We start from the raw sequence: 72,089 nt of genomic DNA, 5'->3' as shown, positions 1-72,089 counted from the left end.
GCTTCAAGATCGATTTTTGTATGTTCTTTTAACATTTTTCATTTATAAAGCATTTCAATCCTATTAAACATTTTACTAAGCCAATAGAGGAAGTAAAAGAATTATTAATTTTTCTCTGAACTAAAGCACATTTATTATTTTATATCAAAGCTCTTTTTCAATTCATACGTCAAAGCTTATTGTTCATATAATACAATAAATTCGGACGTGTATTGAGATACACGATTACTTGAGAGTAATATCGAAAATGTATATGAATTTGAGTATTTACCTCATGTTTCAAAGCCTTCAGGTGATCCTCATCGACTTCCACCGCCTGCCTGTGAATCCTGACCATCTTGATGATAGCTGGCATGTAGTGCAACGGCATTTGGGGCAGACCGTCCAGGAGGAGACAGTCCAAGTACAAATAGAACCTGAAATGTTTTTACTTTCAGGCAAGAAAGAAACACATACAATACATTTATTTATACGGATATAAATCAATAATATAATAAATATTTAAACAAAGATTTGTAATTTTGATATTGATAAGATGACTTAATATAAACTGATGTACAAAATCGAATCAGTGTTGTGAGGGCCAAGGTTAGAAATAGATTATATAGAATACGATTAATGGTGAATGGAGTCTGCAATGGTCCACGAGTTTTAGCTTCGATTCCCTCGATTCCTCGATACATATTTATTTTTTACTTCCATGTAGAATTGAGAATGGACGAAATTCAAGGCAGAATTAGCACCAAACGTGGATCACGTGTCAGGACAGTAGGTCATTAAATAAACTTGGTAAAAACGTGTATGTCAGGAGTGCAAATGCCAATAAGAAATATTTATATTTATTAAAGATTTATCTGCACATGTCTGAATGTTTTGGTGTTAAAGCCCTACTTTTAATTACGTTTTTGTTAACTGTATGATGTTGTTAATTTTTTGTTCTCTTTGTCTTATTATACTCGTACATAGCCTTACCTAATATTATTTTCTACTTCTCTCCTTAAATCTACCGCAAACTTGACGCGTCTCGCAAAAGTCTCTGGATCGTCGGCCTTAAACATCAGCCGGATTCGAGGAATTCTAAAAAAATTAATGTATTACGGCGTTTGGTCATCCAAGATAATGTATCAACCTTTATATTTAAGGGTTCACGAACTAGAACAATATTCCTAGTGAAGCTATAAATAGAATAACAAATAAGCACAAAAAAAAACCTTAAAACGCTAAATATTCACTTCTAATATACTCCCATAAGTTCTAAGCTACTCAGAGTAGATTATTCTGTTTTATAGTCTAGTACAATTATTTCAATAGCTTATAAATATCTCTAAATCTATCTATTTAATGAATTGTTAATTATTACACAATTGTATGCTTTTACTTTGTACACATTTATGATGAGATTATTTTACCGTAACACATTTTCGTTGTGTTTTCTTTCTGATTTATTACTTTTTTGCGTTTTTTAGAATGAATTTGTGAAAAGCTTATAATTTAATGTTAGTAAGTTTGTTCTCTATTAACATACTTCGTATTTTTTTAATCAAATAAGAATAAATAAAACATATACACTATATAATAATAAACACGTATCTAAGAGACTCACTGAAATCTTCGTTTGGTCCCATCGAGAGCCATTACTTCCCATTTGTCTATTGCTTTGTCGTAACTAAACGCAGCTACGTTAATCCACTGTGAAGGAAGAAAATAATTATTTATTAATGACCAATATCCAAATTGTAGTTAAGTGTAATAAAAAACGTATTTCTGTTATTAAAAATTATCACGAAATATTTAAACTAGCAATAATATTAAAAATTAAAACTTAATAAATGCTTCCTCCTATCAGACGTGAACTAAAGCACTTACAATTGCAATAACAATTAAATATTAAATTAACAAAATTAAATAAACCTCATATAAATTATTCAGCATCTGGAACATGTCTCCACTTTTAGTGGACTTGCCTTCCTCTTTGGGTATGAATGCGAGGCCTGGGCACGGGTACTGCTCACCTTCGATCATGCCTAGATTCAACCACTCTTCAGGAATTCTGAAATATGGATATAACTATTCTCTCTTTACTCTAGTCTATAAAACATCCATATACCATTTTCTGTCCATTCTAATCTATGATTGAAGTCTAGAGTTATAAATATGAAAGTTTATATAAGCTTATATTATCAATAAATTTATATTATTTGTAATACACATAGACTCTTGTTAGTTGGTTTGCCAACAATAAACTCAAAAAATTAAAAAAAAGGAAAGAAGGAAATGGGAAGACTTATATACCACTTTTTTCAATTCCCCAAAAGACTTTAATGTCTAAATATTTATTTGCTTACAATATATTACATTTGAATATAGATTACAGTAATTATGAGATCTCATATATTTGTCGAAGTTCTCACCTTGCAAATTATCATTTCATACGAATACAATTTTAATCAAATCAAGTATAGTAAAGTATAAGGAAAAAAAAGGAAAAGGTGTTGTAAAATGTAATATCTTCTAGGCAAAGGATATAAATCTTTGACGTTCAAAGTTCCAATACTAAGTACATATATTTATTTTGTAATTTATAAAGCACTTGCAGACATATAACCACAGTAAAGCAACCTGCAATCGAAATCGGTGTTGTCAAATATTTCCAAGTCTAGTTTTGGAAAAGGACTGTAGAGGGCGTAGTGCTCTTGTTCCGAGATCGGGTACTCCGATGGAGGGAGCAACCAGTACGGCTGGATGCCAAGTTCGCGGAGCATTTTCTGTAACAAGTATTTCAAGGACGGATATGTGAGATCAAATGTATCATTGAGGGACCATAGGTTCAATTGATAAACAAAAGATTGTAATCTGCTAATAATATTAGAAAGCTTATTTTATTTTGTATGTATATAACGTTTTCACGCAAAAACTACTGGACCGATTTCAAAAATTCTTTCATCATTAGAAAGCTGCGAATTCGCTGGGTGGCATAGCTAGGTGGTATATACGGGCGAAGCTGAGGCGAACGGCTTCTCTTTTCAAAAAACAAATTGATGTGTATGATATATATACGTATGCTTTTGTTAGTTTTAGTTTAACAAAGACCATGGATAAAATGCAAATGCATGAAAGCTCGTTACGATAGTTCATACATCATTTCTGGTAGATGTTTAGTTGTCAAGTGAGCACTTGAGACTGACGCAAAAGCAAACGACCAACGCCAGATTTTCCTGATTACGGTCCAGTCTGTACAAAGTACGTTCGCTCATATGTCGGCTCCAGTGGTTAATTTGTCCATAGCACTGACAAAAAGTACGTATAAAGAATCGTATTTCTTGAAGTTTTTTTTAAATTTTAAAAACATTTTTGATTACCTTTATGTTAGCAGCAAGGAACTTTCTTCGCAGTCGTTCAATTTTGACCAGCCTCGGCAACTCCTTGGGCAGCACAATACTGAGAAACTGCAACTTTGGTACGAACGTCTCGAACGGAAATTGCTGGAACGATGTTTATTCATAACTCTTAAAGGGAATTTATTATTAATATGTGTAGAAAAGTACAGTTTATTTAATTAGGCAGCCTTATCAATTAATATAACATATCAATCGAAAATTAATTAGGACTTTTTCTTGCTTATACATCAGTTATTAATAAAGTTTAAATATAAGTAAATAAAACACTCTGATCGATTCCTTGGTTCAGTGGTTAACGCGTGAGCGTGAGCGGGTTCGATTTCTGGTGGAGACGCACAGAAAAAAAAGTCTCGGTCTGGCAGAACACAGAAGGCTACCTACTTATCCATAAAGAAAATCAGTGAAATATACATCTGGTATATCATCTGCCCTACTAGGGGACACGGGATTTAACTTGTTTTTTTTAAATACAACACGATATAAAAATATGTTTAATCTACTATCCGATGTTAATTGTAAAAGTCTTTAAATATTTGAAAAAACTTCCAGTTGAATGGAGCTGAATCGATCCAATGAACTTATTAAATATTAACTAGAGACTGCTTTTATCAAGACGAATTGATCGAACTTCCTCATATAATTAAGTTACAGACTTCCTTTTAATCGCCGCAAGCATTAAATATTCTAATCGTATTATTTTTATTTATTAATTCGATAACTAACGAAGCGTCCTCAAGATATTTGATTGTGAAGTTTAAACAGTTACAAGGCTACTTTAATAAACTAGCTTTCCGCCTCAAACTAACACTGTGCCAAATTTCGCCCAAATTGGTGGCCTTCTTTTTGAGATAAGCGTGTTCAAACGAACAAGCAAACTTTTCAGTTTATATCTCTATAAGATAGAATTTCACTAACAGAATACTTCACTATTCAGGAATGACATAGGCTATTAATCCCGGGTGGTTAGCCCGGAAAAAGTCGGGGCAAGTGACTAGTATATAATATAATGTAACATATAGTCTTAAAATGTCTCACAATGCTCTCATCCTCTCTGTAAGTAGTCCATCGTCCTGGAGGTAACAGCAATTTGGGTTTCTGTGGTTTCGGCAGTGACACCAGCATTGGCGCCAGTTTATCTGTTTTTGCCTGTAAATCATTTTTTAAGTCATATGACTATCAACTAAGAAAGGATTTTGATATATTCTACCCCCAAGGGGAAGAAATAGGGGATGAAAGTTTGAAGCTGCGGGCAACAACTACTAGTCATGTATAAAATATATTTTTAAGCCTTTGTAAATGCACCTGCAACATAAGCTTCATGCGCTTCTTTGCGTACACTTCTCTTGAAGGATCTTCCTTCATCATATTTGACACTAATTCGGAGTAATAACCACGTTTTGGGATGGAATCTCTCTCCGTATTATCATAAACCACATCGTGGTATTTTATTCTCTTCTTCTTACTGAACGTTACACTCATTTTTACCTATTTTATCAATGGATCGAATAAAATAGAAACTAATATAATAATGTTATAACAATAATTATTTAAAGTGACATTATGTTTGACAGATATAGTTTTAATCTTTTGCGTAACGCCAAGAAGTATTTTTCTTTGTTACCTAAAAGGTTTTTGAGGATTACTTATATGCAACCCCTTTAATGTATAATATACTAGCTGTTACTCGCGGCGACACTCACGTGGTACCTTGGTTGTTGTTATTCCCGGTGGAGAGGCACAGAAAAAAGTCTTGGTCTTGCAAGACAGAGAAGGCTGATCACCTATTTGTCTATAAATAAAATCGATCAGTGAAACAGATGTATATCATCTGCTCTCTACCCATACCCCAGAAAGGGACACGGGACTTCACACTATATAGTTTCAATAATGTTCATACTTGTAGTGAAGTATACTTATATGAGAATTTTCTATATAAACCGCAATATGGAAACGGAAAGCGATAATCTAGCGATTCTATTAGTATTTAGCTGGCGTCGTATTGAGGCTATAATATTGTCCATAATGTACAGTAATTATTGCGGACCTAATCCTAAGATCTCTTAGCGATAACAATTTGTTACACTATGTGGGGATTTGTGTTATTTCATTACGATCATACAGGATTATGATAATTATAATTTTAGCATTACTATAGATAACGCTAAGAGCTATTTTCGTAATGTAGCTAAATTTAAAATAAGCTTTATACGCCTTCCCATCTATACTTTTATTATAAAAGTGAAGTGTTTGTTTGAACGCACTAATATACAGGAACTACTGGTCCGATTTGAAAAATTCTTTCAGTGATAGATAGCCCACTTATTAAAGAAGCCAATAGGCTTTATATGTACCACGGGCGAAGCCGGGCCGGATCGCTAGTAAATGATATTTCAGAGTTTTTGACATCGTTAACGAATTTAGATGTTTTTTTTTTTTTTTTATTGAAAGCTGGTTCCCATGCAGTCCCGTTTAAATTTGGTCTTGGTCTGACAATTTGCAGGTGGTTAAATTTTATAAATACTTGTAGAACAGATAATGAAAATCATTAGAAATTATAAAAGAGTCTATATTTAAATAAAGTAAAAACAAACACAAATATAAAAGCAAATGAGGGAAAAACGCTATGAATTAAAAAAAAATATGCAAATGTATTTTATACAGCTTAAAATTAAAAGTGTCATGAAACACTTGGTACAGTGGGAATATATTTTATTTGATTTCATTTCTTCCATTGTTGAGCTATAAGATACGAGATTTATCCGCTATGAATATAAATATACATTTATCAACAAATCAGTAACGTTACTGAGTGCGCTATTTCAAAATTTAAAGTCATTGGTAACATGCTGACCGTTGCTGACAGCTGAAATGTATGAACCTCTATGAAACGTTTTAGAATAATGCGTTATATCAGTATGTGCTGTGGTCAGCCGTGACGATAACGCGGCGCCGGCGTGCGGCGCGGACGGCCGCTGATAAATTAGCGCTGAGCAACACTCGCGCTGATATATATTACTCTAAAAACCTTTCATAGTTCGTAATACAATTCAGCTGTCAGCACCGACGTACAGCGTGACACTAAAACTTACCTAGCCATCAGCACTGATGACCGCGTGCGCGAACCTGTGAATTCAATAACATGTATAAATTATTTATATAGTAAAAAAGAAAAAGATAAATCAACAACTATTAATTATTATTGTACAAAAATGACGTAACGTCATCCCCTGCTGAAGTTGAACGGAATTTATCATATATTAAAGCAAGCTATTAATTTTAATAAGTTTAATGAAAACATGGAACAAAATATGAATAAAATGGATAGCTTAATAGTACTTAATTACGAATTGCGTGTTGCATGGCTCCACCAGACGCTAATTACAGTAAGGAAAACACCGACTTTTTCAGGCTATTGTAGGCGATAATTAAATTCAACTTGGCGGGAAAAGTGGGTATAATTAATGTTATGGAACCGTGTGTTTCGCAAACCAGACTGTCTGCGATATTTGCAGGATTATGATAATAATAATTTTAGTCTTTCTATGAATAACGCAAAGAGCTATTTTCGTAATGTAGCTAAATTTAAAATAAGCTTTATACGCCTGCAGACTGTCTGCGATATTTGCTTATTAGACTAGCTCTGTTCTGCTGAACTGGCTGTGTAAAATTCGCATTGTGCATACTTGACCTTTGCCCCTTTCCGTTATTATATCGAAAGGGAATCCACGAAAATTTAAAGTACACATTTGTTCCAATCATTTCATGGCTTTTATGTTGTCAACAAAGATGTAAAAAAAAGGTAATTTATAGTTGGTTAATGTCTGAAACTAATAATGATAGTAAGACAATATTATAACCGACGTCCATGGGGAGAATTCAGACTCTATTTTTACTAATTTACTATCAAAAGCAAAAGGAATCACGGCCATCAGATGAAAACCCTCGGATTTATATAGAAACAAATTGATATAAAAATGCATTCTTATTGAGGACGTTCTTTTTTGGGAATGTTGGTTAAAGAATTACTCTATTAAATTAAAATACATTAATTGAATTTAATATAAAATAATTGTCAATGAAACGCCGCTAGCGATGGATACATGATATTATTTATTTGAAAACAATGTGAAATGAAACGCGAACAAGCGGCAGGAGTTAATTAATGTTTAAACTATGTTTTAATTATGAATTTGTGATAAATGCATTTGTTGAAGCTAATGATATGTATTTTATGTTTGTTATAATATAATTTTAGATGTTTCATTTTACGTCAGCAGTGTTGTTTTATGAAAGATCAAGCATTAAAGGTGAAATATGGAGTTTTTAGTTAGCGAGTATTATTCCACATATTCACAGATATATTGACTTCTGTATAAAAATTATGTGTGACATACCTAATGACAGGAATGAAGGAATGAACTAGGAAAGGTGAGGAGCAGGAAATAGGCCTCCGGCTCCCCCACTCACCGTACGAAACACAATAGTAAGCTATTATTTCACGCCGATCTTCTGTGGGGGTGCCGAAGCATGCTCGACTCCCACATACATAAATTAAATAGAGTCTTAAAAATATATAGACATCAAGTGAGGAATGCGTCATCTTTGTAATATATTTTATTAAAAATATGCCAAAACAAAATGAAAGACTTGGGAAGGTTTGAAATTTGCATTAATATACTTTGATAAATTTCACAATTTTAGACGTAAATATAGTGTTATTTACCTTATTATTACAACACTTAGTTTTTTTAGTAATAATACAGGACCTACGCAAACACTGTCGCAAAAGGTAATAAAACTTTGTATCGTCTAGACTCTAGACCAAAAACTTCCCTGTTAAATACACTATTTACTCTGCTAGGGCAAATTTCACCCATGACATGGCAACACTGTAATGTAGAAACAGGGTTAACGCAGGAAATTCGATGTTTACTCGTTCTGCGTGTCGACGCTGTCAAAGGGGAATCTCGATATTAGTATAGTATAGAAGTAGAGGTAGCCAACCTTTTGTAGAGTGGTAATAGATATTGTATAGAGAATCCTTTTGGTTTACGTTTTGTATTAAATTTACAAGGATTTATAATGATTTGTATTGATTTAAATTTGCAGTTGACCAAGATTAGGATGGTATAACTCGAATTTAGTTATGTGTCATTTTACGTATGCAACCGGTGTAATATTGAGGTGCGGTACATACCTATTATGTTATAAATGAAATAGAAAAGTCGAAATATTTTTACAATTTACACCGACAATAGAGGGACATGTTTAAAACAATTGTAGAAGTTTTTTGTGGGAGTCGAGCACGCTTCGGCACGAATTGGGCCAGCTCGCACCGGGGAAGTACCACACCCCCACAGAAGAGTGGCGAGAAATAATAGCTTGCTATTGCGTTTCGTACGGTGAGTGGGGGAGCCGGAGGCCGGTATCCTTTTCCTTACCCTTCCCAGCCCTTTCCTTTATTCCTCTTATCAATCCTTTCCTAATCCCTTCCCAATTAAAGTCGGCAATACATTTGTAGAGGCGAAAGGTCTGCAATTGACCTTATGCCTCTTCAAATGTTCATAGGCGGTGGTAGCGCTTACCATCAGGCGACCCACCAGCTCCATTGCCGACTATGACATTAAAAAAAAAAAAAAGAAAGTAGACGGAAGAACTAGTCGTAAAACATAGTATTTTCTTGTGTTTGATTTTAGGCGAGTATTATACATTTAGAAATTAAAAACTTTTTAACGAATTTTAAAGGCGACTTATTCATTATATTATTAACCCGACGTTTCGAACACTTCACAGCGAGTGTGGTCACTGGGAGAGTCGTAAAACATTTTTATTGACTTGGTATCTATCTCAAAGTATGCAAAACGTGATGTGGCAGCGAAACCAAATGTTTATAAGCCCTGTTCGATCGCAATGTTTCGTTCTACAAAGGTAGCGAGGATTATTGTTGGACGCGTTTTAAAATGACGTCACTAGGTTGAGCGTATTCACGTTGGTAAGCGACGTAAATTAGGTGAATACATATCCGGACGTAAAGCTAGTCCATTTGGATCTTTGTTAGCCTGAGTGGTAAAGGGAGCTGTTATTATATACTAGCTTTTGCTCGACTTCGTACGCTTTATATTCGGAGCAGATTATGAGATGTTATTATGCATATAAACTTTCCTTTCGAATCTATCAATTAAGACCTGTCAAAATCTTTGGTGTGGTTTTAAAGATTTAAGCATACATTCAAACGGCTTTCAGAAACCAGCGGCAAATGATTATTTTTCTGAGTTATGGCTATTCTAAAGCGCTTCTAAACAAGGTCTTTCTTTCAATGAACAAAGGTTTTAATTTGATTTTGAATAAGTGTTTTAAAAATAAACGTGTTTTCGCTGGTTCCATTTTTTGTATGAAATATGGCGTCAATACAAACACTTATTTTTCGTGAACAGTATCTTATTTTTCTCACAGAATTCTTTTAATCTAAGTGTAAAGGACTGTAAGTGAAGTTTTTATGAAAATATATGTTAAGTTTTCTCCATTGGGAGCCTACACGATGATGAATAGACCATTTTGACGTGCGTTGTGTTTAGGCGGAGGAGAGCGGAGTCTAGCATTCTGAGGCCTTGTTTTTGAGGGCCTATACATCATTATTGTATTATTTCATGCAAAAATGTTATCCATATAAGAGATGAAAAAAAGGACTAAGAATTTCTCATACAGAGTTCAATTGCTCCATTGCATTAGGGTTAAAACCCTAATGTACAGTTTCTCTTGTCGTTTAGAAAAACACAGTGTTATATTTGCAATGATGTTTTATAGCTCTAATATACTATAAATATTTTATGGTAACCACTACATACTATACTAGCTGGAACCTGTAGCTTCACTCGCGTGCTACTCGTCTAAAATGTAGCCTATGTGTTAATCCAGATCTCTATACCAATGTTCATACTGATCCCAAAGAGGTTTTTATCGATAGTGAGATATTGGTATGATAAAAATTAAATAAAAATAAAGAAAAATAAAACATTGAGAATTGAAACCAGTCCCAGCAACCATTGTCCAGCTTTCCAGTTTTTGCGTGAAAGAGCAACAAACACACACACATCCTTACAAAATTTCGCTAAATAATATTAGTAGTATAGGATGATAGTGCTCAAAAATATATCAAATGAACAAAACCGGATTTATTGATAATCAGAACTTATATTATATATAAAAATCAACTTATCATATCTTGTAATCTGGTACATATCCAAATATGTCTAAATGAAAACAATTTTCTATCAAACACAAAAGTAATCAAATAATCGAGTTACCAACCCACTATAATACGGTCGAATAGAGAACCTCCTTCATTTTGGGAACCTCAGTTAAAAATAATCCAATCACGTATCCTTAGGAGTCGATAAACTAATATTCAATGCTCGGATAAGCTTAGAATTTAGTTAAACTGAATTATTTAAATCCATTTCAATAATTGATATTCTGCAAGGATTTATTTGTTACCGATTTTGATAAATTGCGTTACACGAAATATGATATAATTAGTAGCGGGGTGAATTAATGTCTGTCTACGAAAATCGATTTTACTGCTTCATGGGTATAATCAATTCCAGAAGTTTTTGTTTGATGAAGTTTAAAGTTTGGATAGCTCAGGTTTTATTTATTTATTTTTTATTGTGACAACAAAACTTGTGTATTTATTAGTTAACTGTACTAAGATTCATTACATTAAAATATCGAAAAGTTTTATAGAATTCAAATGCTTTATAAAGTGAGAAATTTTTAAGAACAGAAAAAATATCGAGTGACCGAGAAGCAAGGTGTTGTCACGGTTCGGTAATAACGCGTGTTCAAATCCCGCCGCGTGATTTATTTTTTCCTATTAAATTTCTGAATCTAAGCAAATTAATTGTTAGACATCTATTGCGATGATATAAAATAAGCATTTGTTATGTCTGTAATAAATAACAACGAAGAATTGTCAAAAATAATGAGTGCTCATATAAAAATGACCTTCTTGTAAGTCACCGAAAAATGCTATAATATTAGTCGCGTTGGGGCCTCGTCATATGGCCCTTGATTACCGACGATCCGCCCCGTTCATCGCCCTTATATAGGGTTTTCTCACTGCACTTATGTAGTTCTTACAATAATAGTATTCTTACCTCTATAATGGAAACTTCCAGCGTATTCAACGCTGTGTAAGCCTTTCACGGTGATTAGAAAGCAGCTTTCTTTATTTGGGCTGGGAAAATTGCTTTGATATCCCCATTTGTGATATCCGGTAATGTACGAATGTAATATTTCACATTATAATCTAACTAAAAGGCACAAAGTTGATTAGTTTTAAATAGGATGATTCAGCCTGTAAAATGTTCATATATTTAAGATTATAAAAAAAGTATTGAGTATGTGATTAAGGGGGGGGGGGGATGAGATTACAATTTAGTGTTGCGATAGGGTTAAATGTCATTTAATTTTTGCTAGTGACATATTATGTCACAAAATTTCGATTCTACTAGAGGTATATCACGGCTTTGTCCGCGATATATATATAACCTAATCTGAACCTTTCTAACGATATATAACATAAGTGAAGCTTTCTAGCGGTGGTTGAAAATGGTCTATTAGTTTTTGTTTGAAAACATAACAAACATACATTCAAAACACGTATTACTTTCTTATATACAATAATTATTAATTTACTGAATTATCTTTCAAAAAATTATGGATGAAATAGCTAAGCTTCAACGAAAGGCAATTTCGTGATACGTTTTAAAATTGTTTATTTATTAAGAACTCATAGCGTGCTCATTGAAATGGAAAAATGAAAGTAAAATGTGTTGGGAATGGATGCACAAAAGGCATGTTTCATTTTCGTAGCTTAAACGCATCAAAGGTGCAATTTTGTGGAGAAATTATTTAAACGCAGCATTTTCAACACGCTAAGATAAAACTTGTGTATATTGTGAAGAAGAAAAAATGGTTAAGTGCAAAAATTGTTAAGTTCATTCGATGTTAACAATAAATTTTAGAAGTAGTCGTTCGTAGTTAGTCGTAAAAAAAATGTATTTATTTATTCACACCAAATAGAACTTACTACCATTACAGGATATCCTAATTCGACAGAGTTCTTTTATAAAAAAAAAGTAAAACAAAACTAAAAAACTATTTCATACAAAAGAAACAAAACTTTGCTTATCATAGCTTATTTATAACAATAGCAAAGATGATATAATAGTAAATGTAAATGTATTAAACTGAATAAACAGCAATCAGATCACTATTTTAATGAAAAACTAAACCGTACAAATTATCAGAATTAGATCATATTTTAACAGGACCACATGGAAGGCACCAGTTGTCAATTAAAAAAAATGATTAAAATCGGTTTAGTCGCATTAGTTTAGCAACTATACTGAGTTTACCAAGTTCTAAGGTAAATAATGTAGAGGTAAAGCTCTTATTCTACACACGTACTGCAATATTATCGTATTTTTTATAATTAATAATATTTAACTATTACGCACCGAATTTTAAGTCAATAGGCGTAATTAGAAAAAAAAATTGAAATTAATCATTTCTGTTTTTGACTGTACTTTGTAATTATAATGAAAGTCATAAGTGTTCTGCGTGACTATAGATCCCTCGAGAATATACAATCAATAGCAAAATAGTATGAAATGTTCTTATCGGCAAGGCAGTACAAATCGATTTCATAATTTTAGAGTTTATCTATTACTAGCTGCGCCCAGCGGTTTCACCCGCGTAAGTCCGTATCCTGCAGGAATATCGGGATTTTGTAAAGTAAAGTTGCCTATATGTTATTTCAGTTGTCCAGCTGTCTACGTACCAAATTTCATTGCAATCGGTTCAGTAGTTTTTGCCTGATAGAGCAACAAACACACACATACCTTACAAACTTTCGCATTTATAATATTAGTAGGATAGGATTCTGACTAATGATCTTGAACCTTTTTAGATTATAATTTTAATGGGGGTGTCGAACACGCTCCGGCACGAATTGGGCTCGCACTGGAGAAGTATCACACCCCCACAGAAGACCGGAGTGAAATAGTATCCTGCTACTGACCTTGGTACGGCGAGTGGGGGAGCCGGAGGCCTGTTTCCTTTTCCTCCGAGTCAATACCTTGTATCCGATCGTTAGTCGTCCTTAACCCTTACCTATTAAAATAAAGAAAGAAAGAAAGAAAGAAATAACGTTTATTTAACACCACCACATAATGTTAAATTAAAATAAAAAAGAGAACTCAGCTATATATATATATGTATATATGCCGTATACTCAGCATGTGCTACGCGTAATGCGCAGCGCTGATTTTCAGTAGCCCAAAAGCGGGCAGCGCAGCGGGCAGAGTTAGTGCCTCTACGAATGTTCATGGGCGGTGGTGATCGCTTACCATCAGGCTAACCACCAGTTGAGTTGCCCGCTACGGCGTAAAAAAAAATATTGGTTTAAATTAGACAGCTTAATCATGCAGTTATATCATTCAGGCAAGTATTGTATATTTAATACGCATTTCATACATTTTTGCATTTATTTGTTCATTTCATAGTGCTCATACTAATCTTTTATTGCCACTAATTATTTTGGACAAGTAGACAACACGACAAGAATAATAAATATAATAAAGATCTGAAAATTTATAAATCTTTTGATGTTCCACTTCGATTCTTTCCTTAATGGATTGTTAAAATCTGTGGCCGAAGCGTTTCCTGCTTCCTAATGGTTTATTTACCCCTTTGTGAAAAGACATTTTGTTAAAATATTACTCAATAAAATAAATAAAATATTTTTACTTCTTATACCTTACTAATATCAGAAATGCGAAAGTGTGCTTATATGTTTTTCTCTCAGTTTGCGATTTCATGATACCATTTTTGTGTCTGAAAGTAGTTTTGAGACTAGTGAGTGGTGAAAAGGCTTATTTACCAACAATCGTACTTGAATTTGTTCAACTGCTTTATTATTCAATTGTGCTGTTATATCTATTCAATTAATTATATTGCTTGTATTTTTATTTAAAACTAAATAGTGATACAACAATAGAAAAATGAGGAGCGTGAGATGGCATTTGAATCCGCGACTTTATCAACCTAACTCATATTTTTTGTGGTGACCATTATCGTGTTAAAATTTTAAGTGCGAAAGAATACCCAGGCCCATTTCCTCTGCTGTTAATTCCTTCTTTCCAGTCACCAATCCATTTTCTTAGTCTTTACCACATAAAAGGGAAAAGCGCAGTCGCAGAGGGGTTCATGGGCGGTGGTGATCATATATCATCAGGCGAACTACCAGCTCGGTTGCCCTCTATGACATAAAAAAGAATAGGAAAAAAAATTTCGGTCTGCGATCGAACCCAGTACTTCTAAAAAACACCTAAGTCTTATTATTTACGTTTTCTAAGGTATAGTGTGTTTCGTGTATCTATTAAATAATTATAAAAGGGTATCTTTTACCCTAATATTACAGTTAATAATGAAGGAATAAATAAAAACAAACAGCAATGATGCAATCTTCTATGATTTGTATATTTAATGTACATTTATTTAAACAGTAAAGTCATCACAATACTCGTTCATTTAGAGATGAATCCACGAATTTTTTATAATATTAATTGACTAGATACTTAAAAAAGTATAAATACATGAAGATTGGCACACAGTTCAATAAATACTGAATTGAGTAGCTGGCTTTATCTTATATAAGATTGAGAAACATTTTTTTACAGACTTAAAAATGTATTCGATTCAAATTCTATGATATATTATATTTAAAAATCTGAATTATGATTAATTAAAATGAAGCAACATCAAGCGATAGATTTGAAAAAAATTTCATTCAAAATACTTTAAATGTAAATTATATCGATAAATCAACAGTTTTTGATTAAACAGTAAAATTCGTAGATCCATAAATTTACAAGTATGTGCCACTATAACATTATTTTACACAAAATATCAATACAACAATTACTTATGTTACAAACGGAATTTAATGTCACTAAGATTATGAACTTAACCTAAGCGATATTAACACATTATATTGAAAATATTGAAATCGAGTCGATAGTAAACCCCACGTGGCTAAAGGATTGCTATCAATAACAAACGCGAATCCCAGATCATTTATAACTAGACGAATGCGTTAAGACGAAAATTATTTCGGGTGACCACGTGTGATTTATTACAATTTAAACGTCCAAGTAGTTGTCGCTTTCTTCCGGAGTCTCAGATCGCTTGCCGAGGCCGAAACTGAACCTGTGCATGTCTCTTTCACGCTTGCCGAGTCCAAAGTTGAATTTACTGCTGAGACGCTTGCCAAGACCGAAGTTGTAGCTTCTTGCTCGCTTGCCAAGACCGAAGCTGTACAGGTGTGGCCGCTTGCCCAGCCCGAAATCATACATTTTGGCTCGTTTCTCTTCGGTGTCCTCGTCTTCAACAAAGCGTTTGCCAAGTCCGAAGCTGTAGGGACGCGCGCGTTTCACTTCGTATCCTGAAATTATGAAAATCGTTTAAAATTTCTCATTTTTGTAAACACTTTATGGATAAATGTTGACGTCACACATCTTAACTCACTTTAATGTGTGTGTTGCTAATCTATCAAAACAGATTTGGTTTAAAATGACAAAATATTATATAATAGTTTGGTAAGTAAGGTAGAAATAGAAATCATGCTTTGTTTCAATTGGTATAATAATAATAATGACATTGTATGGAAAGATTTTAATTTAATCATATAGATTATAATTTAGTAATTCAACCTTTTTAGTATAATCATGAATATAAAAAGCCGTTTATTTACAATGGCTATATTGTTCTCTCGAGTAAAATCTCTGCATCTTTTAAATCCTTCTATTTAACCTTTGTAAATACGCAATGTATTTGCTTAACAAGCTCGCTTATATAAGCGTGTTACATTTTTTTATTATCTCGTACACACAGCGCGATCTATATACATAATTCTTATATTAATCTCTATTTGAACCTGCACTTCGTTATAGGTAGGATTTCTCTACTATTATATCTTATACGGGGTGGAGACGACAAAATAAGAATAAATATAACTATGTATCCCACATTATGTTGGCTGGAAGAGATTGCTGTGTACCTATTGCAGCAACAAGGCCTTTATTAGGAAATATTAGTGACTAATTACTTTGTATAAGAAGCAGTGGTGGCTCAGTGGTGAGAACCTCGGACTTCAAAATCGATAAGTCGGGGTTCGAGACCGGGCGAGCGTGTAGGAAATAAATTGATTTTTCAATTTATCTGCTCATGTAGATAACATCACCACTGCTTAAAACGGTGAACGATAACATCGTGAGGAAACAGGCATGTCCGAGAATCAAAAGTTCGACGAAATGTGACATCTGCCAACCCGCACTTGGCCAGCGTGGTGGATTATGGCCTGTACCCACATAGGAGGCCTGTGTCCCAGCAGTGGGAACATATATGGGCTGATGATGATGATGACTTTGTATAACAAAACATTATAAATAAAGAAAGTAATGACGTCTCTAGTCTTCATAACAAAAATCGGTTAAACATAACATGCTTTAACATGTTTTTTTTTATATTCATACATTTTTTTTGCACTTACCTACTGATGGTACCTCGTCGTATTCAAATACTTCTGAAAGCGAGGGCTGCTCTATTCCATTGGAGAATTCTTCTTCTGAAGCTTCTTCATCTACTGATCTCTTTCCGAGACCGAAGGAGTATGGTCGGGATCTGTGACCAAGAATTTATTAACATTAAACTCAGTAGTAACAACCTAATTTGGCGGAGTTATTCAGTAACTCACAAAAAACCAGTGGTGGCTCGGTGGTACACTCGGATTTAAAATTGATAAGTCAGGGTTCGCTTCCCTGGCGTGTAAGAAATAAATTGATATTTAAATGTATCTACGCGTGTAGATAACATCACCATTACTCTAAATGGTGAAGAAATCATCGGAGTCATATCCAAAACTCAAAAGTTCGACGACATGTGACATCTGCCAACCCACACTTGGTTAAAACAACATAAATGCGTTGCTATCTTTTTGACAAGTTTATAAGAATAGTTTCTAATTTTCTTATTCTTTGAAAAGATAATTTTTATAAACTTATAAATATTTGCACGAAACGTGTATAGAGAAAATTCAATTGTGCCAAAGAACTATTTTATTATATACCTATTCATGTTACTGAGGGGTTGTGGATATTATTATGCTAAAGAATAATAAATAAGAAAAAAGGGTACCGACAAAGGGCCTTGTCATTGGAAATATCTGCAAATCAAAATAATTTATTAAAAGAACTCGCTCGTAGTTATTCATGTCTTTTAGAATGCTTTTATCAACGACAATATAACGTATCATGATTGTAGCATTTGATATTAAATTGGACATTTCTGAAGCTCAATAAATGTGTAATTGGTCTACCTAGATATAATACTAGAACATTCGATATGTTGGAAGTTGTTTTTGGAAAGATTACCTTTTGCCGAGTCCAAAATTGTAGACAGGCAAGCGTTTGTATTCCGATACGTAGCTATATGCTCTCTTGCCCAGGCCGAAGTCGTAGTGGGGTGATCTCTTCTCCAATGGGGCGACATGGTCGTGGTCATGGGCGTTCTGGTCCACGTGGTCATTATCGTGGTCGCTCTCAACGCGCTCAGGAGCGCAGGTCACCGCCCCGATGAAAAGGATTAAGACTATTGATGAGTACTGCATTCTGTAAAGATAAGTTCGTTTGAAAATTAATTTATCGTTCAGAGCATCTTTGACTCGCAAAACTATGGGTTCCGTATAAAGAAGCTAAGGGGTATTTTTTTGGGCCTCTAAAAAAAACCCATTACAAAATATACCCATCCAAATAGCAGGCCACTTGATGTTAAGTGTTCACAACTGCCCATAGACACTTGTAAAAAGAATAATTGCAAGAATAATTAGGCATCCATTTTATTAACGATCGTAACCCCGATTTTTTCTCTGAAAATTTCAACTGTCTAACTTTTACGGTTCATGAGCTACAGCCAGACATCTGAACAGCATCACAGGATCCCGTTTTACCCCTTAGAAACGAACCGTAAAAATTATTATTTGAAAAATGTTAAAGAGTAAAAAATGGCAACAGGCTGGACTCGAACCCGGGTCCTTAGCTTTACTGTGGCGAAACCTTTCGCCGCTTATTTACTTTTTATGTATGTCAGTTGATTCAAAACCTAAGAAGAATACAGTTTGTGTTGACTCCCGTGAAAATCCTGTGTACTCGATTACCGAGAAGGTCCAGTTGTTGATTTAATTAGATTTAGAACGTGCCTTTCTAAGTTCCATAGTACTTCGGAAAAGGACAAATAAGTTTCTATTAATTATGTTGGTTTATTTTCTTTTCTTTATTTTTCAAACGACTTTAAAAAAAGAGAGGGGAATTGTAGCGTTTATTTTATTTTTGTTACATCAGAACTTTCGACCTGGCGAAATTTTTTATTTTTTTATTTTCGAAATTTTAAGTTGATTATTATGTAGTAGCTGCACCCCGCGGTTTCACTCGCGTACGTCCCTTTCTTGTAGGAATATTGGGATAAAAAGTTGCCTTTATATTATTCCAGTTATCCAGCTGTCTACGTACAAAATTTCATTGGGTTCAGTAGTTTTTGCGTGAAAGAGTAATAAACACACACAAATAATACAAACTTTCGCATTTATAATATTATAGTAGTATTGTATTTAAAAGTACTTTACTTAAAAAAATATTAAAAGCTATTTTTAACAAATAAACTAAACCACTTTCAATTTATCAGAACTAGACGAAATATAAATGTAACTATAAGAAAGGCACCACATTTGTATCAAAATCCGTTCACCCACCTAGTCAAAAGAACACAACAAGAAAGTCAAATAAAAATAAGATCAAACTGATAGACACCTTCTATTTAAATCCGTAGAAAATAACTTCAAATATACCCGCGCGAAAACATCATTAATATACATAATATGTACCTATAAATGGACAATCCACTTCAAAGACTTAACTCTATGAATTCACGCGTTTTCAATAAACATTCTTTTACAGCTTCTGTCCTTTACGAAACCACACGGCATACGATTGAATTTTAAATGAAACTCTTTTTGAAATGCTTCTGAACAAATTGCGGGAAGCGCGATGCAAAATGGACTCCACGCGGAGTAGATAAAGTGCAATTTCGTTTTATTTCGAGTTGAAAAAGTTCTATATTGGTAAGTCGGATATTGCTGCATTCACGAGGGAGTACGTTACTGCATGATTTTAAAATGCTCATACATTTTTGTTGTAAAGATCTCATATCACCCACAACTGAGCTGGAAATTTTGGACAGTGGAGTACTTGAACTGATGTATTCGTTTTAAGAAACTACCCGTGAAGTTTAATATTAATTATAGAATACTAGTTAGAACTTTCAGCTTCACTGATGTTACAATTGCATGTAGAATGCAAATTATAATCCTACTAATCCTACTAATAAAGTTTGTAAGTGTGTGTGTTTGTTGCTCTTTCACGCAAAAGTTACTGAACCGATTGCAATGAAATTTGGTACGTAGACAGCTGGGTAACTGTAATAACATATAGGCAATCTTTTTATCCCGATATTCCTACGGGATACGGACTTACGCGGGTGAAACCGCGGGGCGCAGCTAGTAATATATATTTGGTTCTGTGCTAGTTTCCATAGAAATTTCATCAGTTTTTGTGGTAAATAATGGTAAACACTTCTTAGTTTTCCTGATTTTTTGGACATCATTCGCGACAATATAATGCACGTCGTTTTATTAACAGTGCTTAATTTTCAGCATTTTCTAATTATTGCTAGGAATTTTTTACTGAGGCGTCTCATTTCTTGTCTATTGAACTGAATTGGGTTTTGTTGTCTTTAGTTAAACATGATTATATAAATTTAGAAATAAAATCATAGACAGTAGCATTTTCTGCCTTTGTTATTTCGTTTGTCAGTCCAAATCAATTAAGCGAATCTAAGCTTTGGTTGGTCTTGGTTTTAGTAAAATTAGGAAGGGCAATGTAGTGACAATAATCCAGTTCCATGGTGTTGATAATTAAATTTAATTTTGAGATATTCAATTATTATCCTAGGGCTATATTTAGACCGTTCATGATATAATAAGAATTACAAATACAATAAATTATATTCTCACATAGACAGTTCAACGACAATAGATAGATTAAAAAAACATTTAAAATTTTCCTGTGTCGACCCGGGTGAAACCGGGGCAAGAAACAATTAATATTGCAAACAGGAAAGTCTGTTAGGTTGTATGTTTGTTTGTCTATTATGCTAAAACGATGCGGATTTTATAAAACATTATGTATATTATTTGACTGAAGGCAAAAAGAAAAGAAAATTAGCGGTAATTATATGCTTACTATCAACAATAAATAAACGAACAAACTATTTAGCGTTATAGTATGCGTATAGCTAGCTGTATAGATGTCCATATGCACACAAATTTATTTATATGAGTGAATTTTATTACGTTTTTGTGTGTCCAAAATAAAGCTTTGTACAATTTATCTATTACGTCAAACTTATAGCATGAGACATTCACCATAATATCACTGTCGTATATTTTAGAAGAAAATAAGTTATGATAATATTAATTTATTAACACTATCTGATATGTAGGAGCTTCATAACTAAATAACTTAATAAACACACCACAAGGGGCTTTTCTCGTCCCATCTTGAGGTTTATTAGACCTCCTATTGACAACATTCATTACTTTGCTTGCTTAATTATATTACGTAATCTTGATACTAGACACATATGTTACACAGCTCGTGGATAATCTTGTAAGCATTTTTTAGAAGACTGTTTTTATGAGATTATGATATACTTTCATAAATAGTATGTACACTACGAACGAATATATGAAATAACAATTGAATTAGATTATGTTTTCAGATATTAAGAATATTCCATATATTCTTCAATTATTTATATAAAAATAACTCTGAGTAAAAACACTATTTATTACTTAAGAATGGCTGAACGGATACTATGATGTGATAATGATACGATGCTGTGGTATTTGTTTAATATCTTACTGATGAATAAGGTTAAAAAAAATGTCATAATTAAATAAACAATAAAAAATCGATTCAAGGCAAGAGCATAAATTCAATTAAACATAAATCGTAGACTCAAAAAACAATTTAGAAATATTTCAATGTTATTTAGAAATAAATATTGTTATAACTTTTCTCATTTTTTCAGTAAATTTAAATTACTTATTAGTACCTACGTATCACGTTAATTCGACAATATAAACGTGTTTAATATTGATATTTTAATCGCAAAGTTGTGTCAATTAAAAAGTTTCGGGGACAAATGATTTCCCCCGTGTAGCGCCATAACTCTCTGGGTTTTTCTTGCGAGATTAAACTCTTTTGTTAAAAGTTACATTTTCAATTTATGTTATTAAATTTTGCTAACTTATGCCCGCCACTTAGCCTAGGTATGAGAGTTGGTGTGTTTGCCGTTATTTAATGCGGGATTTTATTCGATAAGATGGTAAATATTGCTTTATTTATCTTATTTATTTATTATATTATTTATTCATCGTAAATTTTATTAGCTATATATATTATGTATATTAATTACGGACAGTTATTACGTTTTCTCTAATTCTTCTAACGTTAAAAAAGTATTGTTTTAAAATCATCATTACCTTACAAAAATTAAGTTTTATTTCGCTAATACACCGCGAAATGATTTAGTTAGTTTTATAATTGACCTTGAAAGTGCACGGCAGAAGTTGACCCCATTAAGGTCAAGTTTGTACAAACAATGAGTAAATATTAAAGTTATAGCTAACAATATAATACAGTGTATTGCTAGAGGTGGTTTGTTTTAACCATAAGAAACATTTAAATCGTATATTAGTATATTTCTTTATTTATACAAGGGCCTAAGACATTGAAGGCAGATAAATTAAATGTTTCGTTTTTATTATGCCCACCCAGTTCCGAACCACCCTCTCTTGATTGAAAGGTTTTAAGAGATTTTAAGAGATTTAAGGACTATTCAAAAGCGAAAATTTGTGTAGATTATACATTGATATTTTATGATTATTACACAGCCAATTATTTTTTACATACATGTGTATATAAAAGTGAAAGAATTTTTTGAGTAGGTCGAAGAGTGCCTGAGTTTCTCGTACAAACAAATTAAACAAACAAACTACTTTATATTATAAATATAGGATATGTGAGCGTTGATCGCGGTCTAAACGCTATGACATTGAGAAGCAATGAATAAATTATTGTAAAATAGATAATTCTAAATTAAGCTTGGATAACCAACATCGAACAATTTGCATTTTAATCACATGTTGGTATAAAAATCTATGGCTGGCCGCCCGGTTTTGCTTGTTTTGATGTGGGATGAAAACTTATTTATAATAAAAATTTCGTATTTCATATACCGTTTAACAATATTGTAATTAACTACCAGAGTATAGCATTATATTATCTGTGCTATTGGTGAAAGAAATTTCAAAATCGGTTCGCAGTTTTGAGTTAGAAATACTAGTTCTTTCGCGGACAAATCCGCAAAACCAAATATTTCTTCAGTTCTTGTTTTATTCTGGTAATAAGCTACTCACTGCAAATCAGAAAGATATATATACTATTCGAAACAAAATCAGTAAGAATCAAGATTCGGTCGAAGTCAGAATTTGATGGTGTACCTAGTCATTGATTTGACTAAGAAATAACCCAGTTTTCAGTAACGTCGGTTAAAAAATATACTCGTATGTATATTCTGAAATTTTTCAAGTCGTTCAAAAGTCTATAAAAGATATTAGGTGCTCTGTAAAGCTGTGACTCAGCATTTTGACGTCCTGCGATAAGGCACGTTTTGGTAGCAGGAGGAAACCCGTAGGATGCGATCTAACTCATTAAATTTAATTGGTTTTGAGACTTCTTAATTATCTTTATAGAGATTATCGATGGATTGTTTTATAACGATGAATAAAAACCTAGGTTTTAAGCTCTGTAGGTACCTATTATGTATACATGTATGTATGTAATGTCATGCCATGCACATATGTAATGTCAATGTCAGAATTATTGACTGATTTTCTTAAACTGTGTACGTAATTATCTTTCCTGTCTGTTTCCAACCAATCGATATTATTCTTTTCTAGTTTGATAGGGAATTTTTGCCATTTAGTCTCATTTTAAAATCGCGAGTGGTCGTCCCGAGAACTTTGGAAGCCCTTTTTTGTAGAAAAATGTTTTACAATACCTTTCTTATATTATAGCTGTCTGCGCATAATTATTTGCATTAGTAAAATGTATTATTCCGATAGTCTTATTTTGTATTTACGTCGATAAATTAATACATACAGACAATGTCATTTGCCAATGGATATTTATATAATTGATACAACACGTCATATATCGTCGTCATTAGCCCATATATGTTCCCACTGCTGGGACACAGGCCTCCTATGAGGGTTCAGGCCATAATCCACCACGCTGGCCAAGTGCGGGTTGGCAGATGTCACATGTCGTCGAACTTTTGATTCTTGGACATGCCGGTTTCCTCACGATGTTTTCCTTCACCGTTTTAAGCAGTGGTGATGTTATTCACATGTGCAGATAAATTGAAAAATCAATTTATTTCCTGCACGCTCGCCCGGTCTCGAACCCCGACTTATCGATTTTGAAGTCCTAGGTTCTCACCACTGAGCCACCACTGCTTTTTTAATAACAATGATACAACACATTATATGACAATATCATATGACTGTATAAAATAACACGATACGCCATTTTTATGAGGAAACGAGTTCTCAATTACCCGTAATGTTAAAAAATAACAAGGACTCTTTGTTAATACTAACGACCCCATTATTTTGATATTCTTGACATTTACAGAGAATGTACGTCAGATGTATTGACAGGTATTCTTATTGATGCGCCCCCTTGGGGTATGGGGCAAGGTTTTGTACCACGATAGATTTTGTTACTTTGATAAGCTTTTTCGTTGATTCATAAAATTGTTTGGAGGTTAGATCGGAAAGATAGCTGATGAAAATGTCTGCGATGTCGAATGTCTGTCTAACGGTTACTGACGTGATCGCTCAATTATTTATGATTTGCTGTTCGCCCCGGCTACGTCCGTGGTACATATATAGCCTGTACTCTTCCTTAATAAATGGGCTATCCAACACTGAAAGAATTTTTCAAATCCGACCAGTGTCCTGAGATAAGTGCGTTCAAACAGACAAACAAACTACGGGATACAGACTTACGCGGGTGAAACCGCGGGGCGCAGCAAGTATACTATAACAAAATAACTATTTGCTGTTCATTACTTATTAAATAACTATTGATAAAAATAATACATCAAAAGCAATACTGACTTTTTATGTTAAATCTTTATACCAATTACTTGTTGTATAAAACGTCCCCTTGAATTTAATGTCTCGAAAACAAACAAACTTAAAGAGATTTATTTGTAAACTTTTTTAATCAACGTGTAAACTAATGAATACTTTTAATTGATTCCGTCTAATAACACGAAAATGAAGGTGATAAACCATTTTCATTAACAATGATTTTATTAATAATGATTTTTTCATAAGCTAAAAGCGTCTTAATATCGTAAAGTATACGATCTAATCCATTATATGGCAAAATTAGTTTATATGATTGCTACAAGATACTTCATTTTTAGTTTTTAAATGCTTTATTTATGCGGCAATTTTAAAGAATTGAAGAAAATCGATAACGAGTGCGTACTCTTTAAAAATGATAGTTCCGGATAGTGGTGAATTTGAACGTGTGTTAAAAATATAATGCCACAAATTTGATACTGTAGTATAAAACCACAAAGCTATTTAAACAGTTCTTTTGACGATTAATAAGCATGCAATATATGGGCAAAAATTCAGATTTTTAGTTAAATATATTGTTTAAGCAATATTGTAATGTTATATTGTTTTTGTCTGTCAAAACATTTAATAGATTTTTAATAAATTGCGTATTTTTATTTGAGCCGTGATGTCTAAATATGTGTGCGTGGGCCCCATGTGTAGTGACAGAGCTGGCCAAGATAATACGTAAGTCATAAACGTGTGCGTTCGATATTTTAACGCTTATAGTCCTCTTAGAGTTGGATCGTTATTCATACGTGTCGTTTTAATATAGGGCCTTCTATCAGAATGTACAAATATCGAAGTGTTTCCAATTTGCATCGTAATAGATTGGATGAGATGGAGAATGTATCCCCGCGATAAAATCTAGCCTATGTCACTCTCTAACCTCTTAACTATTCCCAGACAAAAATCATACCATAAAACAGCGTGGTTGAGACGTGAAGGAAGGACAAACAAACTCACTTGCACATATTATTAGAATTATTAATGCGTTTTCGCAAGTGAATAAAAATAGCTATAACAAAACAATTTGCAGTAAAGTTGCGATCATGGTGTTAAAAATAGCCGTATCGTCTTTTATATATTTTATACGGTTTAACAACTCGAACCTATACATTCGAGGTCAATAAACGAAATTAAACATATATAAACACACACACACACACTCTCAATACTCAAAATGGCAAGTAATGTTTCAAATATTTTTTATGAAATCCGATGAAAAAGATTAAGCCTCACAACACTCAAAAAAATCCTATTGTGGGGTTCAATGCAGCATATTATGTAACCATATATTATATAAATTTTTTTTTGAAACAAATAAAGATTTTTTTCTTTTTAAAAATCAGATATCTTTTTAAATTCATTTAAAAATCATCAAATAATACCCGAAGTTAACCTATAATATATTTAACTTATATAATATAAATATATTTAACTTTGGGTATTATTTGATATGACTTCAACTGAATTCAAAAAAGGAGGTTATCAATTATCAGTTTGTGTTTGTTATTAACTGCTTACTTGATAAACCAATTTTTATAATTTTTAGTTTTTGAAAGCCTACAAGGAACCAGAGCTCAAACCACCACCACAAGAAAGGTACTGCATTCCCTGTGGTTCGATTTAAAGTAGGCCTAGATGGGACAATTTGACGGCGATTTTGAATGCAGTTTAATTTTATATTCAAATTCATTATAGAATCTATAGAGCGGTCCCTCCCCCTAGGGACGTAAGGATTCTTTTTCGTAGATAAGAATTATTCTATCAACAAATGATGATTCAAAAGTGCTTGTAGAAAAGTCAAATAAATAAATGTTTGTGTTTGAGCACAGATAATATAATACTATACAGTAGTTTGAGGTTGAGTTTAGTTTGAGTTAGGGTAATAACCAAGTATACAGGTGTACCTAACATTGTCGCGGATGAATTTTAACTAGCTCCCGTGGCCTCGACTTAAGCGGCTCGACGGAACACAGTGGGGATATGGTCGGTAAGAATCCGACATAACTCACGGCTCCATCACAGAGGCCGTGGGTATCTATGCAAGATTTATAATAAAAAAATTATACGTAACATTACATGTTTGCATCGACACTTACTCATTATCTAGTGTGTACAATCAGATTATAATTCCAGTAATCGGTGGATTTGTTTCAATCACGGCGATAAGATAGATTTGTAATAACACGTATACATGAAAGTGCTTTTAAAATTATCCATGTGTAATTTGACATTAAATTGCACGAAGCAATCTAAAGTCTTAAATAATATTATAAAATGATTTATGAATAAAGCGAAGTTTTTTTTTTTATAATGTATAGTTTTTAATCTTCAAATGCTACTAATATTATAAATGTGAAAGTTTGTAAGGATGTGTGTGTGTTTGTTGCTCTTTCACGCAAAAACTACTGAACCGATTGCAATGAAATTTGGTACGTAGATAGCTGGACAATTGAAATAAGATATAGGCAACTCTTGATCCCGATATTCCTACGGGACACGGATTTACGCGAGTGAAACCGCGGGGCGCAGCTAGTATTATATACATGTTCGAATGGGATATATATGGGGAGTGTATCAAAATATGGTTGTTTAAGTCAATAATAGTTAGCCATGTAGGAACATTGTTAGCCTCCTCGGTACAATGGTAAACGCGTGAGATCAGAACCGAGGGGTTCGATTCCCGATGGGGAGAAAAATGTCTCGGTCTGGCAGAACACAGAAGGCTGATCACCTACTCGATCATCTGCCTCATACCCCACTAGGGGACACGGGAAGGTAAGAGGTTAGGAGTTACCAATAAGCAATTACTAGAAAGAATTGCTACAAACTTAAACTTGAAAATTACTGTCTTTAAAGTGAAAACTACTACATGTCTCGAACAATAATTACCGACATGCGACGCTATTGAAAAAGTTTTCAACAAAAATGTCTCATACATAGAACGTGTGAGATCTTCGAAATAGAATATGATTTTATTATTTTTTATTTTAGATACAGCATTGGCCAGTGAGCAAATTTGATTCAAATCAAATCAAATCAAAAATACTTTATTGTGCACCAAATCATACACAAATTCTATAAATAAACTCTATAGAAGCACAACTGGCGGTCTTATCGCTAAAGTAGCGATCTCTTCCAGACAACCTGGTGCACAAGGTGACAATAGCGTCTATTAATATTTAACAAAAAAACACATCTCTCTGTCTGTCTGTTTGTTTGTTTTTTGCACAAATTGATAGAAATGTACACAGGTTTTATCTCGAAATTCCTCGAGAAACGAGAACTATGCAGATTTTCTATCTACGCGGGTGAAGCCGAGGGGAAAAAGATAGTTATCTTATAAATATCTTAGTGCAGTATGTATGCTTTTATGAATTAAATCCCAAACACCAGCTTTACTGATTTAATAAATTCTTCCATTAGTGTAATAGGTAATATATTTTATATTATAGTTTTAATCCCCTATCGGCTTGAGCTAAGCATTCCTACACATCATAAACCAAAGTCCCCCACCGCCTTTGTCTGTTTGCTTTAACCTCAATGTACCTCAAAAACAATTCCGCCGATTTCCATTCCGTTCTCACCAATGAATAGGGTGGTTCTCGAGGAAGGTTTTAATATGTAAATTGTTAAGTTCCAGACAACCCAGGCGAAGCCGCGGACTGTAAGCTAGCGCTCTGTTAAATAACCACGACCAACCGGGACGGCTAACAACCAAACATGATATTCGCTAGTCAAATATTAAACTCGCTTACTGTCAAGTGAAGTTCTATTAATATAAAATGCACGTTACCACAAATTGGGGTGCACAGTGACTCAGATAATTCTGTTACTAGATAAGCTTTCAACTATCTGATATTGAAATTGCAAATAACAGTTCGTATCAGTTTTACCATTATTGGGAATTGCAGTTGTGTAGGGCAATATTTTTTGTTGGATCCGTTTTTTGTTTATTAACATAGTTCGATTTTAATTTTGTTCTCGCGGAAACGTTGCTAGATATTTTTGAAGGAATTTTCGAATTGAAATAATAATAATAATAAATAATAAACACTTTATTGCACACACATAAAACAAAATAAAATATTCACAAATAGAGTAATAGCGGTACAAATAGAAATAAATTGTAGTTTAGCATTAAAATATCGAATTGGCTTTTAGGATGTTTGTTGATATCATATTATATATCATATTTATAACGCTTATATTTCATTCTTTGTAGATTATAATAACGGTCAGAAAATTAATCCATAATACATACTGAGATTATAGTCTTTTGTCGCATAGACTGCATACAATACGATAGGTACAGTCTTCATTCTTTTGTGTATTTTTTTATTGAAATTGTTGTATTTGAGAATCATATTAAATTCTCAAAAATATTCTTTTATATAACCAAATGATAATATTTTCAGATATTTAAAATCAATCTCTGTAAATGACACTCATATTATTTAGCTACTAAATAAACATATTATGGTTGAGACAATTAATTTATACTACTAAATTTCATAGAAAGGCGCTAATATATTTTACATTTGTAGAATCGTAAGTTCTGTAATCGACCAGACGCCTCTCCAAATATTGCTACCAGCTCCATTGCCGACGATGACAAAAAGGATGTTCTACCATTGCAAAATAGTTACTAGAATAAATTGACATTTCATAAAGTAAAAGAGGAAGCGACTACACAACAGCTAAAAGTTTATACGGCTAAGTTAAATGCGGATTTAACCGCTGAACAGCGCAAACAAAACGAAAGATGATAAACATTTGCAGTATAATCATGAAGTTTGTCCAACAATTCTCGTATGTTCGGTTTGATGAATGTATAATTAGTGAGGGATGCGACAATGGCAGCAATCAGGTTGGGGCGAGGTTTTGTATTTTGGACATGGAATAAAACTATTTATGGATGTCGTGTCGATGTTTTGATTGTACGCTCTTTGGTATAGCTTTTGCCACTTGATTTGTATTATTGTTTTGAAAATTTTTTAACGTTTTTACAGAGCAAATGCCAGGGTCATTAAATTAATAGTCAGATGTGACGGAGTGTAGAGATTAGACTATTGATATTCTTTTTATTTGTCTTACATCCATGGGCTATATCTTGTACATTGACGACTTATGCATACGTTACCGGATGATGATAGAATTTGAGATTAGTTTAACCCAGCCTTTCTCAAAGTGCGATAACGCCTAGTTATGGGTGCTGAAGACATAGATGGGGGCGGTTGAGAGCAAGAAAAAATTGGGGAGCATTGAAGTGAGTCAGGGCGGCAACGATTAATTTTTAGTTATTATTTTTATTCTTTAATATGCTCAAAACACCTCATCAACTTTTAATCTAGTAAAAATATAGAAGCAAAATGAAATAAAGACATGAGTTAAGAGAAATTATATACAAAATGTCATAAACTTCTTGTTTCCATTCCACTAGCCCCGGTTCCTTTCTTTTCACCCTTTCCAGTCGTCAATTCTTTTCCATACCTTATTTTTTCAAAGCGAGGAACACATTCGAAGGGACACCTCTAAGATTGTTTATGGGCGGCAGTAATCGCTTACCATCAGGCGAACTACCAGGTCGGTTGCCTGCTGTGACATAAAAAAGTAGTTTATATGTTAAATTTAATTTTTAGTTTTATAGCATTGAAATGCTTTATAAATGAGAAATTTTGAAAGAATAGAAAAAATTTGATCACGAGGCAGGATTCGAACCTGCGTATCTTGCCTAACCGTAGCAACGCCTAGCCTCTCGGCCACCCGATTTCTCTAGTTTATATGTTTATTCTAAATTTTCCATAGTGTTATCGATCTGAATATTATACCTTTATTTCGCCTTCACCAAAAAAGTTGTATTTCTAGATATTTTCAATAAAAATGTAAATGTGAAACCATAAATGAAAATCTTTATTTATTATGCTTAAGAGTTGGGAATTGATTGTGAAATATTCAGTCCGGTTTTTCTTAAAAGCTTTAAAGAAGGGAAATGCAGAGATTGGATTCTATCAACATCAGCTAGAAAGGTTAAGTGCACTAGAAGATGTAAATAACTGAAGTCATAAATTTTAGTTTATTGTTCTGACGGTTTCATTTCGTTTTTTTTTCTTGTGTTTACTACTAAATAGGTAAAAAGTATGAGACTTTTTTACCTATTTAGCATTCTACTATTCATATAAAAATTCATATTTGCGGCACAAGAAACATCATAACGTAATTTATTATCAAAGGTCATAATGGCTGAGAACATTTGGCATTCAGACGTGGCCCGCAAATAAAAGTACTTAGAGATACATTCATATCTGACATTGATGTAGAAATGATACCTACGTGACATGAATAAATCTGTAGCACAAAAGAATTACATGTACTCCTTGCTGGTCCTTGTCTGGAACTTTACGAACCGGTACTTATTTGATGAGGGGTTAAAAAACGTGGTTATTCTGTTAATGTCATTATTTTGTTTAATGACAGCTCTGTGGTTGAGCATATGCTGGCGTTTTCAGTAATTCAGTAGTAGTTACGTTACTTGACGATTGATTAAAGTCTATGTTTAATATAAACTTGTGATTTGGGGACAGAAGCAATTATTACAAAAAGTAAACGGTTAAATTTAAATTCTACTGAGACATAATTTATATGCTGCTAGAGCAAATTTATATGTTGTCAGACCAAGTCTAAATGCTACTAGGAAATTTTTTATAATTGACTCCATTAGGCATCCATCGAAATATAGGAACCATCGAAAACCTCTTTATATGAACATAGTGACACGAGAATATTGTATACATATGTATGTTATTTGATTTAATTTGTATAATTTAAATTGATTTCATTTTTATAACTTCACTAAGGTAAATAATTAACTACCTAATTATTATAGTAACCCACGGAACTAATACATTTTTAATACGGATTTTAAATTGAGTACTACTAAACTATTTAATACATGTTATTCTGTATAATAGATTCGAGTAAAATATAAAAGATAATTGGCCAAAAATCAACAAGTAAATGACATTTATTTCCAATCCATGGGTAGACAAGACATAGCAATAAATCAATGCCAGAAATAATTGACATTTAGCAATGTATTTATAATTCCTACCCTAAGGATATTTCTTGATAGTTTCTGTTACCTTTCACATTTTTATTGCTTACAAATTGATATATTTTGTTTCGATTTGGTCTTTTATTCATCAAGTTATTAATATCATAATATTAGTTTTCGTAATGAGCGATGAAAGCCGATATTTTATCATTAAGACTATAAGATAGGTTATGCGTAGTAATAATACTCAAATTGCAATAGCTAGGTTCTATTTCAAAAATTACATACAAGAATCTTTTATTCTAACTACTTACGGTGTCAATTACTATAATTACTAGAAGCATAATTCAAAGTTTTAATGTTTTTATTGAAGTTGTTTAAAACATGACAAATTATATGATTGATTTTCTATATCATGTGTATAGTTTTTTTGTAGGTATGTATACAATTTGTCTATTTATAAACTAACCATCTTTGACTGATTTTCATTGATCATAGTTCCATCGCAATTAAAAAGCCCATCGAAATCAAGCCCTCTGTTTAATAGCTACAATGCTACATATACATATAGACATCGACATCAAAAAAAAAATCTATTCAATAAATTGAGACAAAATTAAGCAGGAAAACATTTGGATCCCATTGGACTCATGTTAAAAGGGCACTAACGGGCGTTTAGTAGTAACTTAATATTTACAAATAGTATACACATTTATAATTTAATTAATGTTACATATTTTTGATACGGTTGATGTGGAAAGTGATACATCAAAGGTATATTAAGCATTCAGTATCTTATTACGAGAAGTTTTGACCCCGACACGGGTCCCCTGGGATCCCTAGTGCCTCACATTAATTTTATGAACAAAAATTTATTAATATTTCGGTGAGGTTATTAGAGTATCTAGTGGTCGAAGCCATAGATTGTTATGTGTTACACCGGAAAGGTGTTATACATACATCGAAATATTTGAAGTTATTATGCGAGCGTTTGGTTCGACTTTAGTTTATGTGCTGGAGTTGTACCATTTCTCGACTTGTAAAAATTGTGTATTTTTTTTTTGTTGTTGGTTAGCAACCAAAACTTGAAAATGAAACATTTATTCAACTGTGCATAGAATTAGTATTTAACTTTCTGCACAAGATAAGCGATTAAAATCTCTGTTAGTTTGTTTTCAAAAACAGTTTTGTTTATACATCATGAATGCATGAAAAGAATTCCTATTTGTGTTTAAATCATTATTTTTCAAAAAAATACTAAGCCGCTTTCATATTTTCAAAACAGGTAAGAGAAGTCGGGATAAAAAGTATCCCATCACCCAAGTGAGCTCATACCCTGTTAGTACAAAATTTCATCAAAATTCGTTTAGTAATTTCAGAGTGATTGACGGACAAACATCCAAACAAAGTGTGATTAATGTTCATAGTGTCTTTTTTCGTTATTAAATTATATTGTAACTCAGACTTTGAGCTTATAAAATATGCACATAACATCAAGCTGGGGTCCTCAAGGGGGAAGTGTGTGTCTCAGTATATGTATTATTGTGTATGTGTGTGTATACTGCAGTACTGAGTATTATAATGAAAATTTAATGAAATTGCCAGTACCACCATATCGCCTCTAATCGGGTAAAACATAGAACAAGAAAAATAAATCTAACCTAATGAAATTTGGTACGTAGGCAGCTGGACAACTGGAATACATAAACATATAGGCAACTTTTTATCCCGATATTCCTACGGGATACGGACTTACGCGGGTGAAACCGCGGAGCGCAGCTAGTAAGTATATATATTAACTAGCTGTTCGCTCCGGCTTCGCCCGTGGTACATATACAGGCTATTTTACTCAGAGTTGCAGCTTTCTATGTGAAAATAATTTTTGAAATCAGTCCAGTAGTTTTTAAGTTTATCCATTAAAAACAAACAAACAAAAAATTCTTCCTCTTTATAATATTAGAGTAAATAAATATATTAATTATGGCAACCCAGTCAATAAATAAGAGTGTTGTGCCATCATTGCTGGTGACATCTAGCCCACTTTAAATCTTCAGACCTTTCTTGTCTATGCTGGCTTGCATAATTATTATGAAATCACGTTTTACGCGCCACAGTCTAAACAAGAAAGGGATTTATTAAGATAATATTGGTTCTTTTAGCTTCTGCTTAAATCCATTTCTTGTTCACTGTGAACGAAATAAAATCAATGGTAAATACTCGGTTGTTATCGATTTTGTACGTTTGTATGTGTCTGACTCTTTACAAATAAATTTTGATCCACTTCAAACGGCAAATTTAATTATTAGTAGCTTTATGAAGGATCAGTAACGATACAATGATTTCGTGTATGTTATTGTCTTGATGAGTTTTGTCTAGATCTATTAAATTCCTTATGTATCCTTCAATACAAGTGAAACAGTTTAGTTGATTTTAACATAAAAGTTATATATTATGAGCAATATTAAGCTGAGGATTATAGCTAAATATATTCGCTGTATAAAAAATAAAAAATCTCATCTTTTAAAATAGCCCTTTCGCTTCCATCACAATGCATACTGCAATTTTCATTTATAATTTAATTATCTCTCTATGTGAGCTGAATATTATAAGCTGTTATTTTATGTTTCCTTCAACAAAGACTTTCACTAGGATACTTCAGACTTCTAATGGGATATGATAATAACATAATATGCTGAACAAGGATGCTTTTGTGGTGAAATTATTTCTAGAAAATGTTTAGCTCGTAGCAAATAAAAGTATCGAGGTACATACGCGAACGCTCCGTCCTTTTGTTCTAAAACTAATTTCTGTATGTGGTGTGGGGTAGTACCGGTTTAACTTATGTTGTATTACTGATATTTATAGTCATATATTTAGTTAAGAAACATTTTAACACTTTGATATACAATATTCATGACTCATTATGGAAATTAAAAAAATATATGCTATTATAGCTTAACAAAGGCATTTTATTAAAACCCGTAAAAAGCTGTATTAACTGTATTGTGTTATTAAAACTTATCAGTATAATTTTGTCATTCTTATTTCGATTAGTTATTATCATAGCAATCATTATTATAAATTGTCTTTATTTTTTATTTATTTAAACATATACATTTTTATTTTTACAAATACAATTTAGTATAAAAAATACGTAAGCAAGGAGCGAAGGGACGAGCCTGTTAGCCTGTTGCCAACGGCCGCCAAGTGCCAGAATCAACTTTATGGCATTTCCTTCGACATAAAATAATATGACCCAAAAAAAACCGTCAGTTAATTAATAATATTTGATAACGTTTTTCCTCTAGTTACAATTTTCTTTAAGCAATAGGCATTTAATAGCATTAGGGAAATATAACCATTAAATAGCCATGTATATAAAACTCCCGTATGCAAAACCGTATTACCGCTAAATAATCTGTTACGAAGAAGCGGTTCATATTTCGTAGATCCATTGTTTGTATAGGACGGCCCAGTTGGTTTAGGTTCGCGTATAACTAGAAAGTTGTACGATAAAGTTGTTCCGTTTTAGATCAAGAGCATTCAATTTGTATGGAAATCTTAGAAAAATGTTTGCCGAAGATATAAATGTGCTGAAGGATTTTAAACCTAGGCACCTGAATGACGCCTTGTTTCAGTGTGAGAGTATCATCAAGTCTTTGGTTGCAGTTCTGATGGAGGTTATGAATGACCTTCAAGACATATAACATCTCAGTCTCCCCGTGACCACGCTCGCTGTAAAGTGTTCGAAACGTCGGGTTAATAATATAATGAATAAATCGCGTTTAAAATCCGTTAAAAAGTTTTTAATTTCTATATGAATGACCAGTTAGACTGGCAGTTCATACTAGACTAGGTGATCTAAATCATTAAAAATGGATTCATCTACCTCATACACAATACTAAGTGCAATAAAAAGTTTGTACTATGAGAGTCATCTATCTTATATATAAAATTCTCGTGTCACAATGTTAGTCTCTATACTCCTCCGAAACGGCTTGACCGATTCCTCTGAAATTTGGTAAGCATATTGGGTAGGTCTGAGAATCGGCTAACATCTATTTTTTATCCCGATATTCCTACGGGATACGGACTTACGCCGGTGAAACCGCGGGGCACAGCTAGTATTATATATAATTAATATCACAGATTTCCCAATTTATATCATAAACACGAAAGTAACTCTGTCTGTCTATCCACTTCACACTACATGCCACTCAACCGATTTGAATGAAATTTGGTGCAAACATAGTTCAAGACCCAGAAAGGACAAAGGATCATCATTTCATCCCACGGTAATGGGGAGTGTGTGAGTAAACCCCAGTACTCTATCTTTTCCTTTGACACAGGCGGAGCCGCGGGCGGAAAACTTGCATTATACAGAGGCATAAATTATTTTCTTCTCTTTAACACCACACCAATTAAATATATAGACGTCCACCTTCTTATTATAAGTTGTAAAGATTGTAGTTTGTGGTGTGAAATAAACATTCTTTCTTTCTTTTCTTCTTTCTTTCTTTTAAGTTTTTGTTGAATTTAGTATATAATAATAATAATTAAAGTTATTGATAATAGTTAAATTTTAAAAACAGCTCCCGGTGCGTCATAAAGACGAATATGTACATATTTGCATTCAATTGAACGTCACCAAGAAATCAATTATGATTGAATGTTCTAATTTATACGGATTTATTCCTGTTTCGAGTTTTATGACAACTTTACGAGATTCCGCCGACAGGCAGGCGTCACTTGAAGCATTAAATTAAAAGAATTACTCTAACTGAAGACATGTTCTCTTGGAAAATGCGTTAAAATAGTGAGTTTATAGAGACAAATGTTTGCATGCGGCGTCACATGTTGCAGTGTTTTATATATACGTTCAATGATAATAAACATTTATTGAATATATCACACTCACTGAAATTGTGGCTTAGGATGTTTTGTGAAGCTTCTTTATACCTAAAATGTGAATATTATATATTTTTTTAAGTGTACAAATTTGTATTTTTTATTTATAAAAGCATTTCTAGATTAATATAACTAACCATCAAGAGGTGAACCGTGATTTTTTTTATGTGAAAGCTGGTACCTTGTGTCTATAGTATTGTATGATATTCTATAGTAGTTGTTATAAAGAATTGTGTATATATTTTCATTTATCCCGGTTCAACCCGGGCGGAGCCGGGACACGCGGCTAGCGGAGAATATTTAAACATTCACCAACCCATAACAAATATGCCGAACATGAAACTAATATACATTTAAATTATTAATTTTGAGCTAGATCAATGAACAAATTGAATCATGTTCGATTAAATTCAATTTGCATGTATTTTGTTGATGATGTTTGTATGTATTTGTTGTCAGATTAACACAATAAACAGTGTGGTAATATTTGAAATTAAACATTGTTGTTGGGACAGCAGGAATTATCGCTCAGTCGTGATACTATGAACTTAGTAGTGTGTCAGAATTCCTGCTTGCTTATGCGTTCGTACTAATATTAGAAATTCTAAAGTACGTATATCTGTTACGTTTTTACGTCTAAACTGTTTCACAGATTTGAAATAATTTGTTATAGAATTGTCATATCTAATAAATAGGTTAATTTTTCCCTGTTTCATGGAAAAAAATTCCATGGCTTCTCAGCGGGTGAGACGGCGGGCCACAGCCAATTGTTTATAGAAAGTTACTTTAATTTCGTAATATCTTACTCCTTCTCTGTACTGTTATAATTTTTAAATCACGTAGAAGGAATTATGCTGAAGTTTACAAATCTTTGTTTGAGGTTTTTCATTTTCCGTTTGATATAAAATGACTGTCATTTGGTTCCAGTTTAGAGTCTGTAGTACCTATCTACATGTATACTATCTGTAGTGGTATATTTTTAGAAAATAATTATATCTACGCACGATAAATTAATTATACGTAACGTTCTAATTTCTCCACAAAAAGATGGCTAAATGCACCCATTTAATAAGGTGTTTAGGGGCTTACAAAGAGTCTTTATTTAATTTGCGGAACTGTGAGCGGATATTACGATTTATATCCCCTGATCCGGACAGCCGGTTATTGTTATTTACGGTTGTACTTAACTGGGTGGTTTCTTGTATTTGTTTCCCTATTTTTACAAGTTTAGGACGAGATTAACTATGTGCTCCTTTATTTAGGAAGCAATTAGATTACAGAGGGAATGAAATAGCCGTTTCATGTGTGTTTTATTGTATTAAGTTGTTTTAATGTGGATTGAAGATCGGTAAAATATCGACCGGCTGGTTCATTGAGTTCCTAATTTTCTAAAAAACAAAACATTCATACACTTATACATTTTCTTTTATACAATGGCGGTTAAAGAATATTTTAAGCAATGTTCCATTAGATAGGATAATTTAAACACTGATATTATTATAGATTTTTATTCCAAAAACAATATTTTTAAATAACGTTGTATCAAACTTATCAAAATATGCTTCACTGCTCTTTATTTTTCTTATTACATACTAATGAAACAAAAGCTCACACAGATCAATAAAATTAATTTGTCTTATAACGTGAAAATGAAAAAAGAACTGTCAAATGAAATAACAAAGTTCGAATCGTATTGAATTGTAAATTACTCCTTCGATATTTTCTTTCAATCGGTATTGCAAAATCAAATATCAGAAATACAATACAGTGCTAAATTTGAATATGGACCCAACGAATGTGGTTGATTCAGTAACGTTGTTTCATTATTGTTTTATTGACCTAAAGTTATGAAATTGTTCAATCATAACACGTAAGTTTATTCAGCGAAGGTATTTGCGAATTGTGTTTGTGTATTTATTTAGAATAGTATAGGTTAACTAGAAATTTAGATCGCAAAATGGATGTGGAAAACCCGACTGCGAGTTAAGAAGGGTAATGTTTAAAAAAGGTAATACTGAACAGTTAAGAAGATTCACGATGAAACCAAAATGTCATTGATTCAAAAAGTTCCAGGTTGTATAACATTTATCAATACGCAAGTACCGCCTTGTGGTTTACTTCATAAATCTTTTCTCAATTTTCCGTTGTTTTTACAGCTATTCTGCTATCTAGGAGATATGATCAACAAACCCAAAAATATAAAAATTGCAGTTGAATTCGAGTTATAAATTGAGGAAGTAAGATATAGTAAGTATTTTTTTATATTCTCTTTCTGTGTCACGCTGACATATTTTAGGTTTTTCTTTTATTTTTGTTTTAATGTGTGACAGTGTGATATGAGAATAAATGTTTTCTGTCTTTCTATCTTAATATATATAAATCTCCTCAATGGACTCCTAAACCACTTAACCGATTATAATAAAATTCGCACACCATGTGCAGTTCGATCCAACTTGAGAGATAGGATAGTTTATATTATTTCAATTACGACAAATGACTACCCGGGCGGAGCCGGGGCGTGCGGCTAGTATTTGTATAGATTTTACTATACGTACGTGAGAAAGGACTTTGCTTTATACTATATAGAGATGAAATCCACAAAAGCTGTATAGAATTTGTTACCAAAAAAGTGAATATACAGACTATAGAATCTAAATCCAGTTATTTTATTTCGGAGCTAAAATTGTACACACAGAAAACAAAGCGCAGTTTATGTGAAATATTTCAAAGGCGGTGGAAACATATTGTGCTCGTATCGAATATATTTTTCATCGCAGAAGAATTTAGAACATTTTATAATATATATTTCTCATCTGCTATATAAAATAATTGGATCAATATAGAAGATACTCTGAGATAATGAAATATCTATACAATGATTTCATTGTATATTATTTAGATAATAATAAAAACTATGCATAAACTGTGTGTATTTTAAATGTTAAATTAATTTTATTCGAGCTCTTATAATGGTTTTTTGTTGTAAAAATTTACATTCATTAAGGGTATCGACATGCCGGTTTCCTCACGGTGTTTTCCTTCACCGTTTCGAACAGTTGTGATATAAATAATGTGCAGATAAATTCAAAAAAAATCATTCTTGCACGCTTATTCGGTCTCGAACCCCCGTTTTTTCACTTAAAGTCCGAGGTCCTTACCCTTTAGCGAATGCTTTTAAAAGCAAAAGTTTTCATTATTTTTATTTATATTACGATTGAACGTAAATTTAATTTTTACTTTTATGACATTGAAATGCTTTATAAATGAGAAATTATGAAAGAATAGAAAACACAACAATTTAACTTATCAGTTGCATAAACAGCGCCATAATATAGCCATCCCCCCTCCCCCTCTTCTAACTCAGCCTGATAAGTGGAGTCTAGCCAGTGCAGGCAAGAGCACAATAAATTGTTACCCGAGCCGTCACCAACATACGGATTTCCGATCAACCTCTCTCTCGTTCTATCGCGAAATTGATTGCTCTTTATCTGAACGTACTATGTTGTGAACTGGCTTCCCGCACGTGGCTTGACACGTGATAGCTGATCTTGAAATGAATATTCTTTATTGTACAAAACATGAAAGCAAAGAATATATTTAAAATGAGCAAAAGGCGGCCTCATCGAGGTAGCTATATCTACCTGGCAACTCTTATAGTAGAAGGAAAATACTAAATGTGATAGGAAAACAAGGCAATTAAGAACACAGAGGAAATAAAAAAAATTATCAATTATACGTGCATATAGATACTTTTATATTTACTTGTACATAAAATTTACTTCTTAAGAGGCGATATTTTAATTATTTTAATGTTAAAGGCTGTGTGAAGATGGCGGGCGAACGATTTTTAATTAGTTTATTAATTATTTGAAACATATAAAACGGACAGATAACTCTGACTGACTGACTCATCTATTATCGCACAGCCCAAACTACTGGACCGATCTGGCTGAAATTTTTCGCATGCCACTATATGTACCCACATCACAGTAATCAATACTCGATGCCCACCCGTAATAGGGAATGAGTATTTGTACCATGAAAATTTATTTGTTAACATGCAAGCGAAGCTGCGGGCTACAGCTAGTTAGAAAGTGCAATTTCATATATTTTCCAATGGTCAGAATCCTTTTTCTAGATTACTTCGTTATTCTATAAATAAAATGTGTTGTTAAAACTGGAGAACGGCTTGACTAATTCGGATAATTTTTTTTTACATTTTTGTTAAGGCTCGAGGAAGGTTCTTATAGAGAGAGATATGATACCACGGGTGATTCCTGGGCGAACCGCTAGTAAATTATATTAATAATATCCCCGAGCTAAGTATAAAGTGTGGCTTCAAAGATGCACTTACATAACTTAGATCAAGTTTTCTCTAAGTTTAAGTTACAGTTAAGTTATGCGTCGGGTTTTTATTAGAAAACTTGTCCGTATAAAACAAATTTAAATTGATATCTCTACAGTATCCATTATCTTTCTACACGTGGACAAATTTTATTAAAACTTGCTTATATATAAGATAATGCTTATATAAGCAGTATAGATATTCTTTCTTCATTAATATCTTCATCCACTTAAAGTGGTAGTACATAATTGATTATTAATTTAATTTGTAAAATTCTCGTGTCATAATGTTCGTTCCCATATTCTTTTGAAACGGCTGGATTGATTGTTATTCAATTTTGTGTGCTGACAATCAGCTACTATCTATTTTTCAAACCCCTAAATGATAAGGGTAAGGTCAGCTTGTTATATAACATTTGTATTACACATAATTATATTTAATACATAAAAATGCAAAACTTGAGTTGCAGAAAAATAGACTCTTTAATTCATTCAAAATAATCTTAATATATATAATCCAAAAATTACTGACAGGTCTTAAACGTACAACCCAAACTACTGGACTGATCGGGTTGAAATTTAACATGCACATAGCAGGCATCCTTTAAGAAGGATTTGAGAAATGAAAATTTATTTTGATCACAGGCGAAGTTGCGGGCAACAGCCAGTTACACATATATAACTATTCTGGGTGATTCCAGTTTCACGCAACATGTAAGTAAAAGCTTTTAACAAAACTTTCCAATTCTCATTTCAGATAACATACAATTCCCAACACCTAGAGAGGACGTTGAATTCTGAACACCTGATCCCGTTATTAGGAATATGAAGCTTGCAGACTCAAAGCACTATTAGTCTATTGCTAACATTTAAAATATCGAAACTAATACTGAAATACTGACACGAATTACTACTAATTTGGAGAAACACGTGTAGACCTTTTTATTTGAAAAAAAATTTATACATCAAGAAGGAAAACAAATCGTAAAATCTTCATCTGTGGCTAAGCTCAAATGCTTACATATCGTAAAAAATAATCCTTATTAAAATTATCAACGCAAAAGCGTATTTGTTTATTTATTTGCCCTTTTTTACGTCACAAAGCAGCGATTTAATATGATTTATGTATCTAGAATAAGTGAGGAAGATAGAGAGTGATATAGACTACTTTCTGCCACGGTGAAAAATCTCTTTTCACTGGGAGATTTCTTTCACTACGCGAATGAAGCCGTGAGAGGAACGCTAGTATGTTATCTACACAATTAAAAATAATCCTGTTTTCTATTTACTAGAATTTCTTCAATATAAGCGTAGCTTCAACCACGGAAAAACTAAAGGCAAGTATACAAAATTTTATCACAAAGCATTCATTAAAATTGCTAACGTTAATTAAAAGGTAATGAAAAATTTACTTTGTTCACAGCTCATATCAGCTTATTAAGTCGTAGACGTAAAGAATTCATTAAAATTACTCAGCGTAGCTGTATTTAAAATTAGAGTGAGAAATTTAACACTGTCTCGACCACAATATGTGGGCAAACTTAATTTGGGAATGCTCTTGTTAGACGATGAATAAAAAATTCCTTTGTGACATCATACTATTTAAAGAAAGATGTTTTCTCTTTAACTTACATTTGTTACTCATTGTATGGTCTTAATTAAACTCGTGGATTTGTTATATATAAACCACAGTATATCAGTAAGTGTGAATTCTTTTTAAGCAGGAATATAAGTGGAACATTATTTAGTATATAAGTGGAACATTAAAGAAGAGTCTTACCTCTTTCGCTGTATCTCAGTAGCGAGGTCTAATTGATTCGGTAAAGCCCCTTTAATCTGTGTACTTCGAATAATGAATGATTAAGAACAATAACGTATTTTTTTATCTGAGTGAGTTGGCATCGGTACTTCTAATCAGTTTTATATATATCAGTGCCCACGATACACGCTAGCCAAGTATTATGGGTTATCTTGTTTGTGTGTTTAACATGCAGGATGAAAATGTATTGCTTTGTACACAATCAATTGGTTTTTAAATAAGTATATTTTCATTTCATTGTCACATTGTTGTTATTATCGTTATCTTAATATATAACAATCCAGTGTCATGATGTATATTGGCATTTTGTGTGTAATTTGGTCCAACTTTAGATATAGGATAGTTTTTATTTCGTTTAATTATATATTTATAATCTTAATATTCTCAATTATTACTCAGCCGCAGCAACGCGTGGCCAGGTATGCTTGTATATAATACAATACGTTAAGCTTTATTTCATTTTATGAGATAGCATTTTGTTTTGGCTTTATATTAAAGAAATTTAATATCCTACAATTGTAGTAAGCTATATTAATGCTTATAAATAAATAAAGCAACAAAATTATGCAAACCCAAACAAATATAATACAATATCAACATCGAGATCCAAGTATCTCCAGTGGATTATTGGATAATTTGATAAACGCCGATATTATAGACAAATCTGTCTGTCTTCGCATAATCTTGCTCGGTCATATAAATAACAATCAATGTGGATTACTGAAGCTGAGTTTAATCTATTAAACTTGAAATACTAATGACTATTATAGGTTCGTGCTTTGCTTCCATGTTATCAATAGGCTATGACTAATTAATTCGATGAAAGGTTGAGGCTGTTAACAAATGAATTATTAATTCTTTATATGTTTTGATCATCGTTGTTTTAAATAATTTATCAGTCGTGTACAAAATTCATAACACAAAACCGCTCCGTTTTGATGGGATATATAGACAAACATACGAACAAAGACGCATTCGCATTTATAATATTAGTAAGGATTATTTTAATAAATGTAGGTATATAACTTTTATAGTGCTTTTATTTAGTATGTATATGTATTTAGTTTTAGTTTAGTATTTGGGCAGATGCATTATTAGTATGTCCTATGTCTCATTTCTCATTTAACAAACGTACGAATTTTTATTCAAATTGGTTTACAGGTTTAGGCTTGAAGAAGAGACCGACAGACACAGTTACTTTTACATTTATAATATTAGCTGTTCGCACCGACTTCGCCACTGGTACATATGAGTGTATAGCCTATGAGACTCTATGAAGTGGCTGATTTCCAATGGTGAAGGATTTTTATTCGGTTATAGCGTGAAAATGGTACCAGTATACAAATATACTAAAATTTCCTTTGTGTTATATTAGTGTCGAGAAGCAGGAAATATATATCCATAGACATAACGCAAGAAGGTTCCCAAAAATACACCCCTGGTATTTATTATGTGGTGACGTGTCTACTTATTATAGCATATAATTTAATAACGATCGATTTGCGTTTGAAGTTTTAAGATGACTCATCAAAATTCATAATGCGGGGCTATTTATAAAATTGCATACATTACGCCGCCAGTTCGAGAAGCCACTCGAAAAATACGACATACGAGGTATATATGCTTCGTTGTAATACTATGTCTTTATATAATTATGCTAGCTACTCGTCCCGGCTTCGCACGGGATGACGCTGTTTTTATTTCCTTGATTTTACTTTATTTTAACGGTTTATATATTAATTCAAGTAAATACAAGTGGAAGAGATCAAAAAGCATCTAAAAGCACTAAGGGATCACGTACATATTCAATGGTGAAATTATTTTTCAAATCAGTTCAATAGTTCCCGAGTTTAGCACGTTCAAACACACAGTCAAATTGTTCTGTTTTATATTACAAAAATTTCAATGATGATATAACTCAGATTAGTTCAAAAGTACGTAGATGCATACTAATAATTTTTGAATTTATAATTTTGCTTTCAATGATTTCATACCACATTTATACGATACCAACCACTTATGGTTTTATGAAATATGAGATGCATCCAATAAATTACTTAATAATGTCACCACGATTCTTCATGTCTAAAATAACAACTTGAAAGGTCTAACAAATAATTTTCCTAGAAATGTTAACATAAATACCAGCCGAGTCTCGCCGAACAAAAGTGAGGCGAAGATATTTATACAAAACCAAATTTATAGCTGAATTAAACAATGGGAGTTATAAATTTCAGTCTGTACAAGGTTCTGTCTTTCTTTATAACGGACTCGGGTTGTTTCGGATACCACAAAAATGTTCAGTTAATGTAGATTAATTTCAAATAGACATAGCTAAGCATTGTTAACAACAACATTTACATGTACAAGGAATGGGAAAAATTACGTTGAGGAAACGTCTCGTGTTATGTGGATTACTTTTTCTGCGGATAAATGAGTAAGAGAATCTTTTTCTGCGGATAAACGAGCAGTCAGAAGACATTCTTGTGAGAAAATACACTCACAAGCAACTTCGAATCCGCGTCGTTTGGCAAATCGTGGCCACCCGTGATACTATCTCAACAATCGAATTTCATTATATTATTACCAGACGTTTCGAACAGTCTTTAATTTCTAAATGTATAACACTCGCGTAAAATCAAACACAAGAAAATACTAAAATGAAGTTATTTTTATTTAAGAAGAAAATTGTTTAAGCACGATTATTATGGAGTGTTCTACTTATAATCAAGACGACAATAACCATAAAAGTCCTTATTTAAGTAGAAGTTAAGCAAACGATAGACATTGTCCAATTCACGGAATAAATATAATTGAATCCCTTGGGTTGAAATAAACATTTATTTTATCGATAGTACTGATTGTGCTCTAGGGTAAATAAAAACTAATTACTGGAGATTGGATGAAATAATTTCGTTTGTTTATTATAAGATGTCTTTAGTAGTATTCTTTTTAGTATTCTTTTTGGGGATTTGAAACTACAGTTTTAATATCTATTGACCTATTCAATAGATATTAGGTGTTGCAACTTTGACATGTCTGTATGTGCGTTTTTTTAAGATGCTATTTGTGAAGCTTGCTGCGGATATATTCTACTGTCATTGGAACTCACATTAGTATCTCGGCTTGTAATATGCTGCTTTTGTCTTCCAACTTTAAAATATTTTGTTTTACTAGCTGCGCCCCGCGGTTTCACCCGCGTAAGTCCGTATCCCGTAGGAATATCGGGATAAAAAATAGATGTTGGCCGATTCTCAGACCTACCCAATATGCTTACCAAATTTCAGAGGAATCGGTCAAGCCGTTTCGGAGGAGTATGGCAACGAAAACTGTGACACGAGAATTTTATATATATAGATTATTTTCTATAGCATTTTCCATTTGCTCGGAGGTTTTCTTTGCTTTCAATTCATACTCTAGATATATTTTGTTAGATGTTATTATTTTGTTGTTGCTATTCAATGTTATTTCAAACTCAAACTCAAATGTTTATTTATTCAATTAGACTTCATAAAGAAGCACTTTTGAGTTGTCATTTTAAACAGTTTCAATATATACCACCGGTATTGTTATTGTTATTAAATCAATTTTCTCAAACATATTTTGCAATTCTTATATTAGTATTATACATTTAGAAATTAAAAACTTTTTAACGGATTTTAAACGCGATTTATTCATAACATTACTAACCCGACGTTTCGAACACTGTACAGCGAGCGTGGTCGCGGCTTAAAAGTCTTTAATTTCTAAATGTATAATACCCGCGTAAAATCAAACACAAGAAAATACTAAAGTGAAGTTATTTTGAGTCGTCATTTTAAACAGTTTCAATATATACCACCGGTATTGTTATTGTTATTAAATCAATTTTCTCAAAGATATTTTGCAATTCTTAACTATGCCTTTCAAAGATTTCAGTGGGAAAAATAAACTCAATAAACAAAATTTTAATCTACATTTACTATATATACCTATGAAACTAGCTTTACACCCACGGTTTCTCCTGCGTAGTCAAAGCAAAAGATCGTGTGGCATATCCCCGTTAAAAACTACGTATAAATATGAATGTTCGTGACCCCAGAAAGACATGTCTCACAGACATGGGTCACAAACTATCATTATATCAAATTTCATCGAAATCAGTGCAGCGGTTTTTGTGTTAATAAAATTAGCATAATAATATTTATTAAAATTATTATATACCTTTGAGCTAAATAATACTGTTTAGATTGGATTGAATTTATGACTTCAATACTAACAATATAATTATAGTGAACAAGTGGCCATCAGAAAATGAATAAATATCTTTTTCTACAAAGCTTCAAAGAAAGCTTATTTTTATATTTTAATTTTGGACGGACAATATTCCTCAAACAATATTATGATTGACGGATGTGCGCAATCTAATTTATAGCCGATAAAAATGAATATTGTTTACTTCTAGTTTCGTTTGAAATATGCTGAAATTATTATTTTAAAACCATCCAAAATTTACACGTAGTTACTAAAACTACTGTAAAATAATTACTATTTTTTACTATGAGGTAAGACAGTTCAAACAAACTTAAGCAAAAAAGCATCCCTTCCAAACCAACTTCAAAAAAGGAGGAGATTCTCAATTCGACTGTTCTATTCCGTTGAATGAGAGCTGGCCCAATTCGTGCCGAAGCGTGCTCGACTCCCACATACAAATACAAGGTTCTTTATCACAGAAAATATTATTATCTACAACAAAAAGGTCATTGATTTTCCAGATTGCATGATTCTAAAATTGAAAAAGTGTCATTTTCCTATCAAACACAAAGAACAACGCAGGAGTCACGATTTTGGGGTGAAATATGGAGTTTTCGAAAAACGAAATAAACAAAACAATACAATCAATTTGACCTCCTCCCTTTTTAGGAACATTCTATCCCACTAATATTATAAATGCGAAACTTTGTAAGGATGTGTGTGTGTTTGTTGCTCTTTCACGCAAAAACTACTGAACCGATTGCAATGAAATTTGGTACGTAGACAGCTGGACAACTGGAATAACATATAAGCAACTTTTTATCCCGATATTCCTACGGGATATGGACTTACGCGGGTGAAACCGCGGGACGCAGCTAGTCGGTTATAAAATAGTGTTTACATTAAATATTAGCAAAAAAAAGTGTATAAGTGCTTCATTGTTTTATAATCATTAATTATTTGTCTTGCCTGATGGTTTAATTGATATTACAAAATCCAAAGAAGCTATCCGTTAAATTAAATTCAGTGTTAATTCAATATAATTCCCGTATAATTATATTGTTCGGCCGAGGCTTGTTTCATGAGCACAGTTAATAATTGCGAATATAATGCTCGGAATACGATGTGTGTTTCGAGATTATTCTATGCCATCATCATTTATGAAATAACTAGCTTTTGCCCGTGGGTTCGCACTCGTTAAATTCGGAGTAACCTAATAGACTTATTATTCATATAAATTTTCCTCTTAAATCACTCTATCTATTAAAAAATCCCCATTAAAATCCGTTGCGTGGTTACATAGAGACATAGGGACAGACAGAGAAAGCGACTTTGTTTTATACTATGTCGTGTAGATAACTATTTTTTTTGGAATAGGTTTAAAAATTATTTAAATTTTGAGGTTAATTAAAAGCAATCTATTCCACCATTCGTAAAGATTTTTAAAAGTTTTCACGAATATTTCTCTATTAACTTTCACCGTTTACTGATCGGTTTTCTTTATGGACCAGACTTCCATGACCTGCCTGAAAGAGACATTTTCCATGTACGTTCCCAAAGGGAAACGCACCCAGGACCCCTCGGTTCTACGCCCGCGTGGAAACCACTGTGGACCTCTTTAAAGGAGGCGGTAAACCTCCCAATAAACACTCAGGTTTCACATTAAGACACAATAACATAATTATAATTCATTTTGGAAGTTACGATAATTCATAACCTAGTCACATACAGATGTAGTTTTATATCCATCCCAAAACACGAAGCATTATTTCACACAGAGGTATTTCCCATAGCGCATCGACAGTTCTTAAGAAAAAAATGCTAACAAAACGCGTAGGAAGCGCTCTCACGAATCATCAACTAATAATAATACTTCCATTACCATATCTATAGAAGACATTTCTTATATTCAGCTCAATTTCACAATGATATTTATTTGATACAAATTCCTGCCGTATGTCGTATGATTGGGACTTTATATTACATATTTATATGTTATATTAAAGATCGCAATGGGCGTACGTTATGCTTATGTACGAATACCAGCTGTTCCCTGCGGCTTCGCTCGCGTGGTCAAAGATAGTCTCAATAGATTTATATAGCGCTATGGTAATATATGGAATGATTCTAATGCGCATCGGATGGATTTTTCCATGGAAATAACATGTTTCCACGTGAGAAAAGCTAGCCTATATAGACCTATATAGCCTATATAGACTAGATTTATCACCTTATTTTGATTCAATGTCGAAAGAGCATCTTAACTTTCAACCGAAAATACTGCACTTTTTACGAAATGTTATTTCGGAGATGTATATTTCTTATAGCGTCTGAATAAAAAATTAATAAGACAAAGGGAGTGTGTTTATGATATAAAAAAACAAGTTTCAACAGAAATTACGTCGTGTCTAGAAAAAAAAGTTTTTGCAAAAGATGAAAAGAAAGAGCGACGTCTTAGTAATTTGAATTTTTCATGTTAATTTTGAAGTTATATGAAAAAAGTGTGAAGGCAAAAGTTGCAGATCTTTTAATTACCTACAACTTTGTGATAAAACTCTATTTCGCAGGACTTGTAGTTTTTACGGAAATCGCTGAAATATCGGCGGTCTATCTAACGACGAGTCCTGAGACCGTAATTTATTTTATGCATTCCATTTCTTCTTTATCCCTACTATAATATTAATATTTTTCATGCGAAAGTCACACTGTCTATCTGTGTGTCTGACTCATTTTTATGCCTAAACTACCTACCACTATACCAATTTAATAAAATTTGCTATACTGGTAGTTTGAGATACGAGAAAGACATAAGATAAATGTTATCTTGGAAACCGCACGGGACCGGCAACTGTAAAGGAAAACCCCATGACTGCCTATCTTTACTTTCATCTTATCTCTTAAAAAAGCCGCCATTTTGACTGGACGGATTAGAGAATATGCTTAATTAAATTATGATATGTGAAGTGTATAGAAATGGAATTTATACAGTTTGTTTGTATCTCATAATATTGTTATTGTTTTGAATGTTTCCAGTGAGAAATGATAAAATTTCTATTCTTGTCTATTTCTAGTTGTATTATTTATGAAACAATAGAAGACATTTGGTTTAATAGAAATTCTAGTCCTTTTGAATTATATGCAATATTATAAAGTATAATACTAATATTATAAAGCTGAAGAGTTTGTTTGAAGACACTAATCTCAGGAACTGCTGGTCCGATTTGAAAAATGCTTTCAGTATTAGATAGCCCATTTATTGAGGAAGGCTGTAAGCTATATAATATATAATGAAATATATATCTTATATTAAACTAACGCTTATACTTTTAATCAATTATGGCAATAGTGCTGAATTATGAAGGAAAAATTAAGATCTATGACCTCTAATAACTTGCTTTTAAATATGGGTATTCAGATGTGAACACACTTCGATTGTGCAATTAAGAAGTACTGGAACAAGAGTTTCCTGGATTCAATTCCCATCTGATACATCCTACTCATATTTTAAACTAGCTGCGCCCCGCGGTTTCACCCGCGTAAGTCGCATATCCCGTAGGAATATCGGAATAAAATGTTGCCTATATGTTATTTCAGTTGTCTAGCTGACTACGTAGCAAATTTCATTGCAATCGGTTGTGTAGTTTTTGTGTGAAAGAGTAACAAACACACTTATATTCTTACAAACTTTCGCACTTATAATATTGGTACGAGTGTAACAACATAATATTAATTCTTTCATTTAGAGTCGCCTTCACCCTGTACAAGTATTTTTTCCACGAATAGGCAGTCTTAAGTGACTAGTATTTCCTTGTGTTTGGTATTACGTGAGTATGATAATTTTATTCTTCAAATTATGCTTCTATTTCAGGCATTCAAAACCCGTTTTATTTATATTATTGTCTCGATGTTTTGAACTGTGAAGACATATCTCTAAAAATATATATACATATGCGGCCTGCACTTGTAAATAATAGAAATAATTAACATATCTACATTAGAAAACACTGGTTTCATTTTGTAAAGTGAAACTAAGTGAAATACTTAAAGAATTATGCATAAAACTTACATAAATGAGGGAAAGAATGTAAGTGCGATAAACTCAAGCTCAGCGGCGTTAAAGTGCAATGCAATTTCTTCGCTAAGTTACTTGACAAGTGTCCAAAGCTGCAATAAATGCAATCCTGGGGATTAAATCTCTCGAGCTTTAACTTGTAAGTTGGAACTTGTTGACTGTTCCTTTGTACATGACACGCATTTGTTATTGCGGGGGTTAGGTACAAACACAATACAATAATACTGATCATGTGGCAAGGCAAGCTTTGGACTGGAACCCCCAAGGAAAGCGCAAACGTGGTCGTTTTAAACAGACCTGGCGGCGGAAAATCATAGCGGAGGCCGAGGAAATCGGGAGATGGAGCGATTTAAAAAGGGAAGCTCACGATAGGAGTAGCTGGCGGAGCACTGCGGATGCCCTCTGCCCTAGCTTAGGGCCATAGGAATCTGAGTGAAGTAAGTCACAATACAATAATAGCATGTGTTATGTGGTCTTCTTATCTTAATATATAAAACGCAAAGGTGACTCACTTACAACATCCACTGTAAAAAGGTGATTTGATTAAATCACTGCATAGTATCAAGTTGTTTTCTCTGTCTCTCTCTATGTATGCTTAAATCTTTCTATAAAACCGTTTATTAATAGATAGAGCGATTAAAAGGAAGGTTTATACGTATCATCTCCCAATTTAACGCGTGCGAAGTCGCGGGCAAAAGCTAATAATATTTCAATAAAAATGGAACTAGTGAATTGTAGGTATATATTTTGAAAAAAATATAATACTCTAAAATACAGTTCCATTAAGAAGTATGAACAAAAAATATAACAATATAAAAAACTTAATTTATCACTTCCATTCCAAATATCGAGGAATTGAAACCTGTACCTGGGCTGTGGTGGCTGGCTTCAACCACTGCGAGTATGACTCACAAATATATAACTTTGGTGTTAAACTTATTTCATCAACAACTTCTCTATGGTTTTTACCTGACTGAATATGTAATGAGATATTTGAAAGGTTTCTCTGCTATTCATACTCTCTTATTGGAGCAAGCTTATACGAAATATGGAAGAAGATCGAAATTTGATATATTGTTAAGTTTTTAATAATGCTCGTTCCACGCTTACAGAAAGGCGAAAATTAAATTTTGATTTTAACGTATTTGAGCTGTCATATTATTGATTATGTAATCTTTAATCTTATACCTTTAAACGAACAATTCTTGTATATATATATATATATATATATATATATGTATATATATAATTGGAATCTCGGAATCGGCTCCAACGATTTTCATGAAATTTAGTATATAGGGGGTTTCGGGGGCGATAAATCGATCTAGCTAGGAATTTTTTTTAGAAAATGTCATATTCGTGTTTTATTCGTGTTTTTTTTTTCCTGACATCTATTGGTGAATAATAATACTATTTTGCTTCGTAGATAGCTGGACAACTGAAATAACACATAGGCACTTTTTATACCGATATTCCTACGGGATACGGACTTACGCGGTTTCAACCGCGGGTCACAGCTAGTATAAATAATTAATCTTAGGTGTTAGGTTTTCAAAACGTGCGGTTTAAATTTAAAAAGAAACGGATATGTTTTTTAAGGGAAGCCAGATCGTTGCTTTGAGCCACAAATTTGTTTACATTAATCACACTGTCACACTTCACACTAATATTATGAATGTGCAAGTTTCTTTGTTTGGTTTGTTCGTCAATCACGCTGAAACTACTGAACGAAGTTTGATGAAATTTAGGATAGACAGGGTTCTGCTGATTTGGGTGATAGGATATTTTTATTCTGATTTAATGCTTCCTTGGGATAAAACAGGAAACTTGATATCCGAGCGAAGACTAGCGTCTAAATATGTAACATTCATTTTTTTATTGCCTAAAAAGGTAATATAAAATATTTTTAGTTACCTTAGTTAGTTTACGTTTTTAGTTACCTTACTGTTCATTATGTTTACTGTGGCTATAGGTTTATATGTACCAGGGCGAAGCCGGGGCGGAGCGCTAGTCATATATAACACTACTTAATATTAATTACAACTTTTATACTTTATTCGTTCATGTGGCGACAAAACAATGTTAATTCTATATTGTTTTGTCTCGTTTTTAAATAATATGACAAAAAAGAAATTACGTGATTCAAATAAAATTTTATCTCATCAACGGTATTGTATAATTTAATTATATTCCAATATTGTCATATGTTTCCGGGTATTAAACCTTTTAAAGTGCTGTAGGGTTTTATTGTAATAGACCCTTAAACGTCTTATCCCATAATAAGCGATGGTTTTAAAGTAATTATAAACTATATGAGATGATGGATAGAATATTTTAGGTAATATGGGAGAATAAGCATAGTATTGATATGTATATATTTATAAGTATAGACCTAGCCAATGTATATGTAATAAATAATACTTAAAGTTGACCATCGCTTTATATGGGGTAATGCTACATTTCGTCTCAGAAACTTCATTTATGGGCAATTACTTTTTCTTATTAGAAACTTTTCTAGCCCCTTTGAAAATATATCTTCTATAAGCAACGCCCGCGTTTGTCCGCGTGATGAAAAAAAACTAAGTGAGCTACCTATGTCACTATTTAGTCTCCCATCTCCATACAAAATTCGAATCATTAAATCTCTTTGTCGCGACGTGCAACAAACAAACAAACACACACATTAACATTTATAAGATGATTCTAACCTATATAACTAAACTAGGTAAGGAAACCTATAGTAGTACCTATTATTCCGACATTATTAGATGGAGTTTTAAGCAAAGACTATAAACCTTATCTATATTAATATTGTAAAGCTGAAGAGTTTGGTTGTTTGTTTGTTTGAACGCTCAAATCTCAGGATCTACTAGTCCGATTTGAACAGTACAGTATCCATTCAATAAAAATATTCATTATGTTTGAAGGGTTTGGCCTTTTAAATAATTACATCGTAGTAACGTGAGTACATTGTGTAGAATGTGGATAATTATTTCAATGTTGTTGCTTTGTTGTTAGTAATTCGTGGAATTTTAAAAGTTTCCATATACAAATTAGATATGTTTTAACGGATTTTACCGCGTTTTATTAATGTTTTTTTAATGAAATAACCCGTCATGACGTTGGTTGTAGTATGCAAATTATTGGGTTAAGTAATTATGATTATTTTTGTGAGATAAATAAATAGCTTTAAACCGAAATGTGCGTGATTTTTGGTCTTATACCCCGCAAACAATATCATCATATTTGGCTGCTTTTAAATTCTAAATATAGTTAAATATTCGCTTCACAATCTTCACCCACTGTCAAACATTTCCCAATGTAAAAATATTTCGTTGATCGAATCGAATTTCAAGATTGATTGTTATCATGATATGTGTATAGACGAGTAGCTAATATAGTAATTTATAAAGTTCTTTCTTTACTTTATCATCAATAGAATTGAACTGAGGTGTGTTTTCAATGTTTGTTTACTTACGTTTTCTATTACCAAATTGTTCTATTGCGTTTGTCTTTTTTCTAGAATACGTACTAATCCTTACGAATTATAAACGCGAACTGTAATGTAAATCTCCGTCTGTCTGACTCTTTTTCACGCCTAAACCACTGAACCGTGTGACTGAAATTTAGTACATAGATAGTTTGAGACCCAAAAAAGGACAATCAGTAGTTTTTATACCGTAAAACCCATAGAAAAGGAAACTATGCAGGAAATCTGCCTACCTTTTCATTCGCCACGAGAAACCGCATTAGGGAAGCTAGTAATATTTATAATTTATAATAGACTGCATATATAGCAAATAATTTTTAAATATTTTTTTGTTGTTTATATTTAATCAGTAGAATTTAAATCGACATCATTTTATACAATTTAAACAATATAGGCTATAGAATATATATATTACAATTCATATAAAAATTACGTTATAACTCTTGGATAGTCAATATATTAGTATAGGGTCATATAAGTCTCAACTTGGCAAATTCGAAACACGATAAAATCTCTTGAAATAAATTATATTAACGATTGCTTAGTTAACTTAGGACAAGTTTTGTAAATTTGTGACAGCTTTCTTTTAATTTTGAAACAGGTTGTCGAGCTAATAATGGTTATTTCAATTAATATGATATTTAATTATAAATAAATTTATTTGCAAGTTTATTTCGTAGCGTTCTTCATAACTATATTATGCTTTTATGTAATTATTGTAATATACAAAATATATTAATTAAGAGATTACCAAAAAATTCTAGAAATTTTTCAATTTGATTATATAAGATAGTATTTTTTCTCATGGTATTGCTTTGTCTTGTACATATTAATGTCATTTCCAAATACAGTTCATTATAAATTTATTAAAGATCAATTTTGAGTTCATTGTGTATTATAAAGATTTAGAATATAACTGTCGTTCAAGTTATTAAATGTGAATAAAGGTTTTATAATTCTTCATATATGTGTATTATGAAAATTTATTTATTTCTCAGTTATAAAAAATACGATAAAACCAAAATGAGATTTACTATCAACTAAAATATCCTGAACAAAATATTTGTCACTATTTTTTTTTGTACATAAATATATTTCATATTTTTTCATTAAATAATATTTAATGTAACGAAACGTCCAAAAAATTTACTTTCTATATAATTACCAGTTAAAAACTAACACTTACCCGATAAGCTGACTGAATTACAAAAAAAAAAAAACAATAACGGAACTTACTTGGCGAAAGTTACGTAGCAAAGTTCACGAATGTGAGACGCGTAGCATGCTACGACGCGCGAGTTTCGACTACGCCGCTACGCGCTCCCTCGAAGCTTTTATAAGCGCCTCCCATAGGCGTTGGGCGGGGATCTACGTGAAATCTTGGTTTCATGCTAAATGGATAATCTGAAATTATTATTTAAATCTTTTCACAAATTATAAAAGTGCAGTTTGGAAGAAATGGCATGAACATTTTCTCTTGCATTTTTATTTGTACTTGTAATTTGATAAAATTAATGTTGAGGAAGCGGAAAATTTATTTGTTTAATTATGTTTGGTAAATACGATTATTTTCGTCTTTATTTATGTTAAATTATAAAATCATGTCGACGACTGCTTGTAAGGTTCTTCGAATAATTTAATTATGATGATGATATTATTATTTCATTGAATTATTACATGTTTTATTTTAAGCTGTGTTGTAATTTTATTATGAATAGTTGATATTTTTAGTATCTAAAGAATGTTCCTAATTTTCTTAATTAACTTAATTATTGTAAACTTGTATTTATTATATATGTGATAATAATGAAAAGAGAGGGGCATTCAGTCAAAGCTGAGATCATTCCAGCTCCTCCATATAGTCTAGCAGCCTGCAAAGTCTGACAAAAACTCTAGGGAGAGACCTAGGAGAACATAAGTGCCTCACCTATACGCCACAACCGGCGAAGTATTTTTTAAGATTAAGAAATGTACACATTAGTGCATTTTTTAATCTTAAAAAATACTTCGGTATAACCATACTACTTAAGCAGATGCATCAAAATTCTTTCAACCTTTTTTGGTATTGTTACATATGTGCTTGCACACGAAAAAAAAAAAATATTTTATCAAACTTTCTATACCAGCCTAATCTTATAAAAAGTTATGATTACAACACAGACATTTAAAATTAATATATTCACACAAACGTTCTAATTGAATAAAATATAGTCTTATTCAATAATTGAACAAATATTAGTACAGAAGATAGTACACTTTTTAAAAAAACTTTTATTTGCCAGAAAACATGATGTACATTATTATTACCTTAAAGATATTACTGAGTAGTGAGCTATATTTAATTTTTTAAAGTAAGTACACTTATTATTACATTAAAAAATGCCATTTATCGATATTGTGGATAATTAATAAAATAACAGCAGCTGCATACAGTTTTTCAACCCACGTCTGCAGTATTATCATTTATTAAAGTTGAACAATGCAATAACTTAGTGGGCTATTTTCTCCGCTTGGTTGGCTGGTTTACACGACTGTGACTGCAAAAACGTGTTATGCATCCACGTGTATATTTTTATATATTGCTATTTGCTTATTGTCTTAAGAATATATTTTTAAACTAGCTTTCCGCCTGCGCCTTCGCCCGCATAGTCAACAGAAAAGGTAATATTTTTTCTAGCATAGTTCCTTATCCCAAGCAATTTTCGGGTTAAAAAGTATCTTATATCTTTTCTTGGATTTAAAGCTACATCACTTCAGCCCTGGGACGTCCACTGCTGAACAAAGGCCTCCCTCAAAGATTTCCAACACAACCGGTCACTGGTGACCTGTATCCAGCGACTACCAGACACTCGGACCAGGTCGTCTGTCTATCTCGTGGGTGGTCGTCCCACGCTTCGTCGGCCAGTACGTGGTCTCCATTCCAGAACCTTTTTGCCCTAACGGCCAACGGATTTTCAGCTATACCTGTACCAAGTTTCATCAAAATCGGTTCAGTGGTTTGGGCGTGAAGAAGTGACAAACAGACAGATAATACGCATTTATAATATTACTAGCTGTTAGCCCTGGTTTCACCCGTTGCATGTGTATAGCCTATGTCACTCAATGTAATTGCAGCTTCAGCTCAGTCATTCACGCATGATGGCGTGACCAAGGGAAAGGGATTCGTTTTGTATATCATGTTGTAGTTTCTTTTTAAATCAATGTCCTAATCGATTTATACCTATTTACCACTAAGGGTCCGCCTCGGCTTCACCCGTGGTACGTTAATTCTCCTAAAACCTGAGTTGCTAGAGTTCAGAGGCTATACCGTACTATAAACATGTTCTTTCTATCTTGCTATGACTAAAGACCTCCACATACTATATCGTTAGGTCAATATTCAAATAACAATGAATGAGTTCGATTTGTCATAGTTTTTCCTTATGATTCGTAAATGTCATTGCCCATAGTACCAAGCCGTGCCAGGTGAGGGTCATTACTTACTTTTAAGACTATGAGCTCACTTTTTTACTCAGAATTGTTTTTACTAATCGTTATGTTTTTGTAAAAAAAAAGCTTTCTTGCACTACTCAATATATACTTACTAATAATTTAAAATGAATGAATTTGTTTGTTTGTTAGTCTTTTTTTCACGACGCAACAGAATGATTTAAGATTAGATTTTTTGTTTTGGGATAGAAGGTGATATAGGCTACTATTTACCGCGGTAAATATCTCGTACCTATGGGATTTTTTTTTAAATTACGCGGGTGAAGCCACGTGCGCACAATTAGTTTTTTAATACATTAATTGAACAGAGTAATCAAAATGATCCAAAAACCATTAAAGGTAAATGCTTTTATTGTAATGCTATCTGTATATTAAGGCACAAGCTCTCTGCCCGCGGTTTCGTCCGCGTAGTCAACAGAAAATATAGAGTATTTTCGTTATTATTATATGTTTAGTGTTTAAATTGTAAGCCAGTGAAGCATCAATTTATAATAAAGATGTTTAATGTTATTTATACTAACATAACTTATTCGAGTGGGCCTCGAAATTTTAATGAAAGTCTCATCTTTGAGTATTCCTTTCATTTTAAATTACCCTTAAGAAGTCAACAGGGTCTAAACCAGAACACTTGTGTGCATAGACTGAGACAAGAAAAGCATAAAAACAATTCCAGTATATCGGTATAAGCTAAAAATTATAGAACAGGATTAAAGATCTAATTAAATAATTTAAGGGAAGATAGCAAACATGCGGCCACCAGTTGCATTTTTGGGCAACCGAACTGATGGTTCGCCTGATGGGATGCGATCACTACTGCCCATGAACATTTGTAGAGGTAGGGCGCCTCCTATTTCCGCCTTAGCTTTCTGTTTAAAATAAATATATTTCAAAATCTTGTAACGAACGACAAAATTATTAAAAGCGCAATCTCATTGATTTATTCTCAGTAGAATTTTATAGAAAAATCTCTTCTTTAGAACCGCGAAAGAAAACCAAGCTTATGTGCAATATTCAAATATAAACAGAAATGTTTTATATGACGTCACAGTTTTACACTATAGTGTCAATGCGTAGGCCGCTACCCACGCGAGTCATTGCTTATGGTACCTAGATGTGCCGTTATAAACTTTAGATACCAACTTAACCTATACGAATACACTGAAGTCCCGTGTCCCCTACTGGGGTATGGGGCAGATATACATCTGTTTCACGGATCAATTTTCATTATGGACAAGTAGGTGATCAGCCTTCTGTGTCCTGTCAGACCGAGGCATATTTTTTGTGCGTCCCGACCCGGAATCGAATTCAGGACCCCTCGGTTCTACGATGTCGCGTTAACCACTGTGCCATGGAAGCGGTCTGATACACTGATACATTTACACAAGTAATACAAGTCAATTGCTACATAAATGTGTCGACCAGCCACAAAACCGGTTCTTCTTGCTCTTCACCCCCTCCTCTACCCTGGCCAAAACAGATATTCACGAGGCCTTCACCATCAGATCGCTACAAGCTTTGACGACGAATGTGATTTATTTATATCTAACTAGCTGCACCCGGCAAACGCTGTTCTGCCTTACTCTTATCGTTTAGTGGTATGAAAAATAGATGTTAGCCGATTCTCAGACCTACCCAATATGCTTACCAAATTTCAGAGGAATCGGTCAAGCCGTTTCGGAAGAGTATAGAGACTAACATTGTGACACGAGAATTTTATATATAAGATTAAAAATATTGTGGGGCTTAAATCATATTTTTCTTTTATTCCTTTAGGACCCCACAAAGGTACTGATCACAAAATCGTGATATTAAGATTTAAGATGTAAGTCTGTTTTCCAACTGCCACCTGGAATAGGAAACCTGAAGTAGAGATCAGTGCAGCATATGCTTTGAATATGGAGCATGTGCAGAGGAGTCTCCCTTTCTGTAACACACTTCTTTTTTATTTATCACAGTGGGCAACCGAGCTGGCGGTTCGTCTGATGGTATGCGATTACCACCACCCAGAGAACATTGCAGAGGAAGGACTGCATCGGTGAAGTACCGCAGAAGACCGGTGTGAAATAGTAGCATGTATTTAGTATAGTGAGTGGGGGATCCGGAGGACAGTATCCTTTTCCTCACCCTTCCCAGTCCATTCCTCTTTTCCTATCGTCAATCCTTTCCTTATTCTATAACTCCTAAATAGCGGAATGTCATGAACAGAGGCAGTGCCTATGCGAATGTTGATGGGTGGTGGTGATGATGCTGGTGTGAGCTCAGTTGTCCGCTCTGTCATAAAAAAACGATGAGGAAGTAACGAAACGATATTTTGATCATAAAAAATAACCTTATATTATATATAATATAGTATATATAATATATTTAAAGCGAGTGCTAGCCTCGTCTAGTTACACGAAGTATCTTCGCTGGAATGTAGTATTTTCCTGAAATTGATATCAATGCACTAGCGGAACTTTCACTGTAGCACTTTTTCCGATGATATTGAGTTTAATATACGTTAATTTATTTTTTAGTTTTATACCACAAAATGCTTTATAAATGAGAAATTTGGAAGGAATAGAAAATTTTGTCATATGTTAATTTTTTTTCAATAGAAATCTCTTTATTTTTCCGGAAATGATATGCGAATATCACTTTTTAGTTATCTATCTTTTAAATTATATAATTATAATTCATATATAATAATCTATACCATCCACCACCACATCCTACTATCCTACTAATATTATAATCCTATCCTACTTCCTACTAATCCTACTATACTACTTCCTACTAATATTATAAATTCCAAATTTTGTAAGGTTGTGTGTGCTTGTTGTTCTTTCACGCAAAAACTACTGAACCGATTGTAATCAAATTAGTAGGTACGTAAACAGCTGGTCAACTGGAATAACATATAGGCTACTTTTTATCCCAATATTCTTTATTTAATATGGGATACGGACTTACGCGGGTAAAACCGCGGGGCGCAGCTAGTATACTAATCTTATAAAAGGTAAAGTTTCTTAATATGTGAATAGATTTTTAGTATATGTTATTTAGAGATCGTAACTAGTACTTAAGTCGGGTGTTGTGCTGTTGGTTCCCATTCGTCTAATAATTAATCGTATAATACTTCAACGGAGTTTTTTTATTACCTACTAGCAATTCGCCCTGGCTTTGGCCGTGGTACATATACAGCCTCTATCAGTGAAAATGCAGCTTTCTAATGATGAAAGAATTTCTGAAATCGATCCAGTAGTTTCAGTGTGAAAAAACTGGATATAATATCAGTTTAGATCGATACATTACGCTTTACATGTTTGTAGGTGTATCACTTTGGAATTTAAGATCCGATAATGAAAATACTTTCACTTACCGAAAGCTACTCTATTTGGGAAATACATTTCTGTTTATTCTGAGTCCATCCACCTGATTTGTTTACAATTATATAAAATTAATCTTCTGTGCTTAGGAAATTACGATTGAAACTCTATCGAACATAGAACCTAAGACTTCGTCTACCTTACAATCACTGAATCATATGGTGTCAGATTACTTGTATAGGTATGGATGTAAGTTAAAATGTAATATAAGTTTTGTTAGCTAAACCACGTCTTATAATATACGGGACGAGAAATTTCACTTGGCTACAGTGTTTTTGTTGAGTTTTGTACAAGACTGCTAGTGTAGCAGTGCATACTAGCGTGAGAGCATTTTTACAAGAATGTCTAGGATTCCATACGCAACGGAGACTATTATATTAAAAAATTATAGCCTGTCGACTGATCAAGAAAAAGCTGACGAATACTTGGCCCTAAATAAAATTGTTTAAAATAGAGAAATACAATAGAAGGTCTATTACAGTAACACATACATACATCAAATCAAAAAATGATGAATTAAGATAACATTTAGGTAAAGGACAGCTACTCAGCATATTTACTCCTAGTCAGTTTCAACGTTGATTTAAAGTGCTGATTTTTAGCAATAACATGACAACTGGATGATTAATAAAAAAATTTAAACCTTAGTAATGATACACATCTGAAATGCCTTACATAGGCTTTAGTATGTAGAATCACTGTCCCAGTGGATCATGTGATTGTTGGAAATAATAAAACAATATTTTCATGAAAATGTCCGTTATCAATAAATGTAATGTTTAACCAATGAATCAAGTAACTAGATATATTATCATAAAGCAGCGTGGGCACTCGTTAGTTGTTCAAGTTTTATTATTATTGTCCCATTAGCTGTTATGCTGACGGTATCGGGTATGGTTGACAAAAAACGTTACAGAGCAATAGAACAAGGTATTTTATATGGATTGAAATATGTTAATAGCTTTTGTATGAAACATCAAGTAATCGTATTGATTTTAATAACTTTTGGATATAAATTATAGTGTAAGGTTGGGGTGGAAGTAAAACAAAGTGTAATTTCCATGCATTTAATTTACAAATCTATACAAATATTATAAAGCTGAAGAGTTTGTTTGTTTGTTTAAACTAATCTCAGGAACTACTGGTCCGATTTGAAAAATTCTTTTAGTTTTAGATAGTCCATTTATTAAGGTAGGCTATAGGATCTATATCTAAACAAAAGCAATCACCGCAATCGGAAAACCCACGAACACATCGAGTTACAAACGAAATAATTATTTTAACATAAACCTTAAGCCCATTTCAATTATCAGAATAAGATCAAATTTAAATAGAACTAAACGGAAAGCACCAGCTTTCAATTAAAAAAGATCCATCAAAATCTGTTAGCCCAGTAAAAAATTATGACGTGATAAACACAAAAACATTCTATTTGAGAACCTCATTCGTTTCTAGAAAGGTCGTTTTTGAAAAATACAACTAATCATTTCCAAGAACCAATATAAAATCGAAATAACTCTAAAAATAGAAAGAACAATAAAACAAAGATACGTAGACAATATCCTCATGTTATCGAGTTAAAGCACTTGGAAAATATTGTCTCATATTGTTGCCGTTGGTAACTTGCCGTGTGTGAACTTTCTAATGTATCTGCAATTGGTGTTGTATACAAGTTGTCAACCAGGATTCGGCTGGGTTGTCGTGAGAAAAAAGAAAGGATTCTAGAGTAATGGCGATTGTTTCTGGAACTTTTAAAACCGGTTTGAACGTTCTATTGGTTACTTTCTACAACCTACACTAGTTCAAAATTTAATTTTTTATGTCATAGCCACGAAGCTGGTGGTTCACCTGATGGTAAACGATCACAACACCCTGTATCAACACGCGCAAACGTAGATGTCTCTAAGAATGCGTGGAAGAAGTAAGGGATAAGAATAATTGAATAAATAATTAACCTATTTCAAGCTGATCTTCTATAACTGTCTTAATTATATTTTTTATATTATACCCGCGTGGATGTGGAACGAGCGATTCAAAAGTTATTTTTTTTTTATGTTACAGTCGGCAATGGAGCTGGTGGGACGCCTGATGGTAAGCGCTACCAGCGCCCATGAACATTTGGAGAGGCATAAGGTCCATTGCAGACCTTACGCCTCTACAAATGGATTGCCGACTTTTTGGAAAGGGATTAAGAAAGGATTGGCGATAGGAACAAAGGAAAGGACTGGGAAGGGTAAGGAAAAGGATATGGGCCTCCGGCTCCCCCACTCACCGAACGAAACACAGCAGAATGCTATTTCACGCCGGTCTTCTGTGGGGGTGTGGTACTTCCCCGGTGCGAGCTGGCCCAATTCGTGCCGAAGCGTGCTCGACTACCACATTCGAGTTATTAAAATAAAATAATTCCCTTTGAACTCTTTCAGTCCGTGAATTATCAGTGCTCCAAATAGAATAATTGCAATGAAAGTTCTTATATTAGCGTCGACGTACACACAAAACGCGTAGGCTTGAATAAAACAAGCATTTTTCAACTGTACCTGGATTACTAGGTCAGCATTAAACAATAATGAACCACTCAATGCTACTTTACATGAACTGCTTTTGGGTAACATACAGAGCATGTGAGGGCGTTACAACGTTATATTCAGGTAATTTTAAAAACACATTAGTTTTTTGAAGTTTAATGTTGAATAATGGACAAATTGCAACAATAAACGAAAAAGGTGTGTATTGGAATTTATTCAAAATAGTCATATGATTAAAACTATATTGAATACTAGCTGTTCGCCCCGGCTTCGCCCGTGGTACATATATAGTCTATGTTACTCGTGGATAATGTAGCTTTCGAATGGTGAAAGAATTTTTAAAATCGGTCCAGTAGTTTTGGAGCCTATTCATTACAACCAAACAAACAAAGTTTTCCTCTTTATAATATTAGTGTAGATATATTAGTTCTAATAACCTACATTCATGAATATATAAAAGATGAAATCCATGAAATGTTGTAGCTTAAGAACCACAGAGCAGTCTAATCATTATTGGGTCAAATTAAAATGTCAAATTGACACGATGCGTTCTCCCCTCTTTAAAAACTGCTTTCCGAACCGTGGTAAATAAATGTTAGCTATGACTATTCAGTGTGCTTCCAGAAAAAGTGAATAAATCAATGTGTTCGTTTGCGGTTAAGTTTTTATATTTAGATTTACTATCAGATGTATATTTTAATATCATTAAAATATAAATATTTAACACACACATCTCACCGACATCTGTTGATAACATCCAATAGAAACGAAGAACATATTGCTTTTTGGCCCCTTCTTTGGCCCCCAATTTTATTCTTGTACGTGATTTTACACAGCTGTATGTCAGCCACAAAGCCACAATATCATCAGTTATTCCCACGTAAAGCTCGCAGCGTGAGAGCTTTGAATACAATTCTGTTTGACAAACATGTATTGACATCCGACGGTTTTTACTCGAAAACTGCGAGTGCATTTGATTCAATTCAACTAGCTCTGAATCACGGTTCTAGAATATGATGCTCTGGAATCATGTGTATTCAAGCGCTTTTAATAGGAGGGCCGTTTCCTTTTCCTCACCCTTTTCAATACATTCCTTTATTATCGTTGTTAATCCTTTCTTTATCCCATCTCTCTTATAGCGGGCAACGCATTTGCAGAAGCGATCCTCTGCAATTGTTCATGAGCGGTGCAACAAACATTTTTTTGCTATACTTGATGCGTAAGAAATATCTAATTCCGCCAGAATGTAGAGGATTTAAAACGCTTAGCTCGTGTGGTAACAGATAAGAGTGAGTCTTTTAGTATCAGCCACATAGGTCCTTTTTGCACATAAAACTTCACGAAATCAATTAATTAGTTTTTATGTGAAAGAACAATAAAGATTAAGAGTCAGTTATAGAACTTGCTGATAAAGCCACTGACTGTCTATTTGATACGCTTTGACCTATATTTCCATACATCATCTATCACTTTAACTGACAGATAAGTTAAGCAGTATCCATGAGTTGTGGAAGTGGTTATAAAATTTCATATTAACAGCTAGCTTTCCGCCCGCGGCTTCGACCGGGTAATAGAAGACATAAATAGACATTCCGAGGATTTTTCCGCATAGTGCCCTTGGCATTTCCAGGATGAAGATTCCATATCCTTCCTCGGTTATCAAACTGTATTTGTATCAAATTTCAACCAAACCGGTTCAGTGGTTTAGTCATGAAGAGACAGACAGAGATACTTTCGCCTTTATTAGCGATACTAATAGAACAGAAAGTCGGATCTATAAATCCTTACATCTACTATTGACAAAGCCATTTCCCTATGATACATTTGTAAATATTCAGCCACTTGGTTTAACTTACCGTTTAAATAAACGCTAACGTAGCGCAGTTTCTATTTATAATTTATATACTTTTATCGTATGATGCTTTTACGTCAAACTCAAACTTATATTATGCTTGTTTCATGTAAAGTTTTACAAATATTTATGAATTAGTCATTAATATAAAATTTATTGCTAACATAGAATAACATTTCACATCATATAAATAAATAACTATTACACCATACGTATAAGAACTAACTTATTTCTAAAGAATAGATGAACCTTCCTACGATGGGATTGCGCCGGATTAATAGATACATATACCAATTACATAAAGATTATCCGTGATCCGGCCAAAGCTCAATTACCGACACGTAATACGAATCATTTCCTCTAATTCCTTGCGTGTGTTGAACTAGCTTAGTTCGCCAGGCTTTACTTATACTTTTTATTGAGATAGAAACTGAAGGTATCATGGGAATTTCCCTACAATATGTGTTATTTAAATATTTATGAGTATTGTAGTATTATATTTATTAGATTATAAATTACTAGCTGCGCCCCGTGATTTAGTCTGTACCCCGTAGGAATATCGGGATAAAAAAGGCCTATATGTTATTCCAGATGTCCAGCTGTCTACGTACCAAATTTCATTATAATCGTTTCAGCAGTTTTTGCGTGAAAGAGCAACAAACACACACACACAAACACATCTTTACAAACTTTCGCATTTATAATGTTAGTAGGATTTATAGAAAAATAGTTTATTTTAAGTCGACTTCAAAAAGGAAAATCTTCTTTATTGGATTTTTTGTTTGTTACCTCATAACTTTTATATGGGTGAATCAATTTTGATCACTGTTTTTATATTCAAAAGCAATTCAATTTTATTATAGAAGCACACTAATATTATGTGAAAGTTTGGGCGTTTATCCATCAATCGCGCTAAAATTACTGAACGGATTTTGATGAAATTAAGTATACAGACAGGGTATGAGCTGACTTGGGTGATAGTATACTTTTTATTCCGATTAAATGTTCCCTTGGAATAAAACAGGAATCATAATATCTGTGCGGAGCCGGGACTAGCGTCTAGTTAAGATATAAAATTAAAATGATTTTAAAAGTGCAACTACACAGTTTCTTCCCGGCCCTTCTCTGTAGAAACTGCCTTCCGAACCGTGGTAAATGTTAAAACTGTGTTATGAGTCATTCAAAAGTGCTTCTTTGAGAAGTGTAATTGAATAAATAAATATTGAAATTAGAGTTTGAAAAAGAGAAAACGCTTCCATCATCACACAGAAGCATTAAAATGTTATATTAAAACCGCAAATAATGTAAAAATTGATTACTTGTGGGTTTCCTGGAAAGAATTATAAATACATTAATATAGAAAGTTGGAATCTTTTGTCGCGTCTGTCTGCGGTCATGGTAATGAGAATTTCATTTGTTAAAGAACTAATTTAAGCGCAATTTTTTATGTTTAAGGGAAAATATGGCGTCATTATTCGCTACTTCAATTGTAGAAATATTCAAATTAGCTGTTGCCTGCAGCTTCGCCCGCGTGGTAAAATTTTCAAGGTACAACTTTCATCCCCGTCCCCTTTTTCATCCCCAAGGGGGGTAGAAATGATTAAGACCCTTACTTAGTAGATGCCTACATTATAGTAGCTATCATCATACCAAATTTTAACCCGATCTGTCAATCATTCACCTTGCGTCCATATTGAGATATCGTTGTTCTCTGTTTAAAAATATAATTTTCTGACTATCCTCTATTTAATTTATTGTAATCCTAAGATTCTCAATAACTTATTTGTCTTTGTTAATTGTCTAGTGCAGTTGGAAACACGAAACATTCTTAACATTCTCAATAACTTAGTTGTCTGCCTAGTTATAATGCAGTTGGAAACGCGAAACAAGGAAATAAATTGTAAAATCAATTTATGTTGTGTGGTCTCAAATGCCCGACTTTTCGATTGAAGTCCGAGTTCCACTGAGCCACCATAGCAGCACGATAAAATTTGGTACCTCTTTAGATTATGGTGTCCATTATCAAAACTTCGACTAAATTTTAATGTATTTATAAGAAGGGAGCAATTCAAAACCGCAGCCTAAAGCTAGTTATTTATAAAATCTGTGCTGCCGAATATTCTAGAATAATTGTCAAAATATTTGATGATACTTCGTTAACTCTGTTTGCGGATGGCGGATCGATATAATTTAAAATAGATAGGAATAACAAAACTTGATAAATTTGATTATAAGATGTAATAGAAGTTTAAAATTATTTCTATATCGAAGGAAAATGAAATGTCCTCTTTACAAATACAATGAATTAAAACGTGACTTCTTTATTAATAGGTTTTCATTTCGTGTTATTACTTTACAAATAATACATTCACTTTTTACAGCATTTAAACAATTATGAGTTAAAATGTATGCGTAGTTGATAGTTAAATAATTAATATATTTGTCCCGTCTCTTTTCTCTCTGTGTGTTCATTGTTTTTTTAAATGTTTTTGTATTGTAATTTTCATGTATTTTATGTGTTCCTTGAATACATTTTTAATTTACCTACCTATCTATCTATCTATAATGTTTATTAATTAATTGAGGACATAAAAACAACGAAAATACTTGTGGGGAAGTCACAAAAACTACAATAATTAAAGTCTGCAAAAGTTTTTACAACTCCAGCCGCAGGCCTAATTAATCAAAAACTCGAAAGTCGTAAAGGAAAAACTAAGATTTACGGTTATTTATAAACTTGTGGGTATGTACTTGATAAATCTATTTCACCTTTGATCAAATGATTCGAACTATCGTTGCGTGGGTATATGAGCTGTTATACAATATTATGTGACTAGCTGGAGCCGGTGTCTTTGTGCGTACGACTATACATATTCGACTATCGATAATAGACTACATTATTTCTCCCATCGACTTCCTTGGTACAGTGCTAAACACGTGAGCGTTGAACCGAGATAGCGGGTTCGATGCCCAGTGGAACCTAAAAGCTAATGACTCGGTCTGACAGAACACAGAAGGCTGATCACTTATTTGTCAGGAAAGATTTTGTATGTGGTAGTCGAGCACGCTTCGGCACGAATTGGGCCAGCTCGCACCGGGGAAGTACTACACCCCCACAGAAGACGGACGGTGAGTGGGGGAGCCGGAGGCCCATATCCTTTTCCTTCCCCTTCCCAGTCCTTTCCTTTATTCCTCTCGCTAATCCTTTCTTAATCCCTTCCCAATTTAAAGTCGGCAATCCATTTGTAGAGGCGTAAGGTCTGTAATCGACTTTACGCCTCTACAAATGTTCATGGGCGGTGGTAGCGCTTACCATCAGGCGTCCCACCAGCTCCATTGCCGACTGTGACATAAAAAAACAAAGAAATCTGATCAGTGAAACAGACATAAAATGCATCTGCCCTGTACGCAAAGGAACACGGGACTTCGCATGCTGTTCCTCATAGTATCATTCAGCGAAAAGTGTCAGGTGAATAAATCGGTGAAAAAGTAGACTAAACAGACAAAATTTTAAATGAAAAAGATATTTATAGGTTACAGTAGTTTTTAATAATATTATTTAATAAACTCTAATTCATAAGCACTAATAAATGTATTTTTATTACATAAGCTAGCAAGTGAGCTCGTGGTTCGCCTGATAAGGAATCCCCAGCGCCCATGACCATTCGTAGAGGTAGCGTCTCTGCAAATGCGCTGCCCGCTTTTAAGCAGAAAGGTACCATGGTGAACTACCATCTCCGTTGCTTGCTATTACAAAAATAACATGCAAAAACCATTTGAGCTGTCACTTGTATCCACGCCTAACGCCTTCACGTTGCTATTTAGTTTCATGTACACGAGCTCAAACATAGATACACTTATATACTGAGCTCAAAGGAACACTCGCTTGTTATAAATCACTGACAGAACGAATGGTAATTTTTCACTTGTTTTCCTTATCATGTACGCGTATAGTTTATTTATAACGCAACGTGGGAGACAATTTTCGCACATACCGATGGAGGAATGTTTTTAATCGATTATGTAAATAGTGAAAAAGACAGCAATATTGTAACGAAATCCTATCCTATTTTGCTAATATTATAAATGCGAAAGTTTGTAAGGATGTGTGTGTGTTTATGGCTCTTTCACGCAAAAACTACTGAACCGATTGCAATGAAATTTGAAATTTGGCAACTTTTTATCCCGATATTCTTACGGAATATGGACTGACGCGAGTGAAACTCCGGGACGCAGCTAGTGAAACAATAAATTTTTATTATAAGAAAAGAATTGTTATTATAAGTTTAAATTTACGAAAAATTATCATATTCAGGTATGAAAATACCTGGGTAACTGAGATGTGCTTTATTTTTCTTAAAATCCCGTGCATGCTAAATTTCATGAAAGTTGTAATTTTGTAGCGTTCCATATAACAGTATCATCATCAATCTATACAATCATAGACACTTGCAAATTGAATAGAGGTTTAACATAAACATTTGATGCAGGATTCACAATAAAGGTCACATTGCCTCTTAAAAAATCCACGAAGTAGAAAACTTTGTAGTCTCCGCGAACAAAGCCACTAGTGGAAATCTAGTGTTTAACATACTTTTCGCTGCTTTTCTTGTATATTTGTATGTAACCGACGTCTTTAGACTCGATTTTAAATAAAACTTTATAATTAAGGATCGATGACAACATAATAATTTCATTAGTTTATCTTATCCGGATTGCGATCGCCGGGTTTATGTAATTTACTTAGGTGTACGCTGTTTAAAAACAAACGTAACAATTTAGTTAATTCTATATTCAAACTCAAAACTCAAACTTAAACTCACTTATATTATTCATTCAACTAGACTTCCTATAGAAGCACTTTTGAATCGACTTATTACACAGTTATAACATTAACTACCGGCTCGGAGGGCAGTTTCTACAGAGAAGAGCCGGCAAGAAAGTCTGTAGCTGGTCTTTTAAAATAATATTAATTTTACATTTTAATTCTACATTATATGTAACATTTACATGATGCCAATGAACTAACCTGTGGTTCTTAAGCGACTAAGCTTAAACTGTGATTCAAAGCGTGTTGTTTATATTTATTATTTTATAAAATAAACAATGTACCTAATAACAAATGCGAAAAATCGAATAAAACGCAAAACAATATACTGTGATTGTACACCGTCCAATTGAAGTGGTCGATGACAAATAACAGCTTGTCATTATGACTATTAACAAATTGTGGGTGGGTCGGATCGTCGGTCGGATATCGATTGTCCAAGCAGCGCTCACAGTCGTTTACGGGAATAGAATGTAATGATGTAATTTGCTAAATATACACCTTGTGAAAGCTGATAAAGATGTTTTTACACTTTGTAATAGCTGATAAAGATTATTTTACACTTTGCAATAGTTGATAAAGACTATTTTACACTTTATAATAGCTGATAAAGATGATTTTACACAGTAAATGCATATTTGAAACAATATTTGAACATATTTCTGTGAAAAAAAAAAGTTATTCAACGATAGTTTATTCGTAACAAGCCGCCTTGTTCCAATACTATGTGCTTTCTCAAATCTAAAACTATCACTGTGCCAAATTACATACGAACCGGTTCAGTGGTTATGATTAAGAGACAGACAGACACAGTTACTTTCGTGTTGTATTGTAAATTATGTCTTAATAATTTACGTATTTAGTTATTTTTTTCATTACTATCCGTAAATATACGCTATTTTATGTCTTCTTGTACTAGAGATATCCTTCTCATCCGTAATCCTTATTTCCCTAATTTCCCAAATATCATAATCTTATAATAAATTCGTGAATAAATATTTCTGTTCATCTATATGTTCTTCACACCTATACTACTGAATCGATTTGGATGAAAGTTTTTACAAAAATAATTTGAGCCTCGTGAAAGGTAATAGGATAGTTTTAATACCGGTGATCCTACGGTATCCTTAAAACGGTAAAGGAAAACATCGTGAGGAAACCGGCATGTCCAAGAATCAAAAGTTCGACGACATGTGACATCTGCCAACCCGCACTTGGCCAGCGTGGTGGATTATGGCCTGAACCCTCATAGGAGGCCTGTGTCCCA

General features: G+C 33.0%; 2 protein-coding genes across 2 annotated transcripts in view; both read right to left on the bottom strand.

The window, feature by feature from the left end:
* The window catches only part of LOC119837295 (dynein heavy chain 1, axonemal-like), a 54,533-nt gene extending 49,656 nt beyond the window's left edge, over positions 1 to 4,877 (bottom strand). The window contains exons 1-8 of the mRNA XM_038362811.1: positions 4,701 to 4,877; positions 4,434 to 4,544; positions 3,360 to 3,482; positions 2,620 to 2,765; positions 1,912 to 2,050; positions 1,604 to 1,689; positions 973 to 1,077; positions 272 to 416 (exon numbers count right to left, since the gene is read on the bottom strand). Coding sequence (XP_038218739.1) covers positions 272 to 416; positions 973 to 1,077; positions 1,604 to 1,689; positions 1,912 to 2,050; positions 2,620 to 2,765; positions 3,360 to 3,482; positions 4,434 to 4,544; positions 4,701 to 4,877 — 1,032 coding nt within the window. The remainder of the gene's footprint in view (positions 1 to 271; positions 417 to 972; positions 1,078 to 1,603; positions 1,690 to 1,911; positions 2,051 to 2,619; positions 2,766 to 3,359; positions 3,483 to 4,433; positions 4,545 to 4,700) is intronic.
* Positions 4,878 to 15,073: 10,196 nt separating this feature from the next.
* LOC119837404 (allatostatin-A) lies at positions 15,074 to 56,067 on the bottom strand. Its single transcript, XM_038362975.1, has 4 exons — positions 55,997 to 56,067; positions 17,894 to 18,130; positions 17,014 to 17,144; positions 15,074 to 15,906 (listed from the first exon to the last, which is right to left on the bottom strand). The coding sequence occupies exons 2-4, from the start codon at positions 18,127 to 18,129 to the stop codon at positions 15,605 to 15,607; spliced, it is 669 nt and encodes a 222-aa protein (XP_038218903.1). The 5' UTR covers position 18,130; positions 55,997 to 56,067; the 3' UTR covers positions 15,074 to 15,604.
* Between the last annotated feature and the right edge of the window lie 16,022 nt (positions 56,068 to 72,089).

Source organism: Zerene cesonia, chromosome 27 (assembly GCF_012273895.1).
Source record: "Zerene cesonia ecotype Mississippi chromosome 27, Zerene_cesonia_1.1, whole genome shotgun sequence".
NCBI lineage: Eukaryota > Metazoa > Arthropoda > Insecta > Lepidoptera > Pieridae > Zerene > Zerene cesonia.
Note: the sequence above shows the minus strand (reverse complement) of the source record. Positions and strands in the feature narration are given on the sequence as shown.

Coding starts and splice junctions, on each gene's coding strand:
- LOC119837404 (XM_038362975.1), bottom strand. CDS start 18,129: ATGCAGTACTCATCAATAGTCTTAATCCTTTTCATCGGGGCGGTGACC. Junction 17,145..17,893: donor AATTTTGGACTCGGCAAAAG/GTAATCTTTCCA, acceptor TCTTGGTCACAG/ATCCCGACCATACTCCTTCG. Junction 15,907..17,013: donor CGACGAGGTACCATCAGTAG/GTAAGTGCAAAA, acceptor TCATAATTTCAG/GATACGAAGTGAAACGCGCG.